This window comes from Cibotium barometz, chromosome 63 (genome assembly GCF_041138505.1).
Source record: "Cibotium barometz isolate CiBa-2024 chromosome 63, ASM4113850v1, whole genome shotgun sequence".
Lineage (NCBI taxonomy): Eukaryota > Viridiplantae > Streptophyta > Polypodiopsida > Cyatheales > Cibotiaceae > Cibotium > Cibotium barometz.
The window spans coordinates 4,227,891-4,292,304 of NC_141108.1; the positions used below are offsets into that span (position 1 = coordinate 4,227,891).

Here is a 64,414-nt window from a genome sequence, read left to right on the forward strand (position 1 = left end):
TATAAGATCCATCCTACTTCTTCACCAACAAAACCGGTGAGACAAAAGGTGATTGGCTTGGTTGTATTAATCCCATTTCCAAAAGCTCTTCCACTTACTTTGCCACCTCTTCCCACTCAAACTTCGAAAGCCTATAAGGAGCCTTATTGATTGGTTTTGCATCCTTCTCAAGCTCTATGGTGGCATGATCAACCTCTTTAGTAGGTGGCAAGAATTTGGGTGCTTCAAGCACATCCTTGTACTCTGGTAACAAGGCATCCATCCCTTTGTCATGTATTTGCAGCCCATTGTCCTCTTCTTGAGTGAGTTGTAGCATGTAAACAAGGCATAAACTCTTCAACTCCCTCTTCATTCGCTTCATGGACACCAAGATTAAAGCATGGCTGCAAATTCCATCCAAGCATAGTTCTTTTACCTCATGTATAAACCACATTTTCATGTGCTTCAAATCCATTGAGAATCTTCCCAAAGTGTGCAACCAATCACATCCAAGCACCACATTAATGGGGCCCATATCAAGCACAATAAAACGGGCATCATAGGTATATTCGGAAGACAAAGAAATCCTTGTTGCAGCCCAATGCCTTCACCATCTCTTTTGGGCATAGCTTTAAAGAATTTATTGATTTGGAGTTCAGAACCTTTGCATCCCACTTTAGCTTCTTGTGAAATGGCACAAACCATGGCTGTCTTTTTGTGGTTTCAACTTCTACCCAATCCTCTCCACCCAGATCAAAAGGAAACTCTCGAGAGAAGGATCAAGAGTAGGATCTTCTATCACCTCATTTGCACAATCTTGAAATTCAACCTCATCCACATAATCCAATGGTACCTCTTTATCTTCCACCACCTCAAGAATCATGTTGGCTCTCACCTCCTTTGAGGACAATTGCAAACTCAAGCAAGAGGGATGTCATGAGAATATATTTTAAGTCCTCTTTAAGAATATTATTTTTGCCTCTTGAGTAATTTGGGGACACCTAGGTTACTCTTACGTTATGCCGGCTAGGTTAATATCGTGGGTGACACCACTATAAATATTAATACGTGCGGTATATGACGTATGCTTGGGGCCGTCTATGATTATTTCAGTTAGGTTTGTATGGCAGGGTGATTCCTAGGGTACTTACGCCTGGTAGTCATGAGTTGGTGATGGTTTGTGCCTGTTTAATATTTGTGGGATTAATTTAATTATTAATTGGGCTTATATTTTCAGGTGAAGAAGATTACGAGGATTGATAAATAATGTCAAGGATAATGTTTCTAGTGGCTCAGAGATGAGCCTTGATGAGGATCTTGGGATACCAGCTATGAGAACACCTGGTGTAAAGAAGGCTATGGAAGCCATGAATGCAAAGCTGCGAAGATCTGGGAGAGTGAAGAATCCTGTGCAGAGGTTTACCTATGATGGTTATGTGGCACATCACTATGCATACATGGTAAAAGTTGTGCAGGTTGTAGAGACCACATGCATTGATGAGGCTGTTGGAAATGTGTGTTGGGAGAAAGCTATGGATGAGGAGATGGATGCACTATATGGAAATGAGACTTGGGATTTAGTGCAATTGCCTGAAGGCAAGAAAGCCATTGGATGCAAGTGGGTGTAAAAAGTAAAACATAACAGTAGATTGGTAGCCAAAGGATATGCGCAGACATATGGCATTGATTATGAGAAAACTTTCAGCCCAGTTGCCAAGATGACAACAGTGAGAGTTGTGATAGTAGTGGCTGCGTCAAAGCATTGGTCTTTACATCAGATGGATGTAAAAAATGCATTCTTGCATGGGGATTTGCAGGAAGAGGTGTATATGTTGCAGCCACCTGGTTATGAGAATGTGAGTCACCCCGAGCATGTTTGCAGGTTGAAGAAGGCCTTGTATGGCTTAAAACAAGCACCAAGAGCATGGTCTGACAAGATTTTTGAATATCTTGTCACTATTGGCTTTCATGTAGCCAATGATGATTTCTCGCTGTATGTGAGACACAGTGATAGAGGGGTTATGCTTGTTGTCATCTATGTAGATGACTTGATCATCACGGGGGACCATGATGCAGAGATCTTTGATGTAAAGATCTTGCTTAGACAGAAGAGATAAAGGATCTGGGGGAGCTCAGATATTTCTTGGGCATTGAGGTGATTAGGTCACCACATGATGGTATTGGATTATTGCAGAGACAGTATGGCTTGGACATGTTGTCCAAGTATGGTATGACAAGCTCTGTAAGCCTATCTCAGTGCCATTGGATCAGAATGGCAAGTTGAGTGCAAATTCAGGAGAGGTTTTGGAGGATCCTACTATGTATAGGCGCATAGTGGAAAGCTTGATCTACATGACGATCACCAGGCCGGATTTGAGCTATGCTGTTGGGTTGGTGAGTCAATTTATGTAGGTTCCACGGAAGCCGCATTGAGACGCATACTGAGATATGTGAGGTCTACTTTGCATTGTGGACTATTTTATGAAACTGGGACAGAGATATGTGCACATGGATACACAGATGCTGATTGGGCTGGTAGTATCTCATAGAAGATCTACTAGTGGCTTCATGTTTTCTTTGGGGAGTGCTACTGTGACTTGGAGCAGCAAGAAGCAGCCTACGGTTGCTCTATCCAGTAGAGGCCGAGTACAGAGGTGCTGCTATGGCAGAATGTGAGGTAGCTTGGTTGAGAAAGCTACTTGCAGATTCGGGTCTATCAGTGGATAGACAAGTTGTCATTTTCTGTGACAACATTAGCAGTATACAGTTGGCCAGGAACCCATTTTTTCATGCTCGCACGAAGCATATAGAGGTCCACTACCATTTTGTCCGAGAGAAGGTTTTGGCAGAAGACGTTGACCTTGTTTATATTAGCACACAGGATCAGGTAGCTGACATCTTCACCAAAGCATTGGGTACAGAGAAGCTCCACAGATTCAGGGCTTCGCTTGGTGTACATGAGATGGAGTTGAGCTCGAGGGGGAGTGTTGAGATATCGAGCTCATCTAGTGAGGCGGTGGACACTGATGACCCGCCTGGGGGATAGGCCCCACACTTACACCACTGGCATGGTTGGTGAGATCATGGGTGATACGCGGCCAGTGGGATGACAGGCTGTGTGACAGCCATTCTAGAGACTGGCATAGTTATAGCGCTAGCTCATTTAGTTGGATTCACACTATAGAGAACCCTAGTATGTATTTGGTTGAGTATCTTTCATCTTGTGTGTTCTCTTTTAGGGTTTTGTGAGTGTGTGTGTGTGCTTGCAAGAGCTCAAGCTCTCTTCTCCCCTGCATCTTTTCAGCCCGTAATGGTGTGACGGAGTATTTATGGCGATTCTCGCTTCAAGAGAATGTGGTAGTAAGTTAGGATAAAATCCTAAGTGATGTACTTCATGGATATATCATGAGAGTAGTCATTGTAATAGCTCTAGGCCTCTTATGAGCCTAAAGTGCCCAGTCGGCCACAGTTTAAGTGAGTGTGAACACTCATGGCCATGTATATAAGTGAATGTCTCTCATAATACAGGGATACTCTCCCATTGTGCAATTGAGTCTTGCTCTTGCTAATCCTCTTGCTAATCTCTCTCTCTAATGCATGCTAGTGAGTGTGTGTGTGTGTGTGTGTGATGTGAGGTGAGAGGAGGGACGAGTACGCATAGTGCAATGCGGCGGTGTGAGGTGCGGTGGAATTGCTTCTCAACAAGCAGTTGTAGAGCTTAAAGACCTCAAGGGTTACGAGCTTGGCCATTGGAAAGATCCTCACTACATTTGCGGTTCACCAGGTAATCTCTTGTTGGATGTGTTTCAAAGGGGGGTTAGGGTGAGCCATAATATTTTTGGCACCGCTGCTGCAGGAAGTCAACCCTTGGCTTTTTCCATCGGTTTTCTCTAATCTACGCATTACTCATTGCCCATTGTTTTGATCAATAGTTTCCCATAAAAAAGATGCGGATTTGATGGAGATTTGTGTGTGATTTTGTGAGAAATAGCTCTTTTTTTGTTTATAAAGAATGCCTTTTGTTTAAATTTTAGCTTAATTTGTTATTTTTTGTTTTTGTTTTAATGTTCCTAAGGATTGCACATAGAGTGTATTAGGCTTAGTTAGCATCCATTACATCAAACAATGCAATAAAATATACTTTTTAATAGTTTTAGCTCTCTTTAGAATTAAACATAGAACTAGAATCATTAGTTTAGCTTAAATTGTGTGTTTTTTGTTAAAATTGTATGCATTAGAGTGTTAGTTAGCATTAGGAGTAGCTTAATCATTGAAAACTTTCTCAAAAATATCAAAAACTCTTGAAAATGACTAATCTTTCTTAATCAACTAGTTTTTGTCAAGGGTGATTAATCCATTTTAAGAGAAAAATTTTAGAAAATGTGTTATTTGGGGTCCAAATTGATCATATAAGTAATCAAAATTAGTATTTTTGAGTGTTTTGAGAGCATCTAGATGCATCAAAACACCTAATTACATCAATTGGAGAAATTTGACTCTCTTTTGTTTAAGTTTACCTTAAGAGAAGAGATCAAAATTAAGAGCTTAATTAATCTCTAATTATATGTTAATTTATACATTAGTTGATACACATAGCTTAGTAATCCCTTGCTCTATCGAATGATGTGCTCAATTGTGTGAATTAATTAGTGATTAGGGTTTAATTAGAGTCCTTGATTAGTCTAAAAGAGGAAAAGATTAGTGAAAGAATTAATCCTTGATTAATTCCTAAATAACTTTTTTACATAACTCATTAAGGCTAATGAGTGTTGAATGAAAAGATGCCAATGAGTTGTCAATTTGTCCATTTTGGGGGTCATTTATGAAGGGTGTAAGGGGGTGTCATAAAAGGGTTGACTTTTTTTATTCCCACTTACCTTTTTGGAAAAATGCCCATATCTTCTTAATTTAAAATTCAAAAAATATTCCCCTCAAACAAGTAAATTCGAATTTTCCTTTTAAAAAAATAAAAAATCAGCTCATGCCTTAAGCGTTTCACACCTTAAGGGTCTCACGCCTTAAGACCTCATGCATGAAAAAAAAATCAACTCACGCCTTAAGGCCTCATGCGCGAAAAAAAAATGGCTCATGCCTTAAGGCCTCATGCGTGGGAAAACAAATGGCTCACGTCTTATGGCCTCACACGCGGAAAAAAAATCAAATTTAATAAATTCCGTGAAGTCCGTCTCACATCTTAAGAGTTCACGGCGTGAAACCCTTAACCATCTCACGACATGAAACAGTCTCCGCGCGCCAAAAAAAATCAAATTTAATTCTTTTCATGAAGTCTGTTTCACGTCGTGAACTGCACTCTGCTAGTTTACGTCGTGAAAGGGGGTCTGTTGGCAAAAAAACAAAAAAAAACAGCCATGTTTGGAGGCTTGTAGCTCCTAAACCGTGTGTCAGATGAATGCACTTTAGTGCTCATCGGAAAGCCAACATCGAACATTACGAAATTGGTCTTGACCATCCAAGGGCAAAATCGATCGTTTTGGCCTCCAACCTGCATAAAATTCGACCTGGAAATGGAGATTAAAAAAAACGGTCTAAGTACTAAAACCCAAAACAACGCGAAAACGATTGCGAACCATATTCGGGCTACTTTTTGAGAGTCTAAACGATAAAATCATGAAAAACTTAGATAGACAAAGTTGTAGTACTCCAAAAATTCTACAAGTCTCTCATACAGAGTTTTTCCAAATTTCTTTTAGAACACCTTCAAAAATGGGCTGCAAAATAGGAAAAAATCTATTTTTTTTTCTCTCATCTTGAGACAGTGATGGAAAATAGGTTTTAGGACCTCCTCTTCCATCTAGGAAGCTACTAGCATACAACTTTTTTGAAAAAATATAAGAGGGTTCACGTGCGTGTAGCGCCTAAGCTAATTAGGGCAAACGGACACTCGTTTGACCTAACAAAGAGGACGCCAGGCTTCCCGAGGCTGTAAACGGCGGGCGCTGTGAGAAAATATTTTTAAAAAAAAACATGTGCTTGCTCATTAAGGAGCACTTGACAGTCAGACATGGCAACGATAGAGGGACTACGTGGGCGGACACTCTCACTGAATCCAATGGCTAACATCTTCAAGCCATTGAGATCCATGCCGCAAATGCACTTCCCAATACCCTTTGCCATGCCAACAAGAGTGTCACTGGGTTTTGTACCCCCTGTCACTTCAATCCCACCGGGCTTTGGTCCTTTAAGAAGGGGGGTTACCCAAGGATTAAGTGAGTCCCTACCCACAAGAGCACTCACATACGGCCTTAGTGACTCATACAAAAATACGGATGTACAAATCTCCAAAATCATGGGCAAATATGATGGAACAAGTGATCCTGTTCAATTCATTCAAATGTTTGAACAGAGATGTGAAGCCTTTGGAAATCCAAACTGCCCCACCAAGGTACATGCGCTGAACCTATGCTTAGTGGGAAAGGCTAGTCGATGGTTCATCACATTGATATCGACAATCAAGACCAACTTCAGAACCTTGATGAAAACAGCCTTTATCCCCACAGCTTTTCAAGACAAGGTGATCGGTGGAGTGCAGTGAAAGAACTCTATTCAATTGAGCGTAAACCAAACAAAACCATTAGAGACTTTATCCTTCGGATAAAACTCTTAGACTCACAATGTGAGCCATGGGAAAAATTAAACGATGCTCAATTGAAGAGATATTTCATGATGGGCTTAAAGAATAATAACTTACACAATTCAATCATTGTATTCAATCCAAAAACATTTGATCAATGTTGTAAAGAAGCAATATGTTTAGATGACAACATGATGGAAGATGATCATGATACGAGATGTTCCTCATCTAAACCAAGTGAAGCAATGGCAAAAGAAAGATTGATCTTGAAATTGTCATTCCCTGAATTCTATATACAGCCTTGCTTAAAAATTTTCAATCGACATCTCTAAGAGAGGATGAGATCCTTCAAAACCAAACATTCTTAATGCATGTCCAAGTGATGAGCGAAATGCCTTTTGTTCAGTGCAATCACTACGACCATCCTAATCCTCATTGTGTGTATAAGGCACCTGTTTTTCTGTTGTACTGCATATATTGCAAAACCTTTGGTCATGACACTACACAATGTCCCAATTCATCTACAAATAACTCAAAACCTTCATCTCCTGTGCACCAAGCAAAAACAGTCCAAAGGGTAGAAACTGCTCAGGAAGCTATTAATCGAACACTTCAGTGTTTCTATTATTGTGGATCGCACAAGGTGGCTGATTGCACAGTTTGGAATACTTTCATGCCCACAATCACGGACACTTTGCAACCCCTGTGTGAATGTTGTGGCATCGATCACGTGTTCCAAGATTGCCTTAGGCAAGTTACTTCACTGCAACCTGTCTCATAGAATACAACTCTAAACATCTTAAGTATATAAAACGGGCAATTTTCCACAGTATCCTTGAATGTGCTTATGCGATTGCAAGCCAAAGCACAAGAAACGGTCAAAAAGAACACAAAAGATAACAATTCGAAATGGGTTGAAGAACATGCCTTAAAGCAGAAACCAAAACAGAAAACAAAACCTTCTAAAACCAAGAAAAACAAGGGACAACAAACAATCAAAACCAAAGCTGAAATAAAGGACAGACCCCAAAAGAGCCAAAAGCTACACATGTTGAAGAAGCATCCACCTCAAAGGCTACCAACACAGAAACCACGACACCCACATGTGTGACACAAAAATCCCAAAAGAAAATGTGCTCGTCGCATGGGCAAACATAATGAAAACCTCACGATCCAAAGAAATTCAAAAGATGAAACAAGTTCTAGTACGTCACTTAGTGAGGATGAAATAAGTTGTGCTTCGTCACTCAGTGCACTCAATAGACCAATCACGAAACTAGAACCCGCCCAACCACCCCCCATATTGAAAATCATGATCATATGACATATGTGGAATGTAAAAAGCAAGCTTAGGAGAGCATGCTTAGCATTATTGAGTATCTTACAGGATCACCGGTTGTAATTGAACCTCATAATGCCAATCCTAGAAAAGCAACCAAAATACAAGAACCTAAGGAGTATCGCTTTCCCTTTCAAGAGGAAGACGTACTCTCTATGGAAGAGTCATTAGAGGCAGATTACACAAATTATGTGGTTGAAAAAGCACGTGAGGAATTTGATAAATCCCTTACGAAATTAAAGCAGTCTCTCAAAACCTCATTTGGAGGAATACTCTTCTCTCATGGTGAAGCCAGGATAGCATCGGTACTTGCATCTTTAAAGGATAAACATGAGTTATACCAAGACATAAAGAACTCCATAAAACAAGACTATGAGGATTGACAAGTTTCTAAACAGACCTTAGTTAGAATTGTCAGAGGACTGAGTGTATCATTGTACACATTGGGTACTCTTGAAAAAGCTGAGAACCAAAAAGAGATTGAAAGTGAATGGGAATATGAAACCGAAACGGGATTTAAAACTAAAATATCCATGGTTCCTCTTGAAGGTTCTATCATGATATAGTTGGATTTCCCTACGGACAATGATGTTAAGCGCAAACACACGTTGATTAGCCCTCGAGCTAGTCATATCATCATGATAATAGACACTTGGGTGTCATTGGGGAAACCTAAACTCATCCCTAAAGACAATGGCCTTGCAAGAGGAGCCAATGGACAAAACATTGAAGTTCCATGTTACTTTAGCTATTCTACTCAAACAATTGATGGTGGAGATGTGGAATTTAAATTCCATGTTACCACAGATCTCCTTGAGTATGATGTCATCCTTGGTGGAACTTGGATAGGTGACTCTTTGTATTCACTTGATGAATCCATGGCAAACAGTCACCTTGAACACTCCTGCATGCATTGTGCAATTTCTCTTATGGGCGGACGAGACCTTGGAAGAGTTGGAACTTCCAACATATCTTACTGAGAATATTCCAAGAATTATGGTTGGATTGGAACTTTCCAATAAAATCACCACAATTCAAGCACAGCTCCAACACGAGAGCAGAACTCGAGTTATGGGATTTGTTAGGTCAACCAACACTCACGACGGCTCATCCTGAAATAATTCCATTTACACAAGACTTGAACATGCCATGTCTGGGGTACTTTGAACATACAATGTATATTGAAACTAACCCCCTTACTTGCAAGTTTTTTGTGGTTGAGTATGTGTTGGAAGTAGATTTGATCTTGGGGCATAAATGGACCATTGCTGCCCAAGCACCACTGTACTTTGCTAGCGATAGGGTCATCATGATGGTCAACGACACAAAGTTGAAAAAACCATACTGCCAGCAGAGAGAAGATCCAACCCTAATGGATTTCTATGATGTTAAACGCAAAAAGTTACAAGCCTCTTCCACAGAAGCCCCTCTACACAATGACCTACCATCATCTGCATTAATGACCAACTCGGATAAAGCATCTACCCACTCCACTCCATCCTCACCAACAAATTCTAATGCTAAAACCACGCAATCAACCGCTATTCCTAAAGAAGATCACCAACGGAAACCATCTATCTCAAAGAAGCAACTCAAGGAAAAAGCCCCAAAGCAAACGCCTCTTCATCAACCAACCTCGCCAAAAGAGGGGGCTACATGCTCAAAAGCCTCCACATCAGCAACCACCACTCTGCAAGAGACTCAAGCTTCATCAACAACAACACCCATGAGTCTCAAACCCGTAACCTCAGCACAAACCAATGTGACAGAGGGTCCCATACCTTCCACTTCAATTAAAAAGAAAAATCAACCAGGACAACCAAAAGGGCCAAGTATCTTAATGGTATCAAAATGTGGGTGTGGAGAAGCAGCTACTTGTAGCCCAAGGCTATACGAAAGCACTAATCCAATTTGGGTGCCTCGATCATCAAAGCCTCTCCTCAGAGGCCAAGGAAAATAAAAGTACTCCACAACATCGTCCACAAAAGCCTATGCGAGTTCCTCAAAGAACAACACCAAGTCAACAAGTGTGGGTACCAAAAAGATTACTACAAGCACAAGGGTACTACCAAGGAAATACCAAAGCTTAGATTCCCAAGCGCATCAAAAGCTCCCCTAAGCCTGCACAAAGAAAGAAACCTCAACACCAACAGCATTAGCCACCAAATTATAATGTTCATCAAAGATGGGTGCAGGTGCACGTGCTTCAACAACAAGGATACTATGATGGTAATCCTATCATATGGTTGCCAAAATTGAACCAAGTGAAGACAGCCTCACCCCCACTGACTTTAACCCCAACAACTTCACCTAAAAATTGACAAGAATGGAAACCCAAGTAACACTAAGCAAGCCATTCAATAAATAAACAAGAGCTTGTGTGTTCATTCAAACCCAATGGCAACCAACCAGAAGCTATACCTACCACAATGAGAGGTTAATAAGAGCTATTTTGCATAAGAGCTCTTCTTATGCATTAGCTCATGAGTATATTATGTATCCAAGGGCTGTTGCAAGATCTCACTATGGTCATGTACTATTATAGTGCAATTTGAACATCCCCTTATATGTGAATGAAATAAAGAAATGGGATAGATTGCAAGATTTCTCCCAATCTTTCCCACACAAAAAATTGTAAATTTTTTTAAGTATGGATGTAAGCATCAACCAACAAGGTGACCATATATCCACATTAAAATATTGATGCTTTGGGCCTTGATACTTTCTTCTTCTTCTTCATTGAATATAAGCATTGAAACTAGGAATGATTATGACACTTGACAAGGATAGAGGCCTACAACACCAAGTAGAATGACCTATGACAATAGAAACCAAAAGCAGGGTGATAGGAGGTGGTATAGAGGTAGGAGGAAAGAGAAAAGAGGAGGGATGGAAGAGGAAGAGAAGGGATCGAAGAGGAAGAGCAAGGATGGAAGAGATGTATGTAAGGCAAGAGAGAACACAAATTTTGATGGCAAAGAGGAAGGTAGCCTTGTTTGAGGTGGAAGGGGTGGGAGAAATTGTTAGATTGAAGATCAATGTAGCAACACACACATAGATGCAACATGCAAGGAGAGATAGATGGAAGCACAACACTCAAAAGTAGAGAATGAGTGAGGTATAATTGAAGTGATATGATAAGGTCACTTACACACTCATAAGAGTGTGTACATATGCTCAGGGGAAAAAACCTCCTAAAGAGGAAAAAAGCGCCCTGACCCATTATTAGCCTACATCCAAATATCACTACCATATAAATGGCTACAAATCCCCTTTGTAGTCATGATGTGAACATGTACAAGGATCCTATGGTTGATCAATCCCTAAATGGCAATAAGTCCAAAGCTTTGCAAAAAGCTTCAAACATGTCTCTTGAGAGAGCCTTCATGCCCACATTGTCGTGTGTAGAGACATTAACCATGATAATCTCTTCTACGATGAGCCTCTCCTTGACATAATGATAATGCACCTCAATGTCCTTTGCGCAAGCATGAAACAGTGGGTTCTTCGCAAGATGGAGGTGGGGGACTGATGTCCAACACCAAGATCTGCCAAAAGGAGTCTCATCCATGCACACTTCATAGTCATTGTAAGAGCTACCCTGTACTTAGCTTCACATCTCGATGTGGCCACTGTTGGCTGCTTCTTGGTGATTCATGATATACATAAATCACCAAGGTGAAAGAAGCAAAAGCCACTGATGAACACTCACATGTCATAAAATCTAGCCAAATCAGAATCAGTGAAAGCATGTAGCTTAATAAATCTGTTCAACTCAAAGACCCCAAATTAAATGTCTAGCCTTGATAGATGATGAGGCACCAATAGCCTACTCTGTTGATAAAGTGATGCATCAAATGGTTCACCCACATCCTAGAGGCTAAGCCTAGCACTTGTCTCTATTGTTGTAGCAACAAGCTTATAATCTTCAAGACCAAACCATGTAAGTAGTCTCTGTATGTATTATGACTGCATCACAATACCATCATCATGTTGCATAAATTATATACCCAAATAATAATGCAATGAGCCCAAATCTATCATCTCAAATGACACATGTAATTCAGCCTCGAAGACTAAAACCTTCTCCTCATTTGGGCTTATGAGCAACATGTCATCAACGTATAAAATGATGAGCAAAAAATAATCTTTACTCCTCTCTTGACATAGAGAGTACTCTTCACAAAAAAATAAGACACATAAGGAGACCTGCATGTATCCTACTAGGTAAAGGAGTAGCTAATTTGCTATCTTGCAATGTTTACACCAACCGTTTTGGCAAACTCTTAAATGCATGTATACATCATCCATAATTACCTCATCGATACGCTAATTTGTGGGGGTGATATTCGAGTGGATTTTCAACCGGTATGGATTGATTTGCAACACCTTTTTAGCATTCATTTTCTCCATGTATGGCTGTTCGGCATCGTACAAAGGTAGGAGTGTATCAAAGATGTCATGTGAGCATACATTTTGTTGTTTTTTGCATAAAAGCATGGGCTAAACTGATCAACAAAGACAACATCTCTACTCACTAAATTCCACTTTGTGGCCGGATGAAAGAGTCTATACCCTTTCCTTTCTGAGCTATATCCCACAAAATAACATTTTACCGCCTTATCATCCACAGCTTATTGTGTTGTTGCTCAGTCTCATAAGAGCATAAGAAAGATAACCAAAAACACGCAAATGAACCAGAGAGGGCTTCTTGCCATTCCAAGCTTCATAATGGGTAAATGTCTGCAAGGCTTTGGTGGGGCATTTCTTTAGCCTATAAGTGGCATACATAACTACCTCTAGCCAAAGAACATGAGGAAAATCTTGGCCCTTAACCATGCAACATGTTATCTCCATGAGCGATCTGTTAGCTACACAATTTTGTTGAGGTGTATAAGGTATCGTGCATTGATGCTTTTTGTCTCTTTCAACCATACATACATGAAACTCCATTGATATATACTCCCCCCCCCCACCCCTAGATCTATACAAAGGGTGCCAGCTTTACATGTAAACATATTTTCAGTCCCATAGAAACAAAGTGTCTAAAGTATGTAAAAACCTTTGATACACCCTAGTGTGCCTGAAGTAGTCACAATAAAAGTCACAAAGTAGAGATATCCCCCCGATCAAGAGTGTCCTCATGGGATTTGCATAGCATAGACCACTTTCGAAGAGGGAAAAAGTATAATGTTAGAGTGCAAGAGGATGAGCTCACAGAAGTAAATCTGGGTGATGAGAAAGAATCTTGCTTGGTGAAAGCACCAAATTGAGCCAAGATCTCAAAAAGGAGCTCTAAGAAATGCTAATATCATATTAGGATGTGTGTGTACGTGAAGCTACATAGATGTGAAAGGGATCAACCCAAGCTTCTACCAACACAAGGTTAATATAAAGGAGGATGCAATACCCATTACACAAGGTAGATACTGAATGAAACCAAACTATACATGGCAAGTGAAGGAAGAAATAAATAAGTTACTAAAGTTTGGATTCATATATACAGTGGACAAGGCACAGTGGCTCACCTATAGTCATTATCCCAAAGAATATACCATACCAATGCATCTCAAACAAGTCCTAGCTACCAAACAATACCACAGAACACAAATAGTTATTAATGCAATACGCCCCATTATGTTATTATTTTTTATCGCTTTTTTAATATTTCTTGAATCGAATAGTTTATATTAACTATTTCTCATCTCATTCAAACACTACTCCCAAACAAAACAACAAATAAACACTAATTTTAAAAAAATAAATATTAGAAGGAAAAGGCTTATTCTTAGATATAATAAATTACAAGAAAGCACAACAGTTCACCACTAGGTATTTTCAATGATGGACTAGAAAACATTTAGAATTTTTACCTTGGTGCACGGGCTATGTAGAATTTTTTTAGTATTAGTCCAATTTTAGCATACAATTACATTCCATGTTTGAATATTTGAACAGGTGCTTGCTTGCACTAACTATGATTTGTTCTTGTTATGTGCATTTTTCTTACGATGTGAGGTCGATATAAAGTTCATCAATGTGATCATTTAAGATTGAAACAAGTACATAATGTTTTGTTAAATATCTAGCACACGTTTAGTCATGTAATTTTGTAAACCACTAATTTTTAAGAAAAAAAAAATGCACTTGAAAACCTTTGCTCAAATATAAAAAATAAACGATCCAAATTTTGGATTTATTTTTTTACGAAGTATATGAGCTCTCCACCATTACATAATTACGTGCATGTTCAAAGGAGAGTTCAAAAGTTGTGTTGACCTTGTTTATATTTGCCCAATTTTCCTTATTTTCACAATTTCCTTTGAGATTTGGCCAACTTACATATGATTAGTTGTATCAATCGTGCCTTTTCCATGCTAGTTATTGTTTGAAGAGCACAAACAAAGCAAATGACCTTCACGAGGATCCACACTACATTTAAAAGGTGGTGTCACATGAACCAACAGGTACAATACTTTTGGTTGGTTGAAAAGTTTAGCTTTACTTTTTTATTGTGGTGAAAATACATTGTACTTCTATGATTTCGAGAAAACAATGAATTGTTGGTGTGAGGGTTGCTCACTGTAGCACATGAATTGAAGGTTTAATTCAAAAAAGATTTATTCCTTTTTGGTGAATGCCAAGTAGAGAGGGAATGAGTGCATTGTTTGCATTTGTCATGTCATGCACAAGAGAGGCCCACCAACCCAACAATTCAAGCATCTCCACATATACCTCCTTTTGTGGTGAAGTGGCAATGACATAAACATGGCTATAATTAGCATGTTTGCAATACAAAAACCAAATATTATTCAAAGTCCTTTTTCTAAACTAGCCAATTAACTTGATTGACTAGAAAACTCATCACACTATTGGCCTAACTGTAAAAGTTAGTCAATACGAACTCCTAAGACCTTTGACTAGGACGCCTTAATTATTCTCAAGATAGCATTAACAGCTTAAGTGATTAAATGCTTAAGTGTACACTCCTAATGGCTTCATGATGTAACGAGCTTAAGTGATTAAATGCTGAAGTGTACACTCCTAATGGCTTCATGATGTAACAATCGATCTGTAACATCGGTTTCAAAAAGCCCATAGATTGAATTTGCTATCGGGATAATTTTATTGGGGGGAAGTGCAAGTTTGAAAAGCTTATAGATTGAGAGTTTCCAATGTGACTATGAAAAGCTCACCTGCTAACGAGCTAATCACATGATATTTCTTTTTTTTGAAAGACTAGCTGTTATCTTTTTCAGAGGAATTGAATACAGTAAATTGTAGGGATTGTAGCTAGTACATTTTAGCAAGAGAGTAGTACCATAATGCCAAAAAGGGTTTTGAGCACGGTACCTAGCCAGAGTTCAAACCACGACCTATTGTAGTAGCAACGACATTTGTGCAGCGATGGTGGTGATTCTTTAACTGCAAAGGATGGTAAAAAGCAACATAATCTTCTTGGACAAGTCACCACAATTGTGGCAACTTGATGCCTCAGCGCCCCATGGAAAACCTCAAAAGTACTACAGCCTTCACTACATCATGAACAAAAAAACCTTGCACCCACAACCCACCCACGTGTGTCGAAGTGCCTTTAGCAATAAAAGGGGTCAACTCAGTATTTCAGTTCTAACCTTCCCTTTTTGTTACTAGCATAAAGCACATGCATGTTAGCTTTTCCAAGATACTGGCACCAAGTACCCATTCAAGCGATTGGGCACTACAAGGATATCCATCAACTTCTTACCACAGTGAAAGGAGCTGCACAAGTGTCCATAATTATTTGTTTGTCAATGGGAAATTTTCACACCGTCTCTACCATCCGACGATCAATAAATGATAAACATGGGCGATTCAGCACCATCTCTGACCTCTTGCACAATAATGGAGGATCCTTAATAGATAACTCTTTCTTCTTGTGCATGCCTGCTTGAACAATGGAGGATCCTTAATAGAAAACTCTCTTCTTTCTTGTGCATGCCTGCACGTGTGCGTTTCAACCTTAAGAAAATATTTGGCTACTTTCTCACACGTTTCTTTTAAAAAGAAAACCACCACCAAAACTTGGAGCTTTCAAGGAAAAACATCATCTTTTTATTTCTTTCATCAAAGTTGTATCATCTTTCCTGCTATGACAGTCATGTAAATCCTCAAACTTTGTGTGTCCATCACTTAGGCCTACCTCCCTTTTCTCTAGACTAGAGTCCTCAATCGAATTTGATGGGCATGTTTTGTCCTGAATGTCAGTTTTAATAATAATGTCATCTGATTGATCAATCAAGTCGGTATCCAATAGCATTGATAAAGCTTTGAATGCTTTGAGGGCTGTAGGTCGACTGTGAGGGCACGACTCCGTACACGACTTGAACAAGCTTACAAGCACCTTCATGATTTTTCGCTCTCCATCAGACACAGTACCCAAATTACTAGCCTCGTCATCAACAGACGCAGACTCAGAGAACAAATTCTCAATTTCTGTGGGCAGCTGAGGTCGTTGTCCCATCTGCAACGTATATAAATACACGATTTATCATCCAATCTCAGAAAAGCAGTAAAACCACTAGAAAAGAATATAACCTCAATATGTGATTGGATCTGAGCCTCAGGGAGTCCAGCATAAGGAACTTGAAGAGTCAGCATCTCAAATAGCAAACAACCAAAAGACCACATGTCTACTTCCTGCAGAGAGTAACCAACAAAATGAAAATCATGCAATCAACATGAAGTTCCCATTAAGATCTTCAAACTCAACTTACCAAGCCATAAGGTCGTTGACTATACATGGCCCGGAACACCTCTGGAGCCATCCAACGAGGTGTACCGACGCACACTTCCACAGGTGGAATGCCACGATGAGCTAGATAGCAAGTGTGAGCTGAGGATGATGAGAGAGGAACAGCACTATCGAAATCACAGAGCTTAACTGAAGGTGTGCCCTTCCCGTCAAGATCCACTAGTACATTGCTACTCTTGATATCCCTATGCACAATCCCTTTGGAATGAACAAAAGACAGGGCCTGTATGATAGCTTTTGATACATAAGCTGCTTGCTTAATAGGCATGTGTGTCCTACCTTCCTTTGCGTACCTAGTCAACACAGCCTGAAGGGAGGAAAAGTAAGTAAATAAAGAGTCCAAGGCCATTACAGTTGGTACTAATCATAAAAAACACTGGTTCACACCTCTAACGAGAAACCTGGTGCGTAGTCCATAAATATCATCAACTGAATAGCTTCACCACCCTGCTTGCCATCAAGTGGTATCGCCGGTACAGAGCTGAATTCATGACCATAAAAAGAAACTATATGAGGATGTTCCCCCAGACTGCAGAGGATTCGCAGCTCACTGAGAAACCTGCTCACCACATCTTTGTACAGCATCTCGCTTGCCTGATCAGCCAAATGTACCTAAAAACATACACCCACTTTTTATGAGTTATAGAAGAAAGGCTCAATCTTAAGATCCTTTGAACTACAGCCAGCCATACCTTTGCAGCTGCAGTAATGGATCCCAGTGAACACTTTCGGACTACGGAACCCGATGCACCACGTCCTATCTCATCAAGAAGCACAGGAATGATCTCTTCACTTTGCACCACTTCCAAATTCTTCCTGTCCAGAGAGGGCAGCTGGAAACGCCTGAAAGGAATATATCTGAACAAAAGAAAAGACAGACCTCATTATGAGGCTAATGCAGAATACAACTTTATATGTTACCAACTATCATTAAATCACATTATCCACAATAATGCATACAAAAGAAGAGTGTCGCATAGTGCCCAAACAAATGCGACAATAGAAATGGGTTCACTGGGAATGCACCTCCTTTGCTGGAGGTCAGAGACAGAGTTAAGAGCCTCCCCTTGAATGCAAGCATCATTTTTTTGACCTAGTGCACTGATTGATCTTTGGGGGGAAGTTAATTCTTTGGCTAACCTTTAATCTACTTAAAATAGGCTTTGTTTTAAGAAAATACACCAAGGGGAACTTGATCACAAGACAAAGAACTTGAAGAAAGAGATATGAAGAATAATGCTGAATTATTGTTTGCAAACCAAACTAATGGTGTTTGCCCACCTGTGTGTTCCAGCAAGGAGCTTTGATGGCGATCTAGGTAGACTCTGGAGAGAGGATGTCATGGACAACAAGGGCACACAACACAATGAAGATAGATCTAAAGCTGTTGATCTCGATATAAAATGAAGACTGATGAACTCGTATATATATAGTAGACAGGGGTCAGCCAATGTCGGCCACTCTACGACTGGTCCAAATGGACCGAACCGGCCACAGCACCCGACTGGAGCCATACTTGACTACAACTGAGACCAACAGTAAGTGACAACGGCTACTTCTCATACAGAGGGCCTTACAAAATAGAGCAACCCGCCGTCACCCGCACAGTGACAGTGATGATGAGGGTGGAGCTTGATTTCCAACAACCGATCAAATATTTGAACTTGAATGCTTGGATGAAGCCCAACTGTGCACCCTCTACAGAATAATAGTCGAAAAGCTGAAACACAAGGAATGGTTCGATGGAAAGCTCAAGGATAAAGATATCGAAGTCGGGGACATGGTTCTCTTGAACAGCACTGAAAACCAAAAGCATAAGCTAAAGTATAAAGGATCGGAACCATTCCTTGTTCACGAACTCACCCCGCAAGGATCAACGCACATTGAAACACCTAGCGGTGTCAAAATACAAGGATTCTTCACCAGTAGCAAACTTAGAGGCTATTATGGCCCCTTGACTAAGAATGCCGTAAAGGCCATTCATCAGAAAAAAATAAAAGAAGCTGAACTAAAACAAGATGCAAGATTCTTCGCAATTGCCATGCAACTTTGATTGTCACACAACAACTCAGTTGTCTACTCCTAAGCCACACATCCATGTCCCCCAAAATTCTCCTAAACCAAACTACTTCAGATGAAGCATAGCATGATGCCTTGTACTAAACCTCTATAGAAGAAAGTGCCACAGTAGGTTGCTTCTTATTGATCCAGAAGGTAACTCCAGACCTAAGTGACAAACAATAACTAGAAATTGACTTCCTGCTATCACAATCTCTTGCCCCAGCGCCCAGTCACAAAATCCACTCAACATCTTGCCCGAGGTATAGACGATGTCGCACCAACTATACTTCGCATGTATTTTAACACCCACATCCCTGCCTTCCAATGGTTCTCTATGGGCTGATTTGAAAACTTGCTCAACACACCAACTGCAAAGCTAATGGCCGGCTTGTATTTGCACAAGAAGATCAAACTCCCCACCAACTTCATGTATTCCTTCATATCCACAAGTGGAGAAGTGTCTCTTGCAGACAACTTCAACCTCCATGGGGATGCCAACTAACTTGCACTCAGCCATACCAAAGGGCGGTCAGTAGAAGTCCAAGGAGGAAGGATGACAGAGTGTCCACCCCGTCATCAAGTTTAGCAGAAGGGAATGTCGCGTCCCTGACCGACCAGCACTCCAAGCTCATATATAAGCATAAATCAGTATTCAGCAGAAATCATTAGATCATCGGTCCCTCATTCATAGAATCAGTAGGACATGTAGAAGGGGCCTAGGTCACCCCTATGGGGCTGACCATAGCCCTACATCATGTACAAGCCATAGCCCTACATCATGTACAAGCATCAAGTTACCTTTTTGTACCTTAGTAATACAAGAAAACGTGACACCTAAACTCTCTTCTTCTCTCTCCTATGTCTTAACCATGTTAATTAGCATCAATGTTCTTAAGCAAGCTTAGGGCTATGGATCAGTATAGCAAGACAGGGCTTCAATATTTCTCCTACATACTTGTGTTGAGAAATGAAGATGTAATCCTGCAGCTTCATTATCTTAGTCTCATCAAGGCCGTATTGACAATGTGTGTGTGTTCCCTCTTCTCCTCCTCTTGTCTTTTTGAGCAACGCGCAGTTGTCGGCTCGTCTTCAAAAGCTGGGGGAGCTTTCCGTCAAAAAGCTGCTTCACCCACTTTGGATATGGCACTTTCCTCTGTGCTTCAGCAAGCCTATCATCTTCGTCTTCAAATTCTCTCCTGTAAAATGGGTGGAGGCCTCCTCTTTCCCATTGAAACGGGTGCATGTGGTATTGCATCTAGTCGTTGTATCTGTTGGGCTACATCTTCAATGATAGATAAAGTAAAGGAAGCCTCCTCCACCAGGTGGGGTTGTTCCACGAGCACCACATCATGGCTAACCACGATCTTCTTTGCCTCACGGTCGTAAAGTTTATAACCCTTTGACTCCATATTGTACCCTAGAAAGGTACACCTTCTGCATTAGGCATCCCACTAGGTCCTTGATGGGTCTGAAACATCCATAAAACAATCACATCCAAATGTTCTGAAATATGACACTAAGGGCTCCTTACCATAGTAGGTATTATGTACCTGATGTTAATCCTCGAGATTAGGTCCTAATCTCGACAACGTTTGGAAGCACTAAGATTAGGCTACATACAAGTTACATACAGGTGGCTAGGGTTCATTATTATAGATAACCCGACTAGGGTTCATTATTATTAATAACCCACGGTTACTCACTATTTGTCATTGGATGGTTATTTATGGCGGCAGTAGTCACTATATAAGTGACTGATGGATGATTGTGATCATATACTATTATACTTGACAATTGGTCTGTGCCTGGACTAGAGTAGTCTTACTCCTGAGTCCTGCCATGGACATGGACATGATTGTGATCATATACTATCATATTTGACAATTGGTCTGTGCCTAGACTAGAGTAGTCTTACTCCTACCATGGACATGGCGGTTCATAGGCGGTCTTGCTGAGTATCCCTTAGGACGGGATCTGGTGGTATGGGACACCGAGGCTGACTAGCTTGGCCTGTGGAGAGGAGGTTGTAGACTCTTGGCTTAACCGTTGGAATGTTCACTTCGAGTTTCACTCATGAAGGGTAAAGCCCTTAGCCGCTTTTTCAAAAAGCGGCTACAAGGCCAAAAAGAAAAGACCTGAAGTTGGAAAAGCAAACTTAAAGAACTTTGACAAAAGTTGAGTAATATTCTATTATTAAAAGAATAAAGAGAAAAGCATAGTGCAAAAGTAAAAGCAAAGCATGGTAGCTTTTGGCAAAAAGCAAGACCCCCCCCTTGGGTATAAAAGAAGCATGAACCTCTCCCTTCTCCTCATTCATTGAAGCTTGGAGATTATCCTCACCTTCATCATCGAGTTCGTGGGAGAGTACAAGAAGACCATCTTCGTCATCGTTATCAAGCTTTTGATCGAGGGGTTTTAAAACGTAAACCGGCCTCGATCTTCAAACAAAACCAAAGGGCGGTGCAAAAACAAACTTGCACACAATACACTTCAACACCTTTGAAAACCTAGAAAAGGAAAACAAACATGGAGAGCTAGAGTGCTCCTACAAACAGTACACAAACACTGATTGGCCCCAAAACGCAATGGCGCTCCTTGCGGTATTTCTTTAATTGATTATAAGAGCTTTGATTACAATAAGGTTGGAAACTCAGCCGTCACAGTAGAACTCTTGAAGCCTGCAAAGACCCTGCATCATGGCTTCTTGTCCACTCGGCATCCACAAACAAGTCCAGCTATTGTTCACATCAAAAGACTCCCACACATTGAGTCCTGCATACAGAAGCTTTCTCCCATGATCAGGGCTGCCACAACCATCCATAGCCTCTCACCCTATGAACAGCATCACACCCTGACACATCCAGTGCTCCTGCATCACAATGACGACTCCAAACTGTTTCCCAAAAGAGAATTCGCATCACAACACAGCAAACCAGACAATCAACACACATGTACCAACCCCCTCTACCTTCCAAGGGTACTATCCATCTCAATCATGGATTCCCGAACCCTTGTCCAATTGGCAGCAAGACTGTACCAAACATGTGTCCATTGCTATACCCACTGCCTGCATGTGACCTATCTCTTAGAGAAACCAAAAACACATGTTTCCTCGAGAAACCTACGACATGTTTCCGCATGAAACCCTTAGGCTTGTTTCCCCTTGAAACATTTGTCATGTTTCCACACAGAACCATACACAACACCATTCAAAGACAGTGCCAACAACGGCATACATCTAGTGACCTGTTTCCTCATGAAACATCTGGAAACATAGATATGCCCACAACTATAGGTCCCTCTGTTCCTTTCAAGCAAGAAGAAAGCAATCTGCTCTATGAACATGCACCCATGCAAGCTTGCATCAATTCCATGCCAGGAAACACATCCAAGTGACCTGTACTTGCAGCCAACCAAAACAGCCCATAAACAGTCTCAAAGCCGCCCCACGCCTCCTTCCAAGAGAGAATGAAAAGCCCACGCGACTGTGGGTTTCCTGCTCAGTCCTACGTTTCTGCCCTCCTGCAGTCCAGCCCACGTGGCTGTGCCAAGAAGGATAGAGAGAGAGAGAGAGAGAGAGAGAGAGAGAGAGAGAGAACCCGTATGTCTGCTGCAGCCACTTCCACGAAAGAGAGAGAGAGAGAGAGAGAGAACAGTCCTGCGTTTCCAGCAGGACAGCCCACTAGCTCATCCAAAGAAAAAAACACCAGTGCTGCTGTGCGACTCATAGCAAGCGAGGAAGGGAGAGAGAGTGTATCCCCCTGGCTGCCTCTGCCTGACCAGTCCTTCCTGCAGACCTACCCGCTGCTGCACAGCCCTTTGCGCCGCCCTGTGCCGCTGCCTTGTACCATCTCCGCGTTGCTGAACCTATACAGGGGAATTGGACAACAAGGGGAACGGATGCAAGCATGTACAGCTTCTATACAGGCCTTGGTACCTCTTCGAGAAGCCTCGACACCCATCCCCCCCCCCTCCTCCACTAGTCAACACCGAGCACCCTTCCCAGATCCATGCTTCGGCTACCTCCCTTGAGGAGTTAACACAGCATTCCCGTGCGTTATATGAAATGCAGGTACAAGAGGTAGAGCTTCGAACACAGGCGGTAGCCTGCGTTGGTGCACTCCACGACCAACGACACTTGGAGCACAAGCGATACCTTGCAGTTCTCGACACAAGGTCAGTACTACCCACCGCAACTTGCTCGACTCATCTTCACGAGAAGGTGAACTTCAGTGAGTAAAGCAATAAACTCGATCCCACAACTCTAAACTCTTGGATTCATCAATTTGAAGCCTACTTTAATGTTGGTAGGAAGTCAAACATAGAGAAGGTGGTGTAAGCTAGTTAATACATCGAAGGGAAGCCATCTCATGGTGGACTCACTGGGCCCAAGTCAATTCCAACTATGGAGCTGTTGCCTACAAGTGGGACCAGTTTGTCATTGACCTCAAGAAACGGTTTCTACCGCCTCATTATCTTAAGCGACTCGAGGACGAGTTTTGGGGTTTGCGCCAAACGTGCTACCTGTCCTACAATTTGCAAACAAAATCACTCACTTGGCTTTACAGTTATAAAAGTTGGACGTAGACAAAAGAGGACAATTCCTCCACGTTTTGGGGACACAAATCTGATGGGATGTGTGCATGTTTGAACCAGAAAACTTTTGATCGAGCACTTTCACTTGCGCAAAGTGCCGAGATGAAGTGTAACAACGGGAAACCAAAGACCTCCCAGCCCAAATTAGCCAAGGCAGCCATTGTCTCTAGCAAGAGGCAGAATCAGACCCAGTCAGCATCTATCCGAGAGCCTCTAGCTCCAAGAACTTAAACAATGGACGCAGACAAAAGAGGACAATTCCTCTACGTTTTGGACACGCAAATCTGATGGGATGTGTGCATGTTCGAACCAAAAACTTTTGATCACGCACTTTCGCTTGCCCTAAGTGCCGAGATGAAGTGTAACAACGGGAACCTGAAGACCTCCCAGCCCGGAGTAGCCAAGGCAGCCATTGCCCCTGGCAAGAGAGAGAATCAGACCCAGTCAAGATCTACCCCAAGAGCCTCTAGCTCCAAGAACTCGAACAATGGAACACACCTTACTCTAGACCAGAAAGCTGTGCTCAGTGCCAAAGAGCGCAAATAGTACAAGGAGGAGGGGTGGTGTTTCTTCTATCACACAAAAGGACATACTCTTAGGAATTGCCCTAAGAAGACCCTTGGTCAAACCACCACCCCGGCCTCGAGAGCTGCCGTGGTGAGCCAGCCTCACACACGGAAGGGCAACCATGACGCAGAGTATGAGCGTAACAAATTGCTCAAGACCTTTGGCTACATAGGTGGCCACAAAGTCACAGTGGCAGTACAGATGGCATGGTCACGAAACAGGCCACTCGACGAGCCCAGTTTTCGTTGACCTCGGCAGACAAGAAAGTGAAGGGATTTAGCACAGACATGACAATGAGCATCAAGTTTGAAGCTCGCTGGGCTAAATTAGTCATGCAAGGCACAGAATTTGTGCGGGATTTCATGGTTGCCCCTCTTGTAGGAGTGGCACACATAGTCTTAGGGATCCAATGGTTTTTTCACAAGTTTACTCTAGACATTGATTGGGACCAACACACGTTCTAGATTACCCGAAATGTGTCAAAGGCCCCAATAATCATTAAGTGTGCTGGGATACCTAACTTTATTAGCCATCTATAGGCTAAAAGAGAGATTCGAAAAGGCGCACAATGTGTAGTGATCTACGTTTCGACCACCCACACCGTGGCCAGTGCTTCGAAGAAGTACAAGGCTCTACATCACCAGTTCTTGAAGATCTTCCTTCAGGACAATTTGCCTCCCAAACTTCCCTCATTTAGACCAAAGGAGCATAAACTTGAGCTCCTCCGAGGTTCCGAACCCCCAAGTAAGTTTCCATGCCGCTTGAGCAAGGCCATGGAGACGGAGTCGGATCGTCAACTCCAAGAATTGCTACGATCTGGTTTCATACGTTTTAGTGTGTCTCCATTCATAGCCCCGTTCCTCTTTGTGAGAAAGAAGAATAGATCTTCCAAACTTTGTGTAGATTATCGCGCGCTCAATAAGCTAACGATAAAGAGCAAGATCCCTATGCCTTGGATCGATTATATCTTAAGAGAGGCTGAATGGAGCACAGTTATTTTCAAAAATTGACCTCAAAAGTGGCTACCATCACATAAGAATTGTGGACAGGGACATCCCCAAAACCCCATTCCAAACTCGGAAGGCCTACTATGAATTCGTGGTCATTTAACCAGCATCCCAACTACATTAAACCACATGATGATGCATGTTTTCAAGGACTTGATAGAAAAGTGTCTTCATCTTTTTGGATGGCATATGATTTTCTTAGCTACGGAAGAGCGGTACGACATTGACGTTGAAAAAAGCGGCACGACATTGACGTCGAAAAAGTTAATCAAATTGCTCGAAAGCAACGAGCTTTACTTCAATAAGAAGAAATCGGAGTTCTATTTATATGAGGTTCACTACCTCGGATATATAATCAGTGCTGAAGGCATCCGATAGACCCAACAAACGTGATGGAGATCTTGAACTAGGAGACTCCGAAAACAGCGTATGATGTTAGGTCGTTTGTGGGTATTTGCCAGGCATATTCCACCCACATCGACAAACAACTCTAATAAAGTCGTCAAGACTCAAAGGTAGAAGATCAAGATGACTCCTCGGAGTTTGCAAACTTTCAAGGACCTCAAGTTTGCATTATCTGCGGCTCCTTGTTTAGCATTAGCCTCCAAGGATGACCCATTTCAGGTGATCACTGATGCGAGGAACATTGCTATCAAGGTGGTCTTGCAACAGAATGGACATCCAATAATTTACATGTCCCATAAGTGGATCCCTACGGAGAAGAACTACTCGGTTTACTCCTCGCGGTGATACATGCCCTAAAGCATTGGATACGTTTTCTTTATGGACGCAACTTTGAGGTTCACACAAATCACCAAGCTCTACGTTGGCTTCAGACGATGCCAAGTACAAATTGGAATGACCGTCAACACCGTTGGAGTGAGACTTTCCAGCAGTTTGGTGGTATGATCAAGTATCTTCAAGGCAAGGCCAGAATGCCATGAGCAAGAAAGGAACTGTGTCCCACATCCAATCCACTCGACTGGAATTCGCTGATACGGGACTAGATGACATGAAGCATAAGTACGTGGAATTCGATCCTCGATCAAAACAAGCATTGGACGCCACAGGACCATGGCATTTGTTGATACGCAATGGTTGGCTTTTCTATAAAGTTCAACTTGGGTGTTGAAACAGTTCCAAGAAACTCTTCTCCACGATACCCATGATGCAGTCACTAGTGGTCATAGGGACATGAACTCGACTCTAGAGAAGTTAAGAGCAACAATTTTATTGGCCAAGAAAGAGGCAAGATGTGTTCACTTACGTGCAACAATGTCCGGTTTGTCAAAAGGTGAAAGCTCCTCGTGGGAAGAAGATAGGGTTGTTACAACCTTTACCCATTCCCGAAGAACCTTTTCAAGAAACTTCAATGGATTTCGTGACAAACCTCCCAGTACGCGTCAGTGTAATTCTCAGTGTTTGATGGTTGTCGATCATTTTAGCAAATTTGTTATGTTTATTCCTTGTAGAACTAGCATGACTGCCAAGGATGTTGCTAGGATGTTTAATCGGCATTAGTGTCCCATAGGTGGCATATTGAGGACCATTGTGTCAGATCAAGATGCCAAGTTTACCAATCACTTCTGGAGAGCATTATTTGATAACTTTGGGACCAAGTTGAACTTTTCCAATGCATTCCACCCGCAAACAGACGGCCATACGAAGATTTATAATCAATTGGCATTTGACGTACTAAAGTGTTATGTTCACAACCAACAAGGTAAGTGGGAACATTATGTTCATGACTCCTTTTCTTCAGCTATTGGTAGGACTCCATACGAGGTAGCATTTGAAAGATCGTTCCAGTCTTTGTTGACCAGGACGCCATCCTTAAGTTGCCTCCTAACCATCCGGCCACACATGGCCAATATTCAATGTCTAAACTCGGGACTTGCAGGGAGCCTTACAAAATAGACCAACCCATCACCCACACAGTGACATTGACAAGGGTGGTGCATTGATTTCCGACATTGTTCACTACTTATTTGAATGGTAAATGGACGGCAAGGACTTTGCAAGGCATTTCTTTGAAGAATTTGCATAGGGGTACTGCAAGTGGGAGACAATCTGTCAACCAGCAGCATAGGGGGTGGACTATGTTGCAAAAGCAAGACTAAGAGGGAAAACGGTGAAGCGTTTATTGTGGACGTGCCACAGAACATCACTAAGTGGTCACAAAGGCCCTAGAAGATTCAATTTGATTATTCTCACTAGCTACTTGCCAAACCAGTAAGTGAAGAGGAGCAATTGCTAGCTTTTCTACAGTTAGATAGCAAGGGACACACTATTATTACCAAAGAATGTGTGATGTCCACGGCACAGCACCTTCAAACTGGTGGCCTGGTTGAGAGAGTTTGCTAATGTAACTTGGTTGAACACAATGCTAATCAATACACTTAAATACACTAAGATTTAATGGACACTTGCTCAAATACAAGAAGTAAATTGTTGAATTGACAAGAGACACACAATGAGCCGGAACGGCCGACCCCTCCCTCAAATAAAGTATATTGATCTTGGGAGAATTAAGTACATAGTGTCATGGTGTCACCAATTGGCCGACCATTTGGTCCATTCCTAGTTTTTGCGTCTCGTTCACTTGAGGCCAGGCCGGTGTCTCGTGTGAAGAGGCTAGTATTTTGCTGACATGGACGGGAGCCAGACTGGTGCCACCCGTGTGTTAGCAAGATGGTGTCGTATGGACGGGAGCCAGATTAGTGCCACCCGTGTATGACCTGGACTGTGTTCGATCCGTGGGACTGTCACGCCATGGAAGAGCCAGTATTCGTGCCGTGTTTTACCTATGGGACTGTCACACCATAGGGAGACTCGTGCCTGGAACTGTGTCTTACCTATGGGACTGTCACTCCATAGGAAGACCAGGTTTTTATGTTTTATGTCGTGCCAGTTTTGTGCCGACAGATATTTTGTACATGTTCCATGAACGGGAGATATGTCCATGTTACTATTTGCACATGCACACATGATTTGCATGCTTGAAACTGTTTTCGCATGACATGTATTTGTGTGTTTGCTTGCCTGACGTGTTACTTACTGAGCGGGGACGCCTGCCAGTGAGTCGTGAAGTCTGCCCTGTATTCTGACAAGTTTCAGTGCATGTGAACAGGTGGTAAGTATGTTGCACATGTAGTTTTTAATATTTAATTCTAACCCCTTTGTTTTATAAGGTTAGGGGTTCACACTTATTTAAAAGTGGGCACCCACTTAGGGGCCAAGGTGGGGAGCCTCACTTTTAAGTGAGTGTGGGGGTGGGCATGGTCACCTACCCCCACTAGCCCCCCACATGCAAACGTGGGTATGACCAAGGTTATCTCCACATGATTATTATTATTAAATATGGCTCTCTCCATCAAGCGTAAAACAACATCGCTTCACCCTTTGACGTAAAAAAAAAGAGCATCCGCTTCGTGGAGAACCAGCTGCCGGCGATCACCTCTCCCCCTGGCGCATGTTTATTTCATAAAGGCGAAGTATCCCCTGCTGCTAGCTGCGCCTGCCTCTCTACAGGCGGCTGAATATTATTGCTGGTGGCTGCGTTGAATTCTGCAGGGGGCTGCTTATGCTGCTGCTGCCTGCGCCAAACTCTCTACAGGCAGCTGACTCTGCTGCTGGCTGCGCCTGACTCTCTACAGGCGACCCTCTGCTGCAGGCTACGCTGCTGCTCTTCACAGGCGGCTGACTATCTCTGCTGGCGACTGCACCATAGGCTGACGGCTGCCTACTCTACAGGCGGCTGTGTATGTTTTATCTCTAGCAAGGCTACGTTGCCTTTCTTGCTGCAGGCGACTGTGTGACCAGCTTCTGTGGGTTACTCCTCTTCTCCTGCAGGCGCCCACCCCTCTTCCCAAGCAGGCGATCCCTTCTCCATACCGGAGGCTATGCATTCTATAAGGTGGCTGCACTTGTTGTAGCCAGGCGGCATCTTTCCTTATAGCAGGTTGCTTCTCCATACAAGCCAGGTCTCTATCTGCCCTTGCAAGTGGATACTTCTTCTTGCAGAGCAGGTGGCTGTGATTTTCTTTTACGGTGGTACCTGCCTTGGTGGTTCACCACGAGGCGACTAAGTCTTCATCAAAGGAACTTCGCCTCTCCTGGGAGGCTTCTTCATACTTCGAGTATGGGTTTTCTATCAACCATTTACAAGTAAGTAATTTTCAGATTTGAGTAAAGTATTATATGTTTAAATCTGATAAAGGATTCATCCCTCTACGGCCACACCCGTTCGGTGCCGGGTTGTCCAAGCTGTATTGGCGAACCTCGGTCCAAAGGTGCTGAGATCGGGAGAGCCAGGCGTTAGTACGAGAGCGCCTGTTTGTGAGTGGTCTCGAAACACCAGTGAGGCGCTCTCCGCGGAGTCCAGTGAAAGCACAGGACCGTAGCGATTGGACCACACTAGTGGTTGTTCTGCTTCGAGCTTCTTCATCGAAATTCGAACCTACTTGTTTGGTACTGTTTTCATATGTACATGGACATTATCTGGTTCTCAGAACCCATGGAGCATTGTATTCATTAAAATACTCCCAATAAATATATCATATATTGAGGGGGGGGTCGGCCCGTTCCGGCCCCAGTGCTGGTGTCCATCTTTCCGTTTCTGTTCATTTAAAGTTCAAGTTGTTTTAAGTTGTCCATTTCAAATTTGTGGTTTTAAAGTTGTGCTATTAAGCGTGTGGGTGTCCAACGGAGTCTTTCCCACTTGACGGGATCGGTTTCACATGGGCATTTCTGACCAGATTTCCATACCAATGCATATCAATACAGTATTGCAAACAAGTGGTTGTCGATGTAGACTTGCAACCCACACTACCCTCTCAAGTGCCCATGTTCCCTACCATTTGCTCTCTATTGTTCCACCAACACATGGTAGCAACAATATGCAAGAGAGCATGTAGGACAAGAGAACACTACACAGGGTATGTGATCTTGTAATCCGATTCCTCCCTCTTGCTACTTGCTCCCATATTTCAGCATAAAAGCTTACCAATAGCAAGTAGAGTCGATGACAGCGAAAGTCTTCGCGATGGAAGTCCTTGGAGTGTTGAGATCTTTGATTTTTCGCCTTTCTTCCCGACAAAAGTCTTCAAGAGGATGAAGGGAACTTTGGGAAAGCTTCCCCTATGGTTCAAATTGAGAAAGGAAGGCTGAAATTAGGGTTTTCAGCAAAAAGACCAGAAATTACAGCAATAAAGAGAGCTGTTTTGCTGAATTTCAGTCATTGGGAGTGTGTAGGAGAGTGATTAGCATTTGGAAACACTCTTGGAAGCTTGGAAAACACCCTAGCAAGTTGGGTATGGCTATGGAGACCTTGGAAATGGAGAGAAATGGTGGAAAAACAGAGTTTTCAGCCTCCAAAAATCTTCATGAAGAGAAAACACGAATTTTCTCTTAATAAGTAAGTGAATTGGGGTCCAATCAGGTGAAGGGACATGGGGAGATGCCCATTTATGAGTAAAAGGGGAGGATCAGGTCCTGGACATTGAGTCTTGTCCGCCTCGGGACTTCAGTGAGTGTGAACTTGGAAGCGGTCATAATTTATAAGTGACTTTTGAACGCCCAAACTTTAATGAAGTGGGAACGCACTCGCTTATAAATATTGGCTAAGTCCTAAGGGCTATTTGAGCTAGATCGGGTAATACTTACCACCTGTTCACATGCCACACAACCATGTCAGCAGACAGTTTCACACACGGTTCACGGGCGGGCGTCCCCTTACTTGGAACTACACATTGGTCAAGCAAGCATGAAAACAGCATGCAATTTCAATTGCAAGCAAGCACATAAAGATGCTATGCAATGCAGCATTGATATGGACAATCCCCGTTCATGAGACTATACCAAAAGACGTGCTCCAGGCAAGTACACGAGGTACCAGACTCAATAAAACACCAATCCACCAAGCATTTCTGAGCATGTACACGGAGGCACAAGTCCCAACGGAAAGCCAAGTCTACAGTATCACATGAGTGGCATCAATCCCTAGCATAAACAACTGCCATGGACACCAGTCCAATGTACATACATAATAAGAAAGCATGGGTGGACCAATTGGGTGGCCAAATGGTGACATCCCCCCCCCGGGCTTCTAAACAGTTGTCCGCAACTGAAAAGCATCCAAATATGTCTGAAGCACATGCGGGCAATTTCTGAAGAACTCTTCATCTACCATTTAGCATCAATGGGAAGATAGTTCTTAAACTTCACAAGGTAACGCCTCACAACTTTGCCTGCAGCAAGCTTGCGTTTCTTGTGATACACAATCTGCTCTGGCTGCAAGATCTCCTCAAGCTCATCCACTTCTAGTGGATCCTCAATGACCATTTCACTGGGCTCCGGCCCTACATACTTACGAAGGAGACTCACATGAAAAGCATTGTGTATGTGCCAATGACTAGGTAATGCCAATCTGAAAGCCACTTCATTGATCTTCTCAATCACTTGAAAAGGCCCATAGTACCTGGTTGCAAGCTTAGGATATGCACCCTCTTTGCCAGGCCTCTTTGCAAGTCTTGCTTTCTCAAATTTCAGCAATACCCAATCATTCTCTTTGACATCCAATTGCCTTCTATGCTTGTCGGTAGCCTTTTTATGCTTGTCTTGTGACCTTGCAATGGCTGTCCACACCTAAGCAAAAGCAATATCCAAGTCTCTTACATACTCATCAGCTGCAAATATCTCATCCTTTGTGCGAAGGATGGGTGGCAAAACCACCTTACCATAAACAATCTCAAACAGGGCCTTTCCCGTAGATGCATGCACCGTGTTGTTGTATGCAAATTCCACAAGCAGTAAGTACTTCTCCCAAGAAGACTTCTGATCCGCCACATAACATTTCAAGAGATCCAAGACGGCTGAATTTGCAACCTCACTTTGCCCATCCGTTTGAGGGTGATAAGCTGATGAGAAGTCCAATTTGGTGCCCATATTATCAAATAAGGCCCGCCAAAAGAGACTTAATAGTCTTGGGATCTCTATCCCCCACAATGGACTTCGGCATTCCATGATGTTTGAACACTTGGGCAAGATATATTTTAACCATATGCTCACCTTGCTAAACATGTCCACAATTGTCCAAATTGCATCGTTACCTTGTTGGGTTCGTGTCCATAATAAAATCCATTGTAATACTTTCCCATGGCTGCGTGGGAATAGGCAATGACTGAAGCAAACCTGGTGCCTTTTGCTTATCAAATTTGACCTTTTGATAGGTGATACATGCACGTACATGTGCCTCTATGTCCTTCCACATACCTGGCCAAAAGAAATACCACTCAATCATGTACGTAGTAGGCATTATGCCTCGATGACTAGCATATGGAGGAGCATGGCACTCATCCAAAACCTTTTGCCTCATGTCAGACACCACACATAGGCAATTATCTTTCATGAGATAACCCTCTTTGATCACATATGAGGCATGTGCATGACCAGCCATCAAATCAGCCCAAATAGTGGCAAAATCAGCATCCGTATGATACAAATCACGCATGGTAGACAAGCCTCCATGAGAGACAACCGAGATAGCTGTTACATACGGCTTTCATGACAATGCATCGGCCGCTACATTCTTCTTTCCCGGAGTGTGCAAGATCTGAAAATGAAACATAGAGAGGATATTGGCCATCCTCATATGCTTCTCTGACAACTTAGTTTGAGTAAGAAAATACCTCAAACTCTGGTGATCTGTCTTCACAGTGAAATCAGCCCCAAGAAGGTAATGTTTCCATATAGTAAGTATATGAATTACAGCCAAAAGCTCTTTCTCATAAATGCCAAGAGATAGCTCTGCATCATGCAATCTACGACTCTCATAAGCCACGGCATGTCCCTCTTGATTAAGGACAGCTCCTATGCAATTTCCAGATGCACATTTCACACAAAAAGGCTCCTTTTGCAAATCCGGAATGATCAACACTGGACCATGAGTAGTTGCATCTTTCAATTTGAGGAATGCATCTCTCTCAACATTAGTCCATTTGAACACGGCCTTCTTCTTTGTCAAATCATGTAAAGGAGAAGCAATCCATGCAAAGTGCCGAATGAGCCTGCGGTAGTAAGAGCATAATCCAAGAAAACTACGGATCTCATGCACCGAACTCAATTCGGGCCAATTCCGAATTGCATCAATCTTTGCAAGATCCATCCGCACTCCATCTTTGGACACAATATGCCCAAGATAATGTATCTCTGACAAGAAGAACTCACTCTTCTTTGCATTTATGAAGAGTTTATGCTTATGGAGCTCTTCAAAAACAATAGCCAAATGAGCTTTATGCTCTTCTTCGGTCTTCGAGAAGACTAGGATGTCATCAAAGAAGACACCTGTAAATTTCATGTACCCACAGAATATGCGATCCATCATTCTGTTGAATGTAGCCGAGGCATTTGTAAGACCAAAAGGCATAACAAGATACTCATAAAGCCCAAATGCTATCCTGAAAGCAGTATTGTGTACATCCTCAAGCACTACACGCACTTGATGATATCCACTCTTGAGATCAATTCGGCTAAAGCATGCCGATCCATCCAACTTGTCAAGGATGTCGTCTATGCATGGAATCGAAAACCGATTCTTGATGGTAAGCTTATTCAAAGCTCTATAATCCACACATACGAAAAGATCCATCCTTCTTTTGAACCAAGAGGACGGGTGAACAATATGGGGAAGAGCTTGGCTGAACCAAACCCTTCTCAAGAAGCTCATTCACTTGCTTCATGATCTCCTCTTTTTGGGATGCACTTACACAATAGTCTGGCCTATTAGGTGGTGCGCTACCCGGCACAAGATCAATGCGATGATCTTCCGGTCGTACAGGTGGTAACTCATCAGCAAAACAATCATTGTGCTCTTGCAAAAATTTCAACCTATCATTACTAAGAGTGTTTACATGTACATTATTTTCCTCAACATGATCTCGTACAAAAATCAAGTACGCCAAAACACTCTTTTTCATTACTTTCTTAATTTGTACATGAGATACAAGGGGAATGGTATCACCCTCTTCACCAGCATCAATTACATGTTCTCGGCCTTTATGCATGAAGGTGATCTTGTTGGTCTTGTAAGCCTTGCACGGATCAATACGGGTATGCCAAGGCTTTCCAAGCAATACATCACAGCCATTCAAAGGCGCCACAAGAAAATCCTCATGATCCACATAGCCTTGAATGTGTATGCGCAACTTGCCAAAAATACGCATGACCTACACTTCTACCAACAAAGGCAGCCCCTGCTTAAATTTGAGGATCCATGTCCTCCACTTCAATACCCAAAGCAGCTGCCATCTGAGTGGATATGAAATTTTCAGATGCACAATCATCAAACATGAACAAAGCGGACTGATCTTTGAGCTGTCCCCAAGCTTTACATACAACCCTATCTTTGCTATCATGTGAAGTGTTGCCCTGTACATCTGGAACCATATGCACATTAGGCTTTGATGCATTTGCATTATCACGCTTTTTCTTGTTTGGGCATGCCTTTGCAATATGCTCGGTGCTACCACAAGTAAAGCATTTCCCCTCACTCATATATTGCTTTTTCTGTTCCGGAGTGAGACCATAGTCTCTCGGTTTGAAGGGACGCTTCTTGGTAGTGTTATTTTGAGTCTTTGGACCATTTTTATCTTGGTTTTGGTCCTTTTTAGGTGGCTGTCCATCATTTTACAGGTTTTGGACAGCCCTCTCTTTGCCTTGAAATGAGGGTTTAGCCTTATTGGATCAACTCAATTTGAGTTCCAATTGCTCGGTGGCGGTGGCGGCTGTGATTAATTGGTGTAAGGTATGACCAGGATACATTTGTAGTCCCGCTTTGTACACGGGTTGCAATCCCGATTGAAACCTTCTCTTCCTTCCCGCCTCGGTGACATGCATAAATGGAGACACCTCCAAGAGCACTTTCCAAAACTTTTGTACATATGCATTTACCAATTCCCCCTCATTTTGCTTTACCCAATCCCACTTCATTGTTATCTCATTCAATGCATTGGGAGGCAAGAATTGAGCATAGAACCTCTCCTTGAACTCTTCCCATGATCTAACAGGATTCGGTGAGAGCTTCTCCGTGAGCCACCAATGAACAGCAGTGCCTTTCATGAACATGCTTACATGCCGGATCATGGATTTCTGAGTGAAATCCTCATCACTGAAAGCAATATCAAACTGAGCAGCAATAAAAGCAAGTGCCTTTGATGCATCATATTCCCCAGGATATGTGTCGAACTTCACAGATTTGTCTCCGGCTCTGAAGTCACAAGACTTTGATGCATGTGTGTGCATCTCAACACGTTTTCCCCCATGTTTGTCCATTGGGACAGCCCCTGTGACTTGCATCATTTTTGGACCAAAAGGTGATACATAAGGCATAGATACATGTGCCCTGTAAGCATAAGGCATGGCTGACCCCTCAACATGCATTGATACATTTTCAGCCATAACTTCTCCCTCACGAGCACACTCAAAGGCATGAGTGGCATGAGAGATACGCGGAATACCTGCACCAACAGAAAATTGCAGCCCATGATGTATGTGTTGTGCATGCACATTTTCAGCCAGCAATGGCATTTGACATACATTTTGACCACTGCCATAAACATTGTATCCTTCACGGGCTACATTAGGTGTTCCTACATGGCGTGAAGTCGCTGATTGTTCCTCTCCCATAGCATGGAGATTCATCCTCTTAGACATAAGTTCTTGTTCGGGCACTTGTCGGGATTCCAAGACATGTGGGATGGTTGCCTTTTCTGCATAGGCATCCTCGGTACGAGCCAAGTATGCACGTGCTGCATCCCTCGGTTGCATGTGCAACTCTTGAGCAATCATTGCCATTGCATGATCCATATAAGATTCAGCTTTCTTGGCCTTCAAACGGTCATGTACCAATGGATCCTCGCGGCGATAGAGATTCAATTCTTCTTGTTGTGCATGGAGAAGAGCCTGCATACGAGTAAGTTCAGCCCTCAAGACTATGGACTCTTCTTCTTGCATCTTCTCTTTGCCACGGGACGGCTGTCCCACATATTCATGTTCCCTATTGTGCACCACATGAGTTTACTCATCTTGTAAAGCATTGGAGGCATGCATTTCATTGTCCCCGCCTCTTGTATTAGCATCTCCAACATTCCTTGTATGGCTGTCCATAATGTTCTAAGTGTAGAGATAGCTAGTGTTCACGGTGATCGTCTCTCACGATAGAAGTGAAAGAGCACCGTATGCTCTGATACCAATGTAACTTGGTTGAACACAATGCTAATCAATACACTTAAATACACTAAGATTTGATGGACACTTGCTCAAATACAAGAAGTAAATTGCTGAATTGACAAGAGACACACAATGAGCCGAAACGGCCGACCCCTCCCTCAAATAAAGTATATTGATCTTGGGAGAATCAAGTACATAGTTCTAACCAGATTTCCATACCAATGCATATGAATACAGTATTGCAAACAAGTGGTTGTCGATGTAGACTTGAAACCCACACTACTCTCTCAAGTGCCCATGTTCCCTACCATCTGCTCTATATTGTTCCACCAACACATGGTAGCAACAATCTGCAAAGAGAGCACGTAGGACAAGAGAACACTACACAGGGTATGTGATCTTGTAATCCGATTCCTCCCTCCTGCTACTTGCTCCCATATTTCAGCATAAAAGCTTACCAATAGCAAGTAGAGTCGATGACAACCGAAGTCTTCGCGATGGATGAATGGGAGAAGAAGAATTAGGGTTAGGTTAGAGTTCATGTGGGAGACATACACAGAGAGAACAAGGGAGAGAGAGAGAGTTGTGGGGATAAGTCAACTCACCATGTGTGAGAGTGTGTGACTCCCCTATCACACGTATATTGCACTAGTACACATAGTGCACTTAGTACATTAAAAGTACTAAGTGTACTATGTACTATAACTTATGGGCTTGTACACACTATAAGGGTGGGCATAATGCCTTTACCCCAACAACCTCCCACTTAAAGGCAAAGTGTCCTTAAGTAAAGGAAAAGAAAAATCAGCATGTACATGATAATATACAAGGCCATATCAAGGCTGAAACTGGCCTCATCCAATGCCCATCAAGTGTTTGCAATGAGCAAACCGCTCCGGAGGCAAACTCTTTGTCAACAGATCAGCCGGGTTGTCATCCGTATGAATCTTAACAAGCTGAATTTGCTTGTTCTCTATCACCTCTCTGATGAAGTGATACTTCACATCCACATGCTTTGTCTTTGCATGAAAGACAGGGTTCTTTGCCAACTGGATGGCACTCTGACTGTCACAATGCAACAATGGAATATCCCCTGTATAACCCAAGTCAACCACTAACCGAGATAGCCATAATGCCTCCTTGCAAGCCTCTGTGGCTGCAATATACTCGGCCTCTGTAGTAGATAAGGCAGTGCACTTCTGCATCCTGGATATCCATGACACAGCACCTCCTGTGAATGTAAACACATAACCAGTAGTAGACTTCCGGTTATCTGGATGAACGGAATAATCCGAATCCGTGTAACCATGCACTAATGCATCCTGTTTGCCAAAGCAAATGCACATATCCTGTGTGCCCTTCAGGTATCTCATGACACCTTTCACTGCTTCCCAATGCTTCTTGCCAGGGTTGGCCATGTATCTAGAAACCACTCCCACTGCAAATGCAATGTCCGGCCTAGTAGCAACCATGGCATACATGAGACTGCCACAAGCTGAAGCATACGGAATCTTGGCCATATCAGCCCTGCCACTATCTGACTGTGGACTGTCCATAGCACTGAGTTTCACATATGGAGGCAAAGGAGTACTAGTCTTCTTCCCCCCGTCCATATTGAACCTCTGCAAAACTTTGCCAATGTATTCCTTCTGAGACAAATACAACACATGCTGATTTCTGTCCCGAAGTATCCGCATACCCAAGATGTGATTTGCATCACCCAAATCCTTCATATCAAAGGTTTGATGCAGCCTCTTCTTCAAGGCATCCATCTCTTTACGAGATTTCCCGGCAATCAACATATCATCAACATACAAGATGAGGATCAATAGACTGCCATCCAAAGCTTTCTTGGTGTATAAGCAGTGATCTATGTCACTTCTTCTGAAATCCTGTGGTTTCATGAATGTATCAAATTCATGATACCATTCCCTTGGTGCCTGTTTGAGCCCATAAAGACTCTTTTTCAGCTTGCATACAAGCTTCTCCTTTCCACTCACTGCATAACCCTCTGGCTGTTGCATATATATCTCCTCATGGAGATCACCGTGAAGAAAAGCAGTCTTCACATCCATCTGAATCAAGTCCAGATCATCATGTGCAACCAAAGCTAATACAGCTCTAAGTGTGGTCATTTTGACCACTGGAGAGAAGATCTCATCAAAGTCCACACCATATTCCTGCTTGAAGCCCTTAGCCACTAACCTGGCTTTGTATCTTGGCTTTGCATCAGGTGCAACTTTGAGCCTGTAAACCCATTTGCATGGCAAAACCTTCTTGCCTGCAGGCAAATGCACCAACTTCCATGTTCCATTTTTGTGCAGAGAATCCATCTCTGACTTCATGGCACGCTCCCAAAGAGCCTTGCCTGCCCTCTGTAAAGCCTCCTTATATAACATGAGGGCTCCCCACAGTCAGTGAGCATCAAGTAGTCAACCCCTGGAACAAACCTGTCAGGGGCTCTGGAGGGTCTTGTGGACCTCCGTACCCAATGACCATCATTTGCAGGTTGCTGTCCAGCCTGCATATCACCTATTGGTGGCTCCTGTTCCATGCCATAAGGCTGAAAAATCATGCCCGGTATCTCCTCTAACTGTGGTATATCCATAGGGATATCTTCTGCCATCTCTGGCTGTCCATTTGGACCATTTTCAGCACCATTTAAGGGCTGGTTTTGCTGCTGTAATGGCTGATTTACAGCCCTTGGTTGTTGTCCATGATGTCCATCATCATCAAAGATGACTCTGCCAGGCTCCTGTTGCCTTGCAGGCTCCTTATACATGCATGTTTCATCAAAAATGACATCATTGCTGCGTATAATCTTTCTATTTACGGGATCCCGAAGTCTATACCCCATTTCACCTTTGTCACCATATCCTAGGAATATGCATTTATGAGACTTAGGATCAAGTTTGGTGCGCATTTCCCTGCGTATGTGCACGTACGCAACGCAACCAAACACTCTCAAGTGCTTGTATGACGAAGGCTTCCGTGTCCATACTTCCTCTGGCACTTTTCCACCAAGCCTCGTGTTAGGTGACCTGTTTATAAGGTGAACGGCTGTCATAACAGCTTCAGCCCAAAAACCATGAGGTAATGCAGCATGTGACAACATAGAACGGACCTTCTCCTGAATGGTCCTGTTCATCCTCTCTGCTGTCCCGTTTTGTGGAGGATCATAAGGAGTAGAGAGCTCCCTCTTGATGCCTTTAGCATCACAAAAGTCCTGAAACTGTTTGGACATATACTCTCCACCATTGTCGGAACGCAAAGCCTTCAGTGTTTTGCCTGTTTGGTTCTTAACAAGAGCAACAAACTTCTGAAACACTGAGAATGTATCACTCTTCAAACGAAGAGGATAGACCCACACCTTACGTGTGGCATCATCAATAAAAGACACAAAATATTTTGCCCCTCCCAAAGAAAGCTGAGGCATCTCACATACATCTGTATGCACAAGCTCTAACTGAGCATCTTTCTGTCCAAGAGCTTTCTTGTGGGGGCACTGGAGTTGCCTGCCATATATACAATGCTCACAAAACTGAAAACTTGAAAACTTTAGAGAAGGCAAGTAACCCAAACGAGACAGTTGCTCCATTCCTTTGACACTCATGTGTCCCAACCGGCTATACCACATAGAGATTTCCGGCAGCTCGGTTGCATTTACATTAGCATGGTGACAAACACCAGCATGCATGAAGTAAAGAGTGTCCACCTTAGAGCCTCTGGCAACAACCAGTGAGCCCTTACTAATTTTCCACTTTCCACGACCAAATGTGGTAACATAATCAGCATCATCAAGCTGTCCAGTAGAAAGCAGATTCTTCTTGATCTCAGGCACATGCCTGACATCATGGAGCATAAGCTGTGAGCCATCTGAAAACACAAGCCTCACATCACCTCTGCCAAGAATCTTGCATGCATGGTTATCACCCAAATAAACCACTCCTTCATTGCCAGCAGTATACCTAACAAACAAGTCTCTGCATCCTGTGACATGAAAGGAGGCACCTGAATCAATGATCCACGAGTGCATACCATGACCACCTGTAAGAAGTGAATGGGCATCAAGTGAAGACGTAAATAGGACCTCATCCTCACTGTCACCTGCATGTGACACATTGATTTCTTCAATCTTGACTCCACTTTTGCCCTTTGGCTTTACATCTTTGGCTTCATCTTTGTCTTTGTCTTTGCCTTTTCCCTTTTCCTTTTGATCATTTTTCCATTTGTAGCATTGCTTTTTGATGTGTCCCTTCTTGCCACAATAATGGCATTCCAAGTCCTTTTTGGAGCGAGACTTGCTCCTTCCCCGTTCTTGGCTTTTACCCCTTTGCTGGGATCTCCCACGTGCATTCATTGCATTGGACTTTCCAACAGAGTTGTTTTTCCTGTTCATCTCTTCTTGAAGAAGAGCACCCTCAACATCTGCATATGACAGCATAGCATTCGAATTGCTAGTGGCTGTCCTGAATGTGTCCCAACTCTCTGGCAAAGTGCATAAGAGAAAAGTGGCTTTGAACTCATCGTCCATTGCCAACTTTTGATTTATAACTTGGCTGACAATACCATTAAACTCATTTAGATGGGCTGCCATAGACGCCCCTTCCTTCATCTGAAGACCTATGAGTTTCTTCAACCAATACACTTTGCTTGAGGCACTTTGCTGGCCATAAAAGTCCTGCAATCTCTGCCACATTCCCCAAGCTGTCTTCTCTTCACGAATGCTGAAAAGTAAAGAGTCTGACAAAGATAACATGATAGTAGATCTTGCCAGCTCATCCATATCTTCCCACTCTTCAGCAGTAAGAGAAGCGGGCTTTACACCCCTTTCTTTGATAGGCTTGTGCTGCTTTTTCTGGAGCAACACATTATAGCACTGGGTTTGCCAAATATCATAGTTATGTGAGCCTTCAAGCTTCTTGATGTGAAGCAATGAAGAGCTCTCACCTGTGGTTGCCATAGCAATATGCAACCTGTCAATGCCTGACTCCCTGCAAAATGTGCAAACACTGCACCAAAAGCACACAAAGTGCTCACAGTTGTTCTCCCAAACTTTATCTCCCACTGCGGAAGCAAGAATGCAACTTTTCTCCCACTTTATGTGATGAAATCACCAAAATCTGGTTGCTGCAGATTTAGGACAGCACCTTAAATGTGCTCTGTTCCCCTTCCAAAGTACTGTACAGCAGTACTAAGTGCTCACCAATGATGTACCAAACCTGTACCGGCAAGTACAGCAACTGAAAATGAACCTTTTCTTCACTCAAATCAGTGTACAGCCATGCCAAAACTTGCACAAAGCTGTACCAAATCTGTACCAGCAAGTACAGCAGCAATAAATGCTCTCTTGGCTGTCCAAATGAGTGAAAATCAGACTTTTACAGTCCCGATCACTGTATACAACAGTCCCGAACAGAAATTGGGCAAAAGCCCCTTGACTGCAAGCTGATTTCTGAGGATTCAAGGCATAAAAAGTCTTGCCTGCTGCTTTGCCAAGCTCAACAAGCATAAAATCTTGAAAAGCCCCTTGATTTAAGATCAATTTCTGATCATACATGGTACATTGACGCACATGAAGGCATCCAGAGTCTTCGCGATGCTTCCCCCTGGCCACATATACATCCAATACATGAAAGCCCCTTGATTTACAGGCACATTGAGTGCTTGACAGGCATCAACACATTGCCCAAAGCATCAAATGCGAGTGCCTGCATGCAAATCAATCCAATCGGCACAAAAGCCCCTTGATTTGCACTGCAATTTGCTGCAATTTTGCCCGAATGTGCGATTTCTCACATCATACAGCATGTATGAGTGCTTAATTGCACAATTACATCAAAAACCCCAAATTTTGATATCCAATTTCCTGCAAATTGATCCTGATTGTGACCAATGTCACCCAATTTTGCCAATTTTGCTCAGAAATTGAGCAATTCGGCACCTGACCTGCTCAATTGATGATTGTACCTGCTCAATTGCAAATTGGACATGCAAATTCCAAAAAATTGAAACAAGTACCTCAGGTAATTTTCTGATTTTTTGTTGCAGAAAAAGGGGTTGATGAATTTGGTGCTGCTATTGATGCTGATGCTGATGCTCCTGCAGCTGTAGCTGATGTACGGATGGCTGGCTGCGTAGCTCTCCTCAGCAGGCAGCGCAGTAGACGTCTCCTCACTAGCCTCCTCGCTACCTCTGCCTAGCTGTTGACTACGCGGCGAAGTGATACCAGGAGAAGGTGACGTGGAGTATATAAGCTATGTCACGGCGCTCACGTATTGCTGGCGGCGTTTAGCTTTCTCGGTGACGCGGACTACTTTTCTCCACGTACCACGCTCACGTGTTTTGTTGACGCCGCCTCCGATTGGTAGCCAGCGCTACACGTCGCCACTTCGCCTTCTTCTCCACCTGCGCCTGCCCTTCTCCGTGCCCGAGCTGCCACCTCTCTCCACTTCTGGACGCCCCGCCTGTTGTATGTTGGCTACCTGCGCTGCAACCTGGGCTTCGCTGCCTTGTGGTTTGCTAAGCGTAGCTCTACCACGTCAACAATTAGTCAACCTGATTCAGCTGCAGCCTGCGTAAGTTGCAGAGAGAGAAGAGCTACGCTTTCCTACATTCAACACAGACAGCTGTAGGCGCCTAGCTCCACCATCATGTTGGAAGTAAACTACACATGCAGAGCTGCAGACTGGCTCTGATACCAGTTGAATGGGAGGAGAAGAATTAGGGTTAGGTTAGAGTTCATGTGGGAGACATACACAGAGAGAACAAGGGAGAGAGAGAGAGTTGTGGAGATAAGTCAACTCACCATGTGTGAGAGTGTGTGACTCCCCTATCACACGTATTTTGCACTAGTACACATAGTGCACTTAGTACATTAAAAGTACTAAGTGTACTATGTACTATAACTTATGGGCTTGTACACACTATAAGGGTGGGCATAATGCCTTTACCCCAACAATGGAAGTCCTTGGAGTGTTGAGATCTTTGATTTGTTACCTTTCTTCGCGACAAAAGTCTTCAAGAGGATGAAGGGAACTTTGGGAAAGCTTCCCCTATGGTTCAAATTGAGAAAGGAAGGCTGAAATTAGGGTTTTCAACAAAAAGACCAGAAATTACAGCAATAAAGAGAGCTATTTTGCTGAATTTCAGTCATTGGGAGTGTGTAGGAGAGTGATTAGCATTTGGAAACACTCTTGGAAGCTTGGAAAACACCCTAGCAAGTTGGGTATGGCTATGGAGAGCTTGGAAATGGAGAGAGATGGTGGAAAAACAGAGTTTTCAACCTCCAAAAATCTTCATGAAGAGAAAACACGAATTTTCTCTTAATAAGTAAGTGAATTGGGGTCCAATCAGGTGAAGGGACATGGGGAGATGCCCATTTATGAGTAAAAGGGGAGGATCAAGTCCTGGACATTGAGTCTTGTCCGCCTCGGGACTTCAATGAGTGTGAACTTGGAAGCGGTCATAATTTATAAGTGACTTTTGAACGCCCAAACTTTAATGAAGTGGAAACGCACTCACTTATAAATATTGGCTAAGTCCTAAGGGCTATTTGAGCCTAGATTGGGTAATACTTACCACCTGTTCACATGCCACACAACCATGTCAGCAGACAGTTTCACACACGGTTCACGGGCGGGCATCCCCTTACTTGGAACTACACATTGGTCAAGCAAGCATGAAAACAGCATGCAATTTCAATTGCAAGCAAGCACATAAAGATGCTATGCAATGCAGCATTGGTATGGACAATCCCCGTTCATGAGACTATACCAAAATAAACGTGCTCAAGACAAGTACACGAGGTACCAGACCCAATGGAACACTAATCCACCAAGCATTTCCGGACATGTACACAGAGGCACAAGTCCCAACGGAAAGCCAAGTCTACAGTATCACATGAGTGGCATCAATCCCCGGCATAAAACAACTGCCATGGACACCAGTCCAATGTACATACATAATAAGAAAGCACGGGTGGACCAATTGGGTGGCCAAATGGTGACAGCTAGTACAAATCAGAAGACACAAGATCAGCTCCTGGACATGGACAAGGCTCTAGCTGCTCATGCTGAGAGCCTCAAAAGAATATTCTCGTACAATATCTCTATATTGTTATGTAAAGCTTGAGTTGATGATGTGATATATGATATAATGATGTAATAAATTCAAAAATCCACAAGAAAAAAATTACTACACTTTTAATTTAAGCTGAAGGAAGTTGTAAAAAGGAAATGTGCCTTCTTCTGCTTGCTCCTTTACGCAAATAGGGAGAGAACAAGCACTCAGCTTTGCCACTGGTCCGTGCATCCGTGTGTGAGGGTTGAACGGCAGCCCATCTGCAGCCACTACACTGATGTTCGGGCTGCGTAAGCCCAAAGATGTGCATTCAATGGAGACAACCTTGAAGGGAGGGCTTTTGTTTGTTGTCAAGATAGTGGCCATGATGACCAGCCACATGGTGATATCCAGGGATTTTGTCATGACCGTCAAAGTGACTCCCATGATAGATATAGAAAGCGAGATCACCTATGAAAGAACGGGCTCAAAAATCCCATAGCTAGTCTCATTTGGCTTGACACAAGTTGGAGTAAAGAACTCTGCAATCGAAACTAAATCATGCCTAATACATAGCCTTGCTAGGCTTCTTTTCTGTATGTTATTAATTTTGGGGTTTTCTTTTTTTTTTTAGGGAGGGGGGAGGGAGGTAAAAACCAACACTAGAGAAAAAGAATAATGCCACATAAGACACCATGCAGCAATATAACTTATATTTATATTTTATATGTATTTTTTAAAACTAGCTACCTGCATCCAGAAATAAGAAAAAAGATAACCTGCAAAAATACTCTGGATCTTTTTCTTCCCGAATATCAAGAGGACGGCAAGCATCCACCAGCATCCGAACACTGGAACTTTCTTTATTCATGAGAACCACATTCCAAGCATGTGGCACATAATCAAGGTATCCACGAACCAATTCACAAGGTATAGATGCCCTATCACATAAATACTGTTTTACAGTTGTAAAAGAGCAGTTAGTTCCCTCTCTCTCTCTCTCTCTCTCTCTCTCTCTCTCTCTCTCTGCAGTTTGATGATCAAAGATGCCTCGACATGTACTTACTGGAGCTCATGCGTCATAGGGATGCATTACTAAGACAGCATACCGAAAGGCAGCCTCACATGATACTTCCAAGAGGGTCATTACAGATATCTTCAGTTGCCGTATGCTAACTAGTATGAGAAATATGCTACCTAGCATATATGAACTTTTTATGCCAGCTAGTTAGTATCATTTAGGCTAATCATCAAATGATGAATGTGCTAAATTAGGCAAAGAATGTGCCCATAAAATGAATTAGTAAGTTTGTTAACACTTGAAACTAGAACAATTAAACATAATATACCTGTGGCTCATCGAGTAGATGGACTGGGTATTTGATGTAACTTTTCTTTCCTAATCTTATTGGGAGAAACACGTGACTCAAATTCCGCCCTAGAGGGGTCCTCAATGATACAGCTCGATCTATTTTGCAAGCTAGACATCCCCGACCTAGAGCATCACGACCTTCCACCAAACGTGTACTTACTAGAGCTCAGACGTCATAGGGATGCATTACTAAGACAGCGTTGTCATGTGCACAGTGTGTATCTACCATGTGCTACACCCGTACAGTCTAAACAATTGCTCGATAAACTGTCGTGCTAATTGCGTAGCTGTAATAGTCTTCGGGTCAGTAAAAATCTAGCCATTTTTGTCAAGCGATCTACCACAACCCAAATAGAATCGTGGCCTTGATGTGTTCTTGGCAATCCATAAAATCCATGGATATACTTTCCCATTTATTACCTACGATTTGCAAAGGATACAACAACCCAGCCTGTCTAAAGTGTTCAACTTTATTTGCTTGACAAACTTGACACTTGAGAACATAATCTTCTACATACCCTTTTATCTTTGGCCAATAAAAAGTGTGTTTCACTAACGATAGTGTCCTGTGTACCCCCCAGGGTGTCCAGCAGAAAGGGCGTCATGACACTCCTTAAGAATCTTGGACTTAATGTCCGGACTCTCTAGTACACAAATTTTGTCATTACAGAATAGTAAACCATTCCGAATAGCCTCCTGTAGCCTGAATGGTAGGTTGCTCAGTCATCGAGTCTTGGTCAATCAATGAGCTCCCGTCCTGGATCTTCTGCCAAAATGGACCAAAATAACTATCAGTCCTGCAAAGCCCTCTTGACTGAAATAAGTCAGTAGAAATCTCGGTGAACGACAAAGTATTCACCTCTCTAATTCGACTAAGCGCATCTGCAACACTATTCATGGACCCTTTTCGATAACGAATCTCAAAATCAAAATCTTGCATTAACTCAACCCAATGAGCTTTCCTTCCTCTCAAATCATACGCATCACACACATACTTGATTGACTAATGATCAGTCAATACCACAAACTTGGAGCCATATAAATAATGTCTCCAAACCTTGAGAGCGTGATTCACAACATAAAGCTCCTTCTCAAGGGTTGGCCAACGAGATTGAGTGTCGTCTAGCTTTTTACTTTCGAAAGCAACAGGTCTAACACTTGAAATAAAGCAACCCCGATGGCATAGTCACTGGCATCAGTTTCAAGAACATAAGACCGACTAGGATCGGGTAATGCTAAGATAGGTACTTCCTTGACTTTATCTTTCAAAAGTCGAAAGGCCATATCTAAATCGTGATTCCAAGTGATAGGCTGATTTGACTTACGTCCACGACCTTTCAACAAGTCAGTCATCGGTAGTGTGAGCTCAGAGTACTCCCGCACAAATTTCCGAAAAAAAACAACAAAACAGAGAAAAGAACGAAGTTGTTTCACTGTTTGCGGTATTGGCCAGTCCAAAACCTTCTGAACTCGGTCATAGTCAATGCTCAATCCATCTCTAGTGATCTTGTGTCCCAAGTAAATGATGTCTGTCATGAAAAACTCACATTTACTTAATTTAGCATATAGTCGATTATGTCTTAAAATAGATAAGACAATCGTGAGGTATCTAACATGATCCTCAAGAGTACGACTATATATCAAAATATCATCCAGGAACACAACCACACATTTTCCCAAATGTTCACGAAAAAGATCGTTCATCATTTGCTGGAAAGTGGCTGGAGCATTGGTTAACCCAAAAGGTAATACGAGAAACTCGTAATGGCCATACCTAGTCCGAAAGGCGGTTCTTTCGACATGCCTTTTATGAATACGTATCTGGTGATAGCCAGTACGTTCGTGAAATATTTCGCTCCTGCTAACCGGTCAATCAGGTCATCTGATCTAGGAAGAGTATAACGGTTCTTAATTGTCACCTTGTTCAATCTCTTGTAATCTATACACATTCTCCAAGTGTTGTCCTTCTTTCTCCTAAGCAACACAGGTGCACCCCAAGGTGATTTACTTGGACGGATCTGACCCATCCTCAAATAATCTTCAAGTTGTTTAGCCAACTCATCTTCCTCAGCTTGGCTCGTCCTGTAAGGTGGAATACTAATAGGATAAGCACCAGGGATCAGGTCAATACGATGATCTACTGCCCTTTCAGGTGGTAGGCTCGATGGCAGTTCCTTAGGAAATACATCTTGAAATGAATCAAGTATCTTCTGTAATTCTTTGCTTTCAAATACACTTAATTCATTGACATCCATAGAAGGTATGAGAAATGAAGAAAGTGGGATCAATACACAATGGAAAGCGGTTGGGAGGTCGAGTCAAAGCAGCGCTTCATATGCAGATGCACCGTATATTATGAAATTTGAGAGAGGTTCCATTGTCTCTTCAAAGAGGGGTTGGACCCTTACCCTTATCTAGGATCATGGATTACCCAGATCAGCGGTGACTGGGCCTCTTCCTACTAAAGCTTCACCGCCACAAGGACTCACTGATTAGTTAGTCAAGACCCCATGGGAGACACCCAACCCGGCCCTAGGCGACCACCACTAAATTCTTCCAACCACGAGAGGATGCCCCACCAGCTATGGATGACATACACACAGCCTCATCGAGCCACACATTCTTGAGTGCTCGACCCCACGCTAGACCTCACTCTGGCATGACTCTAGACTGTGCCACGGCACTACAGCGAGCTCGACGCCCCAAACTCCTTGGAAAATTAAGATTAGTACCAAAATTAATGGGATACAATGTTACACCAAAAATGGGATACCAAAACGAATGAACAAGCATGTAATATGTAAGAAAGCATAATTGTGAAGCATGATCTTCAAAATACAAAGCATTGAATTGCAAAAAGAAGTTGAGAGTAAACAATATTAATGCTTGCAAACTTTGATTACAAACTGATGGTTGTACGTCCACCCGTACTCCCGGTAAGTAAACGTGCCCCCACTCCCATCCCTGACATCGCATCCTCACACCCCATAGCCCACTTCCCACCTCCACCCCCCTCAATGCCGTGACTCCATGAGAGAGACTCTAGACAGAGATGTCTTGCTCACAAGAGTTCTTGAATATAATGAACTCAAGGATGAACAAAGGCTGTCAAACTAGTTTATATATAGTGTCCAAGGTCGCATGGACGTAGGTCATCGACCATGTCAATAGCCAACCCACGACTTGGTCCAAAATGACCAATTGACTATATCATCCTACCGGGACCATATTAGACTGCAACAAGATTCTGTAGGGATTGAGTTTGAGCTTTACATTAACCTCCATGGGTGTAATCAATTGACTTTACACTCATCCATGCCAAATGCCTTAAGAATTTCTCTTGCATACCTTTGTTGAGAAATGAAGGTTCCATTTGACACTTGCCAGACCTCAATCCCCAAACAAAAAAGTGTAAGCCAAGGCCTGTCATTCCAAAATCTAAATTCAACATCTCCTTTGTGTCTACTATATCTTCTCTTCATGGTTCCTCGTTATAATGAGGTCATCCACATATAGGATAATAATCGTGTAATTGCCCTACTTAAAGAAAATTTACAAATTTTCATTTGATAGGCTTTTAGAAAGACGAATACTTACAAAGAAAGCATCTATCCATTGGTACCATGCCCTAGGGGCCAATTTCAGTCTATACAATGCCTTCCAAAGTTTGCTGCCACATGCTGGTCTGCCAGATTTTGACCTCTGCCCACAACTGCATGTCATATGACAGAGCATCCCTCTTTTCCTTCCTCCCCCCTCCCCAAAAAGAGCCTTGGTCATTGGCATTTTGACCTCTGCTCACAACTGCGTGTCATATAACAGAGCATCCCTCTTTTCCTTCCTCCCCCCTCCCCAAAAAGAGCCTTGGTCATTGGATTGCAACCCAACTTGCACCAAAATTTAGCAGCTTGCAGGGGGCACAACAGTGCATTGCTTCATTCCTGGCCCTTGAAGCCCTGGGCCCCTGAGAGAGCAACATCTATCACTTGGTAGATAGGCTAGCCACTCAAATCTAAGCACCTACTCCTAACCAACCTGAATGCTGCGCCGGTTCTGTCCAGCAAATAGCATGCAAGACAGTGTAGAACATCCAACGTGTGGATCTGAAGTAGACATAGAAGATCCACTACCAAAATTTGGATATTTGTACCTGTGCCATAAACTGATCTTGCTTATCCACACCTTATTTGGCAACCTCTCAATCCTCACTCACCACCACTATGATAAAACTTAGCCTTACATTTACTGGAGCCACATAAAGCCATCAAAAAAACTTTCCCCCTCACCATTTGATCACCCATGGTATGGAGATGAGTGTAAAGTTCTGCATTAATGGCACCCTCTATGCCAAACAAGACAACAGTACAAAAACTTCATAGAAATTGAACCCAAAAAAAACCTACAAGAACCTTATCTGAGGTTATGGCAATACCTTAAACAAAATGGCCCGATGACGGCACACACCATATGGAAGAAGCCCTAGCGGTACAACATTTGATTGCCTTTGATTTTTCAGAAGCCTCACAGAGGTTTCACAAAGCACATGTGTGGTAGGAATAGTGCATTGAAAACTGTTGCTGTTTATGCCGTTTGAGCTGGGCAAAGTAACTGAATAACTACTAGTACTGCAAGAGCACAGGAAAGGGACACCCGGACGACCTCCAAGGGCAGCCCTTCGAGCATTTGTGACATTCAATGTTTTGTCGCTTCCACCAAAGCAATCTGAAACAAAAAGAGATAACATGGCTGCCTTCTGAAACGCATTCAAACCACAGTATTCGGTCTGCCCCATGTAGCGCCCCGCTAGCTCCAGTCTGGCAAGAAAGTTCTGTGCTGAGAAAGCTATCACATCCAGTTCTTCGTCCTGCTCCCTGTTTAAGAAGAAAATGGAAAAAATAAAAATTAAAAAAATTTGACTAGAAGGCACTATCAGCCACCTTTCATCTGCATCTAACATAAAAGACGGCTGGATACACAACTCCCAGCCTGTGGCTTGGACGAGCAAGATTGCCCATCCAAATCTTACAGGCAGTCATGATGGGTCCTACTACGGGTAAAAAACCTTTCTGTGTAACCAGCCTAAAAGATAAAACTACAGACCTGTCAACCAAGATCACTTCGCGAGACTCAAAACATGGCTGCTGGCCTTCCAATATTTCCAATGTGGAAAATGGATGCTCTCGTCCAGCATCATAGAAACCATCTTGTAAACGATCATTAAAACCAATCAGGGACTGAGTACGATATGTATAGGATGCCTCTGAGAAAGCCTGTGCAGACTTTCTCCTCTTCGTAGGCTTGGGATTCCTATCTAAACTACCACCTTTGCGCCGGCCATGCATCAATCCATTCTCCAATTCTTGCTTGGATTTGAAAGTGAATGTTTGGTCACCTTCCTCTTCCCCTTCTATAGCGCTTGCATCATCAGAGCTTTGTTCGATAACACACTGATTATTCCTATCACCACTCGCAACCTTCCCAGTGCAACGGCTAGCAATAGGTGTCCCCCCAAGAGAAGAATTACAGTCGACAATTCCTGGCACTGTGGTCATAGGAAGTCCACCCTTCTTTGGACTGTATCTGTTGCATGCCTCTGATGTATTTTCACCTTCCCTCGCATCTGCAATTTGTGTGCCTCTTCTCTCACCACAATTCAAATCAGGTTCATCGGTCAAGAAATCCTGGTGAGGACCACTATCTAACAGCCTGTTAGAGGTGTTCTCTTCCGTCCCAACTTGCCTTGATACCCTTTCTCTAGTGGAGATGGAGGTGATTTTGTTTTGATCAATTTCAACCCTTGTTTTCCTGCTCAGATTTAATCTGTCTTGTCTGGCTTGCAACTGTTGAACACCATGTCTCTTCCATCCCCGTTTATTCTTATCATGCCCTACACTCTTTCGCACAACTATATCCTTGGCATAGAGTGACACCGGTGCAGGGGAGGAAACTTCGTCACCTGTGAGGCATTACAGACATGAAGTCAGGCCATTTGTTTAGAGAAGACCCTAAACTGGATGCATCTTTGGAACAAGATTCTCACCATCTGCTGTAGACGGTAGCAAATCTGAGTCTATAATGCCATCACTCCCATCACTCGAAGATGTGATTTCTCTAGGTGAAAAAGGGTTGCCTTCTAAACTGCAAGTTATCCATCCCGGAATCTCACCAGTATTTTTTAGTTTATTGAACTGAAACAAAAAAGTTGTAAGCAGCTGTTAAGGTGTGAAAGAACAGATCATCATGATCAAAGTTGTAGGTTTGAAAGAACAGTTCATCGTGGTTTATAACATCTCAAGGCATTCTTATAATCCATTTAGGGGCATAAATAAGCCCAAATGCTACTTAACAGAGGCAATCAAGGAAATTAAAATCGCCAATAATTAACACATACACAACACAAGCTTATGTATATACCTTGGCATTAAGAGCCCTCAAGGATGTCATCGAAGACAGCTCCAATGATTCCAGTGATGTCAATTTATTATGAGCCACATCAATCGCACTTAAATTGGGAAGGCACGCAAGGCCAGAAGGCAGCTCAATAAGCTTGTTGTTTTCGGCACGAAGGTGTTTTAAAGCCATTAAGCTCGAAACCTCACTTGGCAATGTTTTCAACTTATTGAAGGAGAGATCCAACTCCTCCAAATTCTTCATGTCGCCTATCTCAGGTGGAAGAAAGCTGCATGCATCAATTTGTGTTAATTGCAGATCCACAAGTTCTCAAACAACTAAACAAAATGTTTTTTCTATCAAACCTGCCAGATTAAAAACCTCTCCTGAACATAGCTTGAACAAATAGTCAAACAAGCCTTGGGCCCAAGAAAAATGCAGGATGGTAAGAATTGAACTTGCTTGGTGAGGGGCAAGCTGTTACCGGCCGGCACTGCGCACATTTTATCAAGAGCTACTGCAAGAGGGACCTGTGCTCGTTCAGAGTAAGCATAGATGATAGCGTAAACTAATTCTAGCAATGCGATTGAGGAACTACATCATACTCGTGATCCCAAGGTAGCATGGTGGCCAGAGAGGAAGCATACCATGCACATCACCAAATTGAGAGAAGAAGTTACAGGTGTACGAGCATAAGACGTGTATGGCACATGACAAACGGAGCATATAACACATTACACACACTATATTACACATGATGCATGACATACAAGGGAACAGCCTGCTCCAATTTTTAAATTGCTTGACAAGAAGCGCTAACTCTCACCCTATTTACTCACAAGTTGCATCAAAAAGATAAATCTCTGAAGGAAAAGAGCAGCCCATGAGCTGCAAGCCTTGGGGTTTCCATAAAAGAGTTAGGCTGGAGGACTTTGAGGTGTATATGCCCAAGTTGTGGAACCCCCCACGCTCATATATGAGTATAACTAGGAAGGGTAAACTGACCAAGTTTTCCAACAATTGGCACTCTTGGTGCATCTGACATGATGACCCTAGGCTGATACAAAGAAATTAAAAAAAAGTGAGAGAACCCAAAACTTACGAGATTGAGAAGTTGCAAACCGCTAGCCGGGTCAGCAGCTGCAGCTTCGAAATTTCAGGGGGGAATGAGAAAACCGAAGGCCGGAGAGGAGTTTGATGCAGCTCAAGCGTCTTTAAAGAGTTTAACTTGCCTAGAGGAGGTAAGTTCCCAAGACCAGAAGGGCAAACTTTCATCTGCAAGTGCTCCAGTTGACCAATGTAACCTACCTCATCTGGAAGCAGCCTCAATTCATTTGAAAAGATCTTCAAGCTTCTTAGATTATTGAGCCTGCTCACCGAGCTAGGCAATACTGTGAACGTGTTGTCAAAAACATACATCCCCTTCACATGTGAGATCCTAGAGTTTTGTCGAATGTAGGAATCCAGTGAAGAGAGAGAGTGTCCATTAGGCGACACATCCACCACCACTTCATCATCATCACCCACAAGGGGCACACCTTTTCTTTGTGCATCCTCCATGGACCCTGGAAAAAGCATAATATTTTCTTCAAATTCAAACCTTTCATCTCTAATCTGATCACCAACATCTTCTTGGTGACCATCTCCATCTACAGCTTCAGTACCATGGGCTTGAATCTCATATATATCAACTGATGAAGGGGGTGCTGAGTCTGAATTACCACTGGCGTCACCAACAAGACCATCCCAAGCTCTCTCTGGCTCAATTTCCGTGTTTATACAACTATCCTCTTCATCTCCTACACTTGTATGTGTTCCTTGTAATGCATTATCATTGTCATCCATGCTGTTGACGTAAGACATGCCCAGTCAGTAAAATTAACCTGAACATTGAATGGTCAATAAGCTAACATCCCCCACCACAATGGAGACGTGACGTGACTCACTATGTGATGTCGACTGCCATCTAACTAAGTCCCGCATAGAAAAGCATCCGCAGATTTCAGTTCCTTGGATGAAGGGTGGCCCAATATAACTTCCCAAAATATGTTAGCTTTGTTTATTGCTGTATAGATGCTCGATGCTTCTCCTTATTGATTCTGCCGTTATAATTCCAGCTTGACAGAGGCTTTCAACTGCCACAACTCTCCTCGTGTTTGCTCACACCAAGACAGTTCTGTTCTTTTTTTGATTCCCCTAACAAGGCCCTTTAGTGTACCAGCAAAATCTTGCCCTGCAGCCCAAACATACAAAGTGATTTTTTATATTTTTTGGGGGGTATGAAAAAAGTGCTTGACATTCTCTCTCATATGGTTACTGAAGCAACCATTAACATTGTAAAGAGAAACATGATGCTTATCTTGCTCTTCGACGTGCACTTCATGCTTTTCTTCCATCAAGTTGTAAAGGTTCCTTGATAGGATAGGACTACCTTAACGCAATGCACCTATGGATATGTTAATTTTATGGATAAAAATGAAGAGAGTCCCTAACACCAACACAAGATCCAAACTCCAATGGTCCACACTTAACACAGATTAATCCAAAGTATGAAACAAGAGCCTTGCCGAGCATTACAGGGACCCCCCACACCTATGATATAATGAACAGTTAGGGTAACCCACCTAAAAACTGATCAGGTTAAGGTAAAAATGTAACTATCGCATTGTCCAGAAACCTTCCATGTTCAGAGAATTCGGACAGAATAGTGTGACTTTTCTACAGCTAAAAGCTATGGGTTTTTCTACGATGCAATCTGTGCATCAAGAATTGTGGCTCTCTTCCTTTTCATCGGACGCGTAATTAGCGGCAATTTTTGAACAAGAGATGAGGAGCCAGATTTTTGCGACACAAAACCACGACCGCGACAAAAGCTCAGAAGCCATGGCGGAAAAAAATCGCAAAATAAGTATGGCAAAAACGCCACGGCACGCAGAGAGAAGCGAAGCGCCCAAGGCCCGCAGAGAAAAACAGAGAAAAAACCCTAACCATAACGCAGAAGAACCCTAACACAGAAACATCAGCACAGAAACCAAGAAACAGGCGAAATTTGGAAAAACCAACCTGCAGCGGGGACTAAAGAATCGCCACCGACACGGAGCGGAGGAGAGCCGGAGCAACGAGAGTCCAGATTGCAAGCCCTTTTCAGTATTTATTAGGGTTTGCAATGGTGGGCGGGAATAACCATAGCTCGCGGTGCAGAGGAGCTTCGCGTGCTTTCTATAAGAAGAGCTGGGTAAAAGGTCCATTTGTATTGACTTTTGCGAGGTCGGTTTCACATGGTCCTAGTAAAAAGAACTCCCCCCTAAGGGCTTAGAAACATCATTTTTTTTAGGTTGAGGCTTCCATCACTAAAGATGTTCATGGCAAAGTGTCTGATGTTGCATCATCTAAACAATGCCCCGTGATGATGACCGATCAAGCCCACGCCTTTTCGAATCCACCCTGAGAAGAATCGAAACGTCCTGTTGGTGGCATAATAGATGATAACTATCTCAAAACCAAAAAATAGATGGTCCTGAGCAGCAACAACAGAAATGTCCCTTCAAAAGAAAAATGCCAGATAATCATTTGAAAGAGGGATATGGGCTATAGTCCAATGATAGTGCCTTTGCCTCCCTAGAAGGAGGTATTGGATTTGAATCTACCTTAACGGCATCTCAATACCCACTCTCACATCCAAAAAAAGGGGGATAATTTTAGAGTGTGGTTAAAAAATAATAATTCTTGAACAAAAGTCATTATTATTTCTTGATCCACTTGTTCTTTGGATAATTATGCATTTAATCGTGTCCATAACAACATTCATCATTACTTTGTACTTTTGATCCACCACTCCTAAAGTCTAAAAGAAGCTTAGATCATGGCATATTTTACAAGAAGCTTACCAACAAATTTTAATGATTGAAATGAAATTATATATTTATACGAAAGAGAATTATCAACTTCAAAGGGCTCATGAGAATCTTGGAGGTCTCATAAGGTAAATCGCACAATACCAACATCGATCAAATCTCCTAGAAAGGAAGAAAAGAAAATCAATTCGATTCGTCCACACCATAAACAAAAATGGTAGTTCTTGTCATTTATGCAAGCTTAATGTACATTTTGGAATCCCCTATTAGCAGCTTGAAAATGCATCTTATTGGAGTTGTTTAGTGTCCCTTATTTTCAAAGTGGTTAGCTCCTCCCCTTTGAACGTATATGAATATCGTGTGTGTATCCTATTCCTTGGATTGGGATCTCGAATGCTTTTCTTTGGTAGTTCATCAATCTCTATTCTAATAATGACATTCACCTATTTAAGGTGTCCACATACCTTTTTTAGACTAGCATGTTCATATTAAATTGTACTATAGGTTCCCTACTCATGTAAACTCACAAAGATGGTTAGATTTGCACGTGTTATGTACATAGTTGAAAAGGTTAACTTCATAGTTGAAAACATGGTTAGATGTATACATAGTTGAAAAGGTTAACTTCATGTTCTTATGAAGGAAGAGCTCATAATCGCTTCTTCACTTTGGTGGAAGCTTATACATCTATGTGATTAGGGCTATTACCTTGGTTTAGATCTTCTATGTATAAAGATTGTTTTTTTTTTAATTTGAAGTGCAAGTGCACTTCTCAACACACACACACACACACACACCCAATCAAAAAATTAACAAGATGCCTCAACACAAGTTACAGGGTTTAAACCTAGGAAATCAAATACTTGGGCTCATAATTGTTTATTGTTGGCTACTTGTAAACTTTTTCCCTTTTGGTACAATATTTTCATAAAGAGATTTTGTGTTAGCATTACATGGGACATCCAAAGGTGACTAATGTTGGCTTATGCGATATCTACTTCTTGCTCACTACTAATACTAGTACTTATTTATATTATAGTCATCTTATAAAGAGATTTGACCGTGTGCTAGCATTTCATATCCACATCTAGTTCACCACTTACACTAATACTTATTTATGTTTTGGTCATCTTATAAAGTGTGCCAATCTTATAATAAAAAGAAAGAGGTAACTTTATCAATCGAGGGAATTTGAATAAGGAGAGTTTGTGTTAGCATTACATGGAGCATCTAAATTTGAATAGGGAGAGTTTGTGTTAGCATTGCATGGGACATCTAAAGGTAACTAATGTTGGCTTTTAGGATATCTACTTCTAGTTCAGTACTTATAGTAGTACTTATTTATGTTTTAGTCATCTTATAAAGTGTCACGAATCTAGTTTTCTAGGAAGACAGAATTTAAAAGAAACTTGCAAGAATTGATTTAATTCAAATAACTCATCAAACACCACATGCCCAACATATTCAATAATTGAGAGAAAAAGAAACAAAAATACTTAGCTCACAAAGCACGACTCCAAGATTACGTGCAATCATCCCACCTCATGTGTGTGGCCTTTTTCCCCCACATATGAGTATTCATGAGATACTTTATTCCAAATTAGGCCATAGCCTCCAAAAATACAAAAAGGTGTTTTTCTTACACGACACTCTCTTATCTTCAAAAATAGAGTGCCCATAAATTAAGGCCAGGGTTTAAAGCATGTCACGCTTTACAAAATATCAAAGATCAAGTCTATGCTCGATGAACTAAGGTTTTCCAAATAATTCAAAATGTGCACAAGCTAGCATATGTATATACAAAGCTTGTTTACAAAAATGGTGTGCCAAGTAATAAATTTGTGCAACTTCTCCTCAATCATCAGAATCCTCTTCACTTATAAAAAATTGGTGAAACGAATATTCTATAAGGATACAAACCATAGCCACACACATGTTTACTAGGCGTAAGTAACCCTGGAATCACCCCTCCATACAAACCAACTGAAACAAACATTGGAGACTCCAAACATACGTCACTATCCACCAAACGTATTAATATTTATAATGGCATCACCCATGATATTAACATAATTTGGCTTGATGCAAAGATAATCCAAATGTCCCCGAATTATCTAAGAGGGTAGAATAATATTTTTAAGAGGGCTTAAAATATATTCCCATAACATAAAGAGTGCCAATCTGATAGTAAAAAAGAAAGCGGTAGCTTCACATAATCGAGGGAAAAGGGAATTTGCATTGAGAGCTTGTTTACTATGAACTTCTTAGCCTTTTCTAGTATAATAAAGTTTAATAACCAAAAAAAAAAAACAAAAAGAGCTAACACAATCTAGTAAAGATGACTTTGGTGATTTGAGTTTGTGCATCGAATCCCTTTGGTGACTTTGGTGATTTGAGTTTGTGCATCAAATCCCTTTATGACACAACATAGATAGATGCACCTTCCTCTTCTTGGTCCATCTCTTTTGGACACACTAAGATGAAATTTGTTTCCTCACATGGGCTACATGTCACCACACAATAAGTAAAAATTCAAATCTTAACGTATGCTTCACTTCACCCTTGAAGTAATGAGCCATTAACATTAAGCCATCTCTCATTGATGGTTTTTGTGCTCATTCATGTCCTGCCTTGTCAAACTAAATCCTATTCGTGTTTTTGGACTTCGTGGTGATGATAAACCCCAATTCTAATCTATGTCTATGTAAGAGATTCAATTCATGGAGAGTTCATAGTCAAGAGAGCTTTTTTGACAATTACACTCTCTCTCTCTCTCTCTCTCTCTCTCTCTCTCTCTCTCTCTCTCTCTCTCAGGAGGGGTGGAGGAGAAATTTGAAGGCTGGGCTCGGCTGACCCAGGTGTGACCAGAAGGAGGAGGAGAAAAGAAGAGTGAGAAGAACCATATATATATAGTGAGATGAGAAAAGAAGAGTGAGAAGAATCTCTATGGTTCTTCTCACTCTTCTTTTCTCATCTCACTATATGTATATGGTTCTTCTCACTCTTCTTTTCTCCTCCTCCTTCTGGCCACACTTGGGTCAGCCGAGCCCATATATATATGGTTCTTCTCACTCTTCTTTTCTCCTCCTCCTTCTGGCCACACCTAGGTCAGCCGAGCCCAGCATATATATATATGGTTCTTCTCACTCTTCTTTTCTCCTCCTCCTTCTGGCCACACCTGGGTCAGCCGAGCCCAGCCTTCAAATTTATCCTCCACCCCTCCTCACATGCTTGGCTCAACCTAGCCTTTAAATAAATTGCTCCTCCACCCCTCCTCACATCCTCTCTCTCTCTCTCTCTCTCTCTCTCTCTCTCTCTCTCTCTCTCTCTCTCTCTCTCTCTCTCTCTCTCTCTCTCTCTCTCTCTCTCTCTCTCTCTCTAGGAAACACCATGTTTTTTCTTAGGAAGGTCAACATACAATAACCGATGATGCTCTCATAAAGAAGAATAGTACTAGATTGTATGCTTGCAAAATGCGAAAATAACAAGATGAATATTATTGTGGCATTTTTGGGACTCACGAATACATAGTTTAAAATATACTCACATGGCATCCATGGATTATGCTAACCTCTATTTCGCACCTCGATGTTTGCATCATAATAAGCTCCCATCTATACAATTTTTTAGGAAAGTGGTGAGCAAGATTAGATCATATGGAACCACAAACACGAGATATAGAGGCTCCAAATAGTCAATCAACATGATGGGGTTATTAGCACCATTAGCACTTAATCAAGAGAGATTAAACCATCATGATGAGTCAATGTGACTAGCACACAAAAAAACATGACTGAATTTGATTGAGAATGAGCCATGTTTCAGTCAAGAAAAAACTTAAAAACAGAACCAAACTTAACGTCTTCAATCTCACTTACATCTATGCTAACTTACCATTTGGAATATTGTGGGATTTTCTCATCTTGGTGTCTCCTTCTTTCAACAAACAAAGCACGTTACTCTTGTCAATAGATGTTAGGGACAAGCATGCCATAGAACAAACTATATCCTCTATCAGGCCCTTCAGTTTCTTGCCCCAATTTATTTGCACTAGTTGGCTACAAGAACATATGACAATAGAGGTGCAAAGCTATAATATGTATTGTACATCTATTTCTTACAAACTATACAACTATATATTATCGTCACATGAAGCTTTCCTCACCATTCTATTGTTGCTAGCCTTTTGACACCTACAATTGACCTCATAAAAGGTTATTCGCCATTTTTCTTATATGGGTTCATCTCATCCTTCTCTATGCTAGGATATCATGCTGCCCAAACTGGTATTCACCCTAAAAGGAACCCTATCGTCATTGTAGTCGATTATCCAAAGTGCTTTCACTTGTGCATTGCAATCAATGAATAGTTGGGAGACGATCTACAAGAGTACAAAGCAGTGGACATTGATACCAAGGACATTGTCCTCTCTCCTGGCTTCTTTCTTGAAGGGCTTAGCCATCCACTTTATATCTTCTTATTATGAGGCATGGCATAATAGGGTCTCTTTTTTAGTGCACCCCAACACATGGATCATGCAAATCTTGTCTATGATAAAGGTTTAGAGTTATTAACAACACAAGTACACTTTCGGAGTAATCAAGGTGATGCTATGGTGTTTTATAATTATACCTATCAAATCTCGATATACCATCGATAGTAGATCCCCTTCATTGTCCGCTAATATATCAAAGAGAGAGGCCTCAATGCACGGGCAACATCCACGTTGTTAGAAAAAACTATAAGAAATAAAGTCACTTTAAAGCTCGTGAGCTAGCCAATATTATTATTATATATTAAAGACTCTTTGAAGGCATACCTCATTTTATCTTCTCCATCCTGGCTCGTACACGGTGGTTTTCCATCCCATGCATAGAAAAACCTTGTTACTAAGGAACTCCCATTCTGTGTTGAGTATCACTTGCTTGTTCTTCTTCATCCATATGTCGTCTCGCAAGAGCTTGTTTGCATCATTAAGATCTCATGCTACTAAAGAAGGCTTGGTAAAGAAGCAAATGAAGCAACCCTTAGCTTGTACATAACCGTGGTTAAGAACTCCATGCACTTAACCACAACTTTTTGTATCATTCATTGATCCTTCGGATAGAAAGATTATAAATAATGCAAGAGAGTAGAATACAACTCAATTTGATTCTGCACATATCTTTAGAGTTTCTTTACAAAAATATATTATTTTCCATCTCCTATTAAATATGAGTAGATCTAAGACCTCCTCTACCACGTCCATGTGAAGCTAGATGTTATAGTTTATAATAAATACGTAACTTGTCAGTTAGTCATGTCATCCTCTTCATCGACGGCCTCATATGCGAGGATTCCCCTTTGATGCCTTCCTCTTTTTTTTGGAACTTCTCTTTCCCCTTCTTTATTTTTCAATCTCTACCTCGTATTTTTCATCACTTTCTCTTTGAATAATGACATTTCTTCTCTATCTTGGAGCTGTGGAGGGTTTGAGGACGTCTTCTTTGGTAATGAAGAGCTCTTCCCTTAAGGAGAGGGTAGAACTGCATGTCCCTTTGCCTTCACCATTTTACACTCAAACATTTCACAACCAAGTTTATATGTATTAAACTAGCAAGTATAACAACTTTCCAAACTTGACTTAGCAAAAATTCCAAATGAATTCAGAACATCTTCTAGTATGTTCACATGAGCATGTGGGAATGAATGAGATAGAGGATTATTCTTTTCCATACATATCTAAACCATAATCCATAATCCTAATATATATCCTTCTCAACATAAGGGCTCACTATGCATGGTTTGTGATGGAAGTCTGCATAACTTTTCCCTCACCAACTTTACGGCCCTCGTGAAAGATACAACATCCCCACATACAAAGTCCTACAAGTACAAGTTTTGATTACACAATTGAAAAACATTATCTTTTGAAACGCGAAAGTACATAGGTCCTCGGGAAGTGTACTAACATAAATATACAGACGCGAGAGAACACCAGATTGGGTCCCAACTACCCCCCAGTCGTGTGCTAAAAGCATCCCCGCTTGAGTATTTTTATAGGTTTTATTCCATAAAAATAGGTTACATGACTATTTTAGCCCAGGCTTGCTCTACAAGCTTTCTTTTTACAAAAATAGCTCAAACACTAGAGCTTGTTCACACACCAAGTGTAAATGATTACAACTCTTCTAGCATATGTGCTAGGAATATAGCAATGCCATGCACAAGCATGCATAAATAGTTTGTACAAACATTTGGCATGTGGCCAACAAAATAAACTCATAAAATAACCTTGTACACATTCGCACTTATAATAACCTTATGCATATTCACACATTTCATTAAGCTGATTTCTGCACACATTAAATCAAGCATATTTTTCTACGATTATTACGCATCAAAAATATGATCAATAAAATATATACCTATAACAATCCTCACGTTTGAGGAAACAACTGTCCTCAGTTGTATAGAAGAAAATGCTATAACAATAACATCATGCTTGTTGCTATCGATGCCATAACCTGCAAGGTAGACTAGAGGTCCGAACATGGCTCAAAGGTTGATTATGCATGGCTTAGAGGTTTTTATAGACATGGAATACTATAAACAAACTCAAGGGTTCATTGACCGAGCATGGCTCATAGGCTCGGGGGGGGTGAACATGAACTGCAACAATAAAACTCTTGCAACACCTAAATTGGTGACCTTCACACTCATCATCAAATCAAAAATAATATACACAAAATAACCTAGCAAAATGAAGGGCTATTAATGCAATTCTAATATATGATTTACAAATGATCTCATCTTCACACCATCGCTCAATCCACCATCCATACGACACCTCAATCGGTACCCTCACACATCTCATGCCATATGACACCTTAATTAGTACCCTCGTATGGTGCGACACCTCATTCGTCGGTACCCTCGCACATCTGGGTATCTATACTCATAGACGTAATCCATGTTAGTTAAACAATTAATTGAATACATCAATTAATCCCAATGTCATCATGAGATATAGGCAATCATAAAATCAAATTACATGTACCAAACAGGCACACCACACAAGGGTGCCCTCGATATAAAATAAGAAATGTAATTCCGAGTAAACAAGAGTAATTCTCATATCATTCCCTCTTGCTGGGGTTGCAACTGTCCTTAGTTGCGTAAATCCATGGGAGAATGGCTTCATGATTGGTGTGGAAGACTAGATCAACACATAGTGCAAATATGTAATGGACCAATCAAATGAACATCTGTGAAATGATTCTATGTGTCCCATACCACAAAGGTGCATTCCACATACACACATGAGATGGTAAAAAATAAAAGACATAAATGTGTCTGGAGTAAGTACATGAAATGAATTTGATGTTCCATACCACCGTATTAATTCCACATATCACGCCTTCAAAATAGAAGTTTGAGATGGAGTGGCCAGTTCCCTCTGAAACTTAAATTCTGACATAATTTTATTTATCTTAAAAATTTATTAAGGTTACAAAATTTGAAGTAATCTTAGTGTTCCATCTATGGTTGACTATGGTTTACTAATTAGGTTCTTAGGTTGTTAAAAAAATAATATCGATATGCTTCAAGAAATATAGAACAAATGTGAAAAGTTTTCAAAAAGAAGTGAACATATACATACCTTGATTGTTGTGGTGTGCTTGAAATTATTTGTCAAAAATAATTTTAACACTCCAAAGAGATTGGAATCGTTATGGTTTCTATGGATAGGGAATATAAAGTTGTTGAGCATAATTCATGAGAGACTTAATATCATAAGAATAAAAGATAAATTGATTATGGATATAAAGATAGGAAATACTAACCTTGAGTTGAAAAGCTATTTGAGAGGTTGTGAGATTGTAAATAAACAATAGATAGATTGCAAAAAGCTGTTTGAGAGAGTGTGAGATTGTAAATAAACAATAGATAGAATTGATTTTTCAATACATCCAAGGTTTAAGCACAAATATAAATATGAATGACTAGTAAAACAATTGTAAGAATATTGATAAAATGAAAACGTGAATTTAACTATTTCATGATAAGTCTCTGTTATGAATCAAAATAATAAACTTCAAGACATAAACAAGTTAATGTGATAAGACATACACAAGTTAATGTGATAAGTCTCTGTTATGAATCAAAATAACAAACTTCAAGACATAAACAAGTTAATGTGATAAGACATACACAAGTTAATGTGATAAGTCTCTGTTATGAATCAAAATAACAAACTTCAAGACATAAACAAGTTAATGTGATAAGGTATTATTAGGGAAGGATAGGTCATATGTGATTTATTAAGGTCATAAAGAAGGTCTTTAGAGTAAGGAGGATTTAGGGTGTGTACCATCTTTCAAGAAAGGAAATGTTATCATAGGTTTGGGTTAACGAAGCTTCGTGGGAACTCACACGGTCACAAGGAGGACAAGACAAGGATTTCAAAGACAAGTTCTAGAGTCTCTAATTCAGATTAGGTTGAACAAAATAAACTTTGCAAAATGTAAGGTATAATTTTATTGAAGGTTGTATAGATACCTTCATAAGATATTTATAGCAAGTGCCTCTCAAAT

At 41.8% G+C, this 64,414-nt stretch overlaps 1 protein-coding gene across 2 annotated transcripts; it reads right to left on the reverse strand.

The window, feature by feature from the left end:
* Positions 1-15,981: 15,981 nt before the first annotated feature.
* On the reverse strand, positions 15,982-55,208 carry LOC147603586 (Leucine-rich repeat protein kinase family protein). 2 transcript variants are annotated; one of them, XR_015265525.1, is made up of 14 exons: positions 55,048-55,208; positions 53,931-54,217; positions 53,087-53,830; positions 52,009-52,273; positions 51,635-51,782; positions 50,695-51,550; positions 50,027-50,465; positions 45,002-45,177; positions 17,397-17,562; positions 17,092-17,316; positions 16,984-17,011; positions 16,667-16,889; positions 16,488-16,589; positions 15,982-16,413 (listed from the first exon to the last, which is right to left on the reverse strand). XR_015265525.1 is itself a non-coding variant. In XM_086796021.1 (13 exons), the coding sequence occupies exons 2-13, from the start codon at positions 53,948-53,950 to the stop codon at positions 15,997-15,999; spliced, it is 3,903 nt and encodes a 1,300-aa protein (XP_086652147.1). In that variant the 5' UTR covers positions 53,951-54,217; positions 55,048-55,208; the 3' UTR covers positions 15,982-15,996. The 2 variants fall into 2 exon arrangements, 1 of the variants encoding a protein (XP_086652147.1); XM_086796021.1 differs by having other exon boundaries at positions 16,667-17,011.
* Between the last annotated feature and the right edge of the window lie 9,206 nt (positions 55,209-64,414).

Excerpts from the sequence above, each read along its gene's own strand:
- LOC147603586 (XM_086796021.1), bottom strand. The coding sequence starts at position 53,950 with ATGGCAGTCGACATCACATA. Across the intron at positions 53,831-53,930 it reads ATGGCAGTCGACATCACATA|CATGGATGACAATGATAATG; the intron begins GTGAGTCACGTC and ends TTACGTCAACAG. Across the intron at positions 45,178-50,026 it reads ATCGGGCCATTTTGTTTAAG|TATTTATGTGATAGGGCATC; the intron begins GTATTGCCATAA and ends ACTGTAAAACAG.